Source organism: Vitis vinifera, chromosome 15 (assembly GCF_030704535.1).
Source record: "Vitis vinifera cultivar Pinot Noir 40024 chromosome 15, ASM3070453v1".
In the NCBI taxonomy this organism is placed as follows: Eukaryota; Viridiplantae; Streptophyta; class Magnoliopsida; order Vitales; family Vitaceae; genus Vitis; species Vitis vinifera.
Genome location: NC_081819.1, coordinates 5,876,275 through 5,948,363, shown reverse-complemented (window position 1 = coordinate 5,948,363; position 72,089 = coordinate 5,876,275).

Genomic DNA, 72,089 nt, shown 5'->3' with positions numbered 1-72,089 from the left:
CAGACATATTAAAGACAATATATATGAAGCAAAAGGAAAGGAAACTATTTTAGAATGGTGACTTTGAAAACAGTGCATCATAACGACATAGAATTTCATTCCTATGATATTGCGGGAACTTTAGATAACCCGTATGTGTTAGTTGGCTATCATAGTTTTGTAAAATCTGGACAACGTATAATTTTTTTTAACTCCACATTAGCCTACAACATTGCATACGACAACATCAACTTGTAATCGGACATAGACTTAAGCAAGAATTGATATGAATTCTACGGTATTTTTATAATAAATATTTTATTTACTTTTTAACGTTTTATTATGTTATATATTTTTATTCAGTTAATGTTTCCTATCCAGTAACATGTTTGAAGCTATTCAATACTTTATGTCATCAAAGAAACTGGAAGATGCATTTGGTATGGACAATGTAGAAGTGGTAAACGGTAGAGGGAAAATCACAAGATCATGTGATGACAATATGGGACTAGATCTTCAGTTTATCCATAATAATATTGCATATGTCTTGCACGACTTTTTGAACGATTGCTATAGGCTCGAAATGAATCAAACTAATGATTTTAGATTGCTTAAGAATGTTTTAATGGATCAAGGAGCATTTCTTAAGTAAGATTATTCATATATTTATTTTTATTTATTGTTTAATTTATATGAATTATTAATTGTTGGTTTTATTTGTTGTACAATGATGTTTTCACGACCATACATAAACATCCCTTATTTATGACCCATTCTTGTGGTACTACTTTTCTTTTGTTCACCCACGTATCTCTACTTCAATATAGTAGATCGTCAAACGTGTTAGCCATTAGGAGGACTTTGGCAAATATTTCTACAGGATATCCATGCATTAGTTTTTCATGGATCCAATGGGGTAAAAATAATAAATGACCATATTATAGCCAAGAATTGAAAAAGGTTTTGGCACGACCAAGTTCTCAATATTCAAATTACCCTTGGTCATTTTTTGTTTTCATGCGAAATCTTGTAGCCCTTGATGTCATGGCAAGTTTAATTTATTTCTGTTTTATTTATACATTTTTTTTATATAAATCTAATAGAATATATATGTTTATGTAATGTAGGGAAATGCTCAAGTTTTAGACGAAGAGATAAACCTTCGTTTGCTTAGTTTTTTTGGGATGGTATTCCATATTGTACAATCATTTCACATAAATTTGATTAATAGAAGTGTTGCATTCAACATACTTTGAAAATTGTATTCCAGGTTTAACATTCGTAGCACTATCGACTACTATAATGTCAAACATATTAAAGACAATATATATGAAGCAGAAGCAAATGGAAACTATTTTAGGTTGGTGACTTTGAAAAGGGTGCATCCAAATAATAGAGAATTTCGTCCCTATGATATTGCGGGAACTTTGGATAAGCAATATGTGTTAGCTGGCTATCATAGTTTTGTAAAATCTTAACAAAGTAAAATTGTTTTTTAACTCCACATCAGCCTACGACATTGGATAAGACAATACCAACTTGTAATCAGACATAGACTTAAGCAAGAATTAATGTCAATTCTATGGTATTTTTGTAATAAAAATTTTATTTACTTTTTAATGTTTTCATTTTATTTTATATATTTTTATTTAGTTAATATTTCCTACTCGGTGACATATTTGAAGTTATTTAATACTTTGTATCATCAAAGAAGCTGGAAGATGAATTTGGTATGGATAATGTAGCAGTGGTTAACGGTAGAGAGAAAATTACATGATTATGTGATGACAATATGGGACTAGATCTTCAGTTTATCCATAATAATATTGCACGTGTTACACAATATTTTGAACAACTGCTATGGGCTTGAAATAAACCAAACTAATGATTTCAGATTGCTTATTAAGGTTTTAAGGGATCCACGAGCATTTCATGAGTAAGATTATTCAAATATTAATTTTTATTTATTGTTTTAATTTATATTAATTATTAATTATTGGTTTTATTTATTGTACAGTGATGTTTTCACGACCATACATAAGCATTCCTTATTTATGATCCCTTCTTGTCGTACTACTTTTCGTTGGCTCTCCCATATATCTCTGCTTCGATATAGCATATCATCAAACGTGTTGGCCTTTAGGAGGACTTTGGCACATATTTGTACAGGATATCCATGTATTGGCTCTTCATGGACACAATGGGTGAAAAATAATAATAGACCAAATTATAGCCAAGAATTGAAAAGGGTTTCGGCATGGCCAAATTCTCATTATTCAAATTACTGTTGGTCATTTTTTTTCATCATAAGGAATCTTGTAGCACATGATGTTATGGCAATTTAAATTTATTTTTGATTTATTTCTACATTTTTTTTTATAAATCTAAAAGATGTATGTGTTAATGTAGTGTAGGAAAATGCTCAAGTTTTAGGCGAAGAGTTAAACCTTCTTTGGCTAGGTTTTCTTGGGATGGTATTTGAAATGCTACTAGCATTTCACATAAATTTGATTAAGAGTAAGTGTTATATATGACATACTTATGGCATTTTTTTTTATTAACTTTTCTAACACATTGAGAGTCTCAATGTGCAGTGGATAGATTGTGAAAAAAATTACTATATATTTTGTTTACGAATTATTGATATTAATGATAGGTTTAACGTTCATAACACCATCAGCTACTATAATGTCAAACATATTATAGACAATATATATGAAGCAGAAGCAAAAGGAAACTATTTTAGGTTGGTGGCTTTGGAAATGGTGCATATAAATAACAGAGAATTTTGTCCCTATGATATTGCGGGAACTTTGGATAAGCAGTATGTCTTAGTTGGCTATCATAGTTTTGTAAAATATGGACAATGTAAAATTGTTTTTCAACTCCACATCAGCCTACAACATTGGATACGACAACACCAACTTGTAATCGGACATAGAGTTAACCAAGAATTGATATCAATTATATGGTATTTTTGTAATAAATATTTTATTTACTTTTAAATTTTTTGTCTTTTATATATTTTTATTTAGTTAATGTTTCCTATCCAGTAACATATTTGAAGCTATTCAATACTTTGTTTCATCAAAGAAGCTAGAAGATGCATTTTGTATGGATAATGTAGCAATAGTGAACGGTAGAGGGAAAATTACAAGATTATGTGATGATAATATGGGACTAGATCTTCAGTTTATCCATAATAATAATGCACGTGTCTTGAACGACTTTTTGAACAACTGTTATGGGCTTGAAATGAATCAAACTAATGATTTCAGATTGCTTATTGATGTTTTAAGGGATCCACGAGCATTTCATGCGTAAGATTATTAATATATTAATTTTTATTTATTGTTTTAACTTATATTAATTATTAATTGATGGTTTTATTTGTTGTGCAATGATGTTTTCACGACCATACATAAGCATCTCTTATTTATGACCCCTTATTGTCATACTACTTGTCGTTTGCTCGCCCACATATCTCTACTTCAATATAGCAGATCATCAAACGTGTTGGCTTTTAGGACGACTTGGGCAAATATTTCTGTACGATATCCATGTATTAGTTTTTCATGGACGCAATGGGTCAAAAATAATAATATACCATATTATAGCCAAGAATTGAAAAGGGTTTTAGCATGGCCAAGTTCTGATTATTCAAATTACCCTTGGTCATTTTTTGTTTTCATGGGAAATCTTGTAGCTGATGATGTCGTGGCAAGTTTAAGTTATTTCTGTTTTATTAATACATTGTTATTATTTTTATAAATCTAAAAGATATATGTGTTTATGTAATGTAGAGAAATTCTCAAGTTTTAGATAAAGAGTTAAACCTTCTTTTGCTTGGTTTTTTTGGGATGGTATTCCATATGGTACTATCATTTCACATAAGTTTGATTAATAGAAAGTGTTGCATTCAACATACTTATGTCATTTTTTTATTAACTTTTCTTACAACTCGAGAGTCTCAATGTGCAGTGGATAGATTGTGAAAAAAATAGTATTTATTTTTTTACGAATGATTGATATTAATGACAAGTTTAACGTCTATAGCACTATCAGCTACTATAATGTCAGACATATTAAAGACAATATATATGAAGCAGAAGGAAAAGGAAACTATTTTAGAATGGTGACTTTGAAAACAGTGCATCATAACGACAGAAAATTTCGTTCCTATGATATTGCGGGAATTAAGCAGTATGTGTTAGCTGGCTATCATAGTTTAGTAAAATCTGGACAATGTATAATTGTTTTTTAACTCCATATCAACCTACAAGATTGGATACGACAACACAAACTTGTAATCGTACATAGACTTAACCTAGATTTGATATTATTTCTATGGTATTTTAGTAATAAATATTTTATTTACTTTTTAATTTTTTTATTTTATATATTTTATATATTTCCTATCCGTTGACATGTTTGAAGCTATTAAATACTTGCTATCATCAGAGAAGCTGGGAGATGGATTTGGTATGGATAATGTAGCACTGGTCAACGGTAGAGGGAAAATCCCAAGGGCATGTGATGACAATATGGGACTAGATCTTCATTTTATCCATAATAATATTGCAAGTGTCTTACACGACTTTTTGAATGACTGCTATGGGCTCGAAATGAATCAAACTAATGATTTCAGATTGCTTATTGATGTTTTAAGGGATCCACGAGCATTTCATGAGTAAGATTATTCATATATTAATTTTTATTTATTGTTTTAATTTATATTAATTATTAATTGTTTGTTGTACAATGATGTTTTTACGACCATACATAAGCATCCCTTATTTATGACCCCTTCTTGTCCTACTACTTTTCGTTTCCTTGCCCACGTATCTCTACTTCAATGTAGCATATCATCGAACGTGTTGGCTTTTAGGAGGACTTTGGAAAATATTTATGTAGGATATCCATGTATTAGTTTTTCATGGACACAATGGGTTAAAAATAATAATATACCATATTATAGCCAAGAATTGAAAAGGGTTTTAGCATAGCCATGTTCTCATTATTCAAATTACACATGGTCATTTTTTGTTTTGATGGGAAATCTTGTAGCTGATGATGCTGTGGCAAGTTTAATTTATTTATGTTTTATTAGTACATTATTATTTTTTTTATAAATCTAAAAGATATATTTGTTTATGTAATGTAGGGAAATGTTCAAATTTTAAATGAAGAGTTAAACCTTCTTTTGCTTGTTTTTTTGGGATGGTATTCCATATGGTACTATCATTTCACATAAGTTTGATTAATAGAAAGTGTTGCATTCACCATGCTTATGCCATTTTTTTTATTAACTTTTCTTACACCTTGAGAGTCTCAATGTGTAGTGGATAGATTGTGAAAAAAATTAGTATATATTTTTTAACGAATGATTGATATTAATGACAAGTTTAATGTTTATAGCACTATCAGCTACTATAATATCTGACATATTAAAGACAATATATATGAAGCAGAAGCAAAAGGAAACAATTTTAGGTTGGTGACTTTGAAAACAGTGCATCCAAACGACAGAGAATTTCGTTCCTATGATATTGCAGGAACTTTGGATAACCCGTATGTGTTAACTGGCATCAGCCTACAAGATTGGATACGACAACACAAACTTGTAATCGGACATAGGCTTAACCTAGGATTGATATCAATTCTACAGTATTTTTGCAATAAATATTTTATTTACTTTTTAATGTTTTTTTGTTTTATATATTTTTATTTAGTTAAGATTTCCTATCCGGTGAGATGTTTGAAACTATTCAATACTTGGTATCATTAGAGAAGCTAGAAGATGGATTAGCTATGGATAATATAGCAGTGGTAAACGACAGAGGGAAAATCACAAGGTCATGTGATGACAATATGGGACTAGATCTTCAGTTTATCCATAATAATATTGCATGTGTCTTGCACGACTTTTTGAACGAATGCTATGGGCTCGAAATGAATCAAACTAATGATTTCAGATTGCTTATTGATATTTTAAGGGATCCACGAGCATTTGATGAGTAAGATTAATCATACATTATTTTTTATTTATTGTTTTAATTTATATTAATTATTAATTGATGGTTTTATTTTTTGTACAATGATGTTTTCACGACCATACATAAGCATCCCTTATTTATGACCCCTTCTTGTCGTACTACTTTTCGTTTGCTCGCCCACGCATCTCTACTTCAATGTAGCAGATTATCAAGCATGTCAGCTTTTAGGAGGACTTTGGCAAATATTTCTATAGGATATCCATGTATTATATCCAAGAACTGAAAAGGGTTTTGGCATGGCCAAGTTCTCATTATTCAAATTACGGTTGGTCATTTTTTGTTTTCATGGGAAATCTTGTAGCTGATGATGTCGTAGCAAGTTTAATTTATTTATTTTTTATTTATACATTATTATTTTTTTTATAAATCTAAAAGATATATCTCTTTACGTAATGTTGGGAAATGCTCATGTTTTAGATGAAGAGTTAAACCTTCTTTTGCTTGGTTTTTTTGCGATGGTATTCCATATCGTATTATCATTTCACATAAATTTGATTAATAGAAAGTGTTGCATTCAGCATACTTATGCCATAATTTTAATTAACTTTTCTAACACCTTGAGAGTCAACGTGCAGTGGATAGATTGTGAAAAAAAATAATATTTATTTTTTTACGAATGATTGATATTAATGACAAGTTTAACGTCTGTAGCACTATCAACTACTATAATTTCAGAAGGAAAAGGAAACTATTATAGAATGGTGACTCTGAAAACAGTGCATCATAACGACAGAGAATTTCGTTCCTATGATATTGCGGGAACTTTGGATAAGCAGTATGTGTTAGCTGGCTATCATAGTTTAGTAAAATCTGGACAATGTATAATTGTTTTTTAACTCCATATCAGCCTACAAGATTGGATACGTCAACACAAACTTGTAATCGGACATAGACTTAAGCTAGATTTGAAATCATTTCTACGGTATTTTTGTAATAAATATTTTATTTACTTTTAAATGTTTTTTTATTTGATATATTTTAATTTAGTTAAAATTTCCTATCCATTGACATGTTTGAAGCTATTAAATACTTGCTATCATTAGAGAAGCTGGGAGATGGATTTGGTATGGATAATGTAGCACTGGTAAACGGTAGAGGGAAAATCCCAAGGTCATGTGATGACAATATGGAACTAGATCTTCATTTTATCAATAATAATATTGCAAGTGTCTTGCACGACTTTTTTAACAACTGTTGTGGGCTCGAAATGAATCAAACTAATGATTTCAGATTGCTCAAGTTTTAGACGAAGAGTTAAACCTTCTTTTGCTTGGTTTTTTTGGGATGGTATTCCATATGGTACTATCATTTTTATAAATTGGATTAATAGAAAGTGTTGTATTCAACATACTTATGCCATTTTTTTATTAACTTTTCTAACACCTTAAGTGTCTCAATGTGCAGTGGATAGATTGTGAAAAAAATTTGTATATATTTTTTTACGAATGATTGATATTAATAACAGGTTCAACGTCTGTAGCACTATTAGCTACTATAATGCCAGACATATTAAAGACAATATATATGAAGCATAAGCAAAAGGAAACTATTTTAGGTTGGTGACTTCAAAAACAATGCATATAAATAATAGAGAATTTCGTTCCTATGATATAGCATGAACTTTGGATAAGCAGTATGTGTTAGTTGGCTATCATAGTTTTGTAAAATTTAGACAACGTATAATTGTTTTTTAACTCCACATCAACCTACAAGATTGGATACCACAACACTAACTTGTCATCGGACGTAGACTTAAGCAAGAATTGATATCAATTCTACGGTACTTTTGTAATTAATATTTTATTTACTTTTTAAAGTTTTTTAATTTTATATATTTTTATTTAGTTAACATTTGCTACTCGGTGACATGTTTAAAGCCTTAGATATTTGATGTCTAAATCCCCAAACTCTCCTTGTAACCCACCTATCATAGGATTCCTTAGTCTTTAAGTAAGAACAAAGGGTGAATAACCCCTTATATATAGTTTTGTAATTTTCTTTACATAATGAATCGAATCTCTCGGGAGCTTGTTCTTAGAGACAACCTTTTGTAATAGTAAGAAATATATTTTACAGAGCACTTGCTCTGTTTTTGCTATATATTTTTGTTTTTATCATTAGTTTTCTTTCTAGCCAATCAAACTTTGAGGATTTTTCCTCAAAGGATGAGAGGCTAGGCTCTTCGTCTCTTGGAGTGAAGAAAGTCGGGTAAGTTCCCTCATGCATAAATTGGAAGTTTTGTTGTTTTAGTTTTTAATGAAGAGAAAGTGTGACCCATTAATGGTTTTTATCTTTTTAGTTAACTTAAAACGCCTTTAAATCACCTGGGCCAACACTTGGTAAGGCAAGTGATCTCCGTCCATTGAAATGCACTAGTTTATCTCTTGCGAGCCTTTGGGAGGTGGTTTGAAGGTAGGATTTTCTAGAATAGCCAACACTTGGTAAGCTTTTGGACTCTAAGGAGGCATCCATTAGTTATCTCTTGCGAGCTTTTGACGAGTAATCCAAGGTTAAGGATCATCTTGGATGGCAAATGCTAGGTGAGAGGCACAAGCCATTGCAAGATGCATCAGTGAGAGGGATTTAGTGTTTTAACCCATTAAAGGCAAGCATCTATACCACACCGGTTAGAGAATTAACTATATGTTAATTCTCTAATGCGAGGAAAAGAAACAAGTGACTGAAACTCCCTTTTTGTATAAGGAATTTGAGCCTTGTAATCTAAACTCCAAGAAACACTTTTCTTTGTAAGTAAAATCAGTTACAATTTTTAGTTAGTTTAAAACCAAACCTTTTTCACTCAAACATCTTTATATTTTCTTTTAAAGCTAACCTTGAAATGAAAAGGCACCAATTCATCTTTGAATTAATATCAATTGTGAAGTGAAAACTCATCCCAGTGAACGACCCTAGAGGCACTATGCTGTGCTAGCTAAGGCTATCCTAGTACATGGTGTAATAGGTTATAAATTTTGTTGATTACTACCTGAGGACCAAAATCAAGGGACACCAGCTGGACACGAATCAAATGGAACCATTGTCAGGGACCATTGAGAGGACATGAATCAACTGAGACACCAATTGGGAACGAATCAATGACACTATGGGACTAGATCTTCAGTTTATCCATAATAATATTGCATGTGTCTTGCACGACTTTTTGAACGACTGCTATGGGTTCGAAATGAAGCAAGCTAATGATTTCAGATTGCTTATTAATGTTTGAAGGGATCCACGAGCATTTCATGAGTAAGATTATTCATATATTAATTTTTATTTGTTGTTTTAATTTATATTAATTATTAATTGTTGGTTTTATTTGTTGTACAATGATGTTTTCATGACAATACATAAGCATCCCTTATTTATGAACCATTCTTATCATACTACTTTTCGTTTGCTCGCCCACGTATCTCTGCTTCAATATAGCATATCATCAAACGTGTCAGCGTTTAGGAGGACTTTGGCTCTAATTTCTGCAATATAACAATGTATTAGCTCTTCATGGACCCAATACATGAAAAATAGTAATTGACCAAATTAAAGCCAAGATTTGAAAAGGGTTTTGGCATGGCCAAGTTCTGATTATGCAAATTACCCTTGGTTATTTTTTTTCTTCATGGGGAATCTTGTAGCTCATGATGTCGTGGCAAGTTTAATTTATTTTTGTTCTATTTATACATATTTTTTTTTTATAAATCTAGAAGATATATGTGTTTATGTAATGGAAGGAAATACTCAAGTTTTAGACGAAGAGTTAAACCTTCTTTTGGTTGGTTTTTTTTGGGATGGTATTCCTTATGGTACTATTAGTTTTATAAATTGGATTAATAGAAAGTCTTGCACTCAACATACTTATACCATTTTTTTTATTAACTTTTGTAACACATTGAGAGTCTCAATGTGCAGTGGATAGATTGTGAAAAAAATTTGTATATATTTTTTTACGAATGATTGATATTAATAACAGGTTCAACGTCTGTAGCACTATCAGCTACTATAATGCCAGACATATTAAAGACAATATATATGAAGTAGAAGCAAAAGGAAACTATTTTCGGTTGGTGACTTGGAAAACAATGCATCTAAATGATAGAGAGTTTCGTTCCTATGATATTGCAAGAACTTTGGATAAGCAGTATGTGTTAGTTGGCTATCATTGTTTTGTAAAATTTGGACAACGTATAATTGTTTTTTAACTCCACACCCGCCTACAAGATTGGATACGACAACACAAACTTGTAATCGGACATAAACTTAAGCAATAATTGATATCAATTCTACGGAATTTTTGTAATTAATATTTTTTTACTTTTTGAAGTTTTTTTATTTTGTATATTTTTATTTAGTTAACATTTCCTACTTGGTGACATGTTTGAAGCTATTGAATACTTGGTATCATCAAAGAAGCTGGAAGATGGATTTGGTATGGATAATATAGCACTGGTGAACGGTAGAGGGAAAATGACAAGGTCATGTGATGACAATATGGGACTAGATCTTCAGTGTACCCATAATAATATTGCATGTGTCTTGCACGACTTTTTGAACGACTGCTATGGGTTCGAAATGAATCAAGCTAATGATTTTAGATTGCTTATTGATGTTTGAAGGGATCCACGAGCATTTCATGAGTAAGATTATTCATATATTAATTTTTGTTTATTGTGTTAATTTATATTTATTATTAATTGTTGGTTTCATTTTTTGTACAATAATGTTTTCATGGCCATACATAAGCATCCCTTATTTATGACCCCTTCTTATCGTACTACTTTTCATTTGCTTGCCCACGTATCTCTGCTTAAATATAGCATATCATCAAACGTGTCGGCATTTAGGAGGACTTTGGCCCAAATTTCTACAAGATATCAATGTATTAGCTCTTCATGGACCCAATAGATGAAAAATAATAATCGACCAAATTAAAGCCAAGATTTGAAAAGGGTTTTAGCATGGCCAAGTTCTCATTATTCAAATTACCCTTGGTCATTTTTTTCTTCTTGGGAAATCTTGTAGCTCATGATGTTGTGGCAAGTTTAATTTATTTTTGTTTTATTTATACATTCTTTTTTTTTACATAAATCTAAAAGATATATGTGTTTATGTAATGTAAGGAAGTGCTCAAGTTTTTGACGAAGAGTTAAACCTTATTTTGCTTGGTTTTTTTGGGATGGTATTCCATATGGTACTATCATTTTTATAAATTGGATTAATAGAAAGTGTTGTATTCAACATACCTATGCCATTTTTTTACTAACTTTTTTAACACCTTGAGAGTCTCAATGTGCAGTGGATAGATTGTGAAAAAAATTTGTATATATTTTTTTACCAATGATTGATATTAATAATAGGTTCAACGTATGTAGCACTATCAGCTACTATAATTCCAGACATATTAAAGACAATATATATGAAGCAGAAGCAAAAGGAAACTATTTTAGGTTGATGACTTTGAAAACAATGCATCTAAACGACAGAGAATTTCGTTCCTATGATATTGCAGGAACTTTGGATAAGCAGTATGTGTTAGTTGGCTATCATAGATTTGTAAAATTTGGACAACGTATAATTGTTTTTTAACTCCACATCAGCCTACAAGATTGGATACGACAACACAAACTTGTCATCGAACATAGATTTAAGCAAGAATTGATACAATTCTACGCAATTTTTGTAATTAATATTTTATTTACTTTTTAAAGTTTTTTTATTTTATATGTTTTTATTTAGTTAATATTTCCTAACCGGTGACATGTTTGAAGCTATTCAATTCTTGGTATCATCAAAGAAGCTGGAAGATGGATTTGGTATGGATAATGTAGTAGTAGTGAACGGTAAAGGGAAAATTACAAGATTATGTGATGACAATATTGGACTGGATCTTTAGTTTATCCATAATAATATTTCACGTGTGGTACACGACATTTTGAACAACTGCTATGGGCTCGAAATGAATCAAACTACTTATTTCAAATTGCTTATTGATGTTTTAAGGGACCCACCAGTATTTCATAAGTAAGATTATTCATATATTAATTTTTATTTATTGTTTTAATTTATATTAATTTTTAATTGATTATTTCATTTGTTGTATAGTTATATTTTCACGACCATACATAACTATCCCTTATTTACGACCCCTTCTGGTCGTACTGCTTTTTGTTTGTTCGCCCACGTATCTCTACTTCAATATAACATATCATCAAACGTGTTGACCTTTAGGAGGACTTTGGCACATATTTCTATAGGATATGCATGTATTAGCTCTTCATGGACCCAATGGGTTAATAATAATAATAGACCAAATAATAGCCAAGAATTGAATAGGTATTTGGCATGGCTAAGTTCTCATGATTAAAATTACCCTTGGTCTTTTTTTGTGGTCATGAGAAATCTTGTATCTAATGATTCCCATGGCAAGTTTAATTTATTTCTATTTTATTTATACACCGTTTTGTTTTATGTAATGTAGGGAAATGCTCAAGTATTAGACGAAAAGTTAAACCTTCTTTGGCCTGGTTTTCTTGGAATGGTATTCTATATCCTACTAGCATTTCACATAAATTTGATTAATAGTAAGTGTTGAACACAACATACTTATGCCAATTTGATTATTTCTTTATTAACTTTTCTTACACTTTGAGAGTCTCAATGGTTAGTGGATAGATTGTGAAAATAATTACTATATTTTTTCTACGAATGACTGATATTAATGAAAGGTTTAATGTTCGTAGCACTATCAAATATTATAATGTCATACATATTAAAGACAATATATATGAAGCCGAAGGAAAAGGAAACTACTTTAGGTTGGTGACTTTGAAAAGAATGCATCTAAATAACAGAGAATTTCATTCCTATGATATTGCGGGATCTTTGGATAAGCAGTATGTTTTGGATGGCTATCATAGTTACGTAGAATTTGGACAGCGTATAATTCTTTTTGAACACCACATCAGCCTACAAGATTGGATCCAACAACAACAACTTGTTATCGGACATAGACTTAACCAAGAATTGATATTAATTCTATGGTTTTTTTGTAATACATATTTTATTTACTTTTTAATGTTTTTTTATTTTATATATTTTTAGTTAGTTAATATTTACTATCCGGTGACATGTTTGAAGCTATTCAATACTTGGTATCATCAAAGAAACTAGAAGATGGATTTTGTATGGATAATGTAGAAGTGGTGAACAGTACAGGGAAAATCTCAAGATCATGTGATGATAATATGAGACTAGATCTTCAGTTTATCCAAAATAATATTGCTCCTATAGGCTTGAAATGAATCAAACTAATGATTTCAGATTGCTTATTGATGTTTTAAGGGATCCACGAGCATTTCATGAGTAAGATTATTCATATGTTAATTTTTATTTATTGCTTCAATTTATATTAATTATTAATTGTTGGTTTTTTTTGTTGTACACTGATGTTTTCACGACCATACATAAGCATCCCTTATTTATGACCCCTTCTTGTAGTAGTACTTTTTGTTTGCTAGCCCACGTATCTCTTCTTCAATATAGCATACCAAGAAACGTATTGGCCTTTAGGTGGACTTTGGCACATATTTCTGCAGGATATCCATGTATTAGTTTTTCATGGACCCAATGGGTGAAAAATAGTAATAGACCAAATTATAGCCAAGAATTGAAAAGGGTTTTGGCATGGCCAAGTTCTCATTATTCAAATTACCCATGGTCATTTTTTTTCTTCATGGGGAATTTGTAGCTCATGATGTCATGGCAATTTTACTTTATTTCTGATTTATTTATGCATTATTTTTTTTTTATAAATCTAAAAGATGTATGTGTTAATGTAGTGTAGGGAAATGCTCAAGTATTAGAAGAAGAGTTAAACCTTCTTTGGCTAGGTTTTCTTGGGATGGTATTCGATATGCTTATAGCATTTCACGTAAATTTGATTAAAAGTATGTGTTACATACAACATACTTATGCCATTTTTTTTTATTAACTTTTCCAACACATTGAGAGTCTCAATCTGCAGTAGATAGATTGGGAAAAAAATTACTATATATTTTTTTACGAATTATATATATTAATGACAAGTTTAACGTTCGTAGCACTATCAGCTGCTATAATGTCAAACATATTAAAGACAATATATATGAAGTAGAAGCAAAAGGAAACTATTTTAGGTTGGTGACTTTGAAAACGATGTATCCAAATAACTGGGAATTTCATTCCTATGATATTGCTGGAACTTTAGATAAGCAGTATGTGTTAGCTGGCAATCATAGTTTTGTAAAATCTGGACAGGATAACACCAACTTGTAATTTGACATAGATTTAACCAAGAATTGATATCAATTCTACGGTATTTTTCAAATACATATTTTATTTACTTTTTAATTTTTTTTTATTTTATATATTTTTATTTAGTTAGTATTAACTATTCGGTGACATGTTTGAAGCTATTCAATAGTTGGTTTCATCAAAGAAGCTGGAAGATGGATTTGGTATGGATAATCTAGCTGAGGTGAACGGTAGAGGGAAAATTACATGATTATGTGATGACAATAAGGGACTAGATCTTTGGTTTATCCAAAATAATATTGCACGTGTGTTACATGACATTTTGAACAATTGCTATTGGCTCGAAATAAATCAAACTAATAATTTCATATTGCATATTGATGTTTTAAGGGATCCACAAGCATTTCATGAGTAAGATTATTCATATATTAATTTTTATTTATTATTTTTATTTATATTGATTATTACTTATTGGTTTTATTTGTTGTACAATGATGTTTTCACGACCATACATAAGCATCCCTTATTTATGACCCCTTCTTGTCGTACTACTTTTCGTTTGCTCGCCCACGTATCTCTACTTCAATATAGCAGATCATCACACATGTTAGCCTTTAGGAGGACTTTAACAAATATTTATGTAGGATATCCATGTATTTTCTCTTCATAGACCCAATGGGTGAAAAATAATAATAGGCCAGATTATAGCCAAGAATGAAAAAGGGTTTTGAAATGGCCAAGTTCTCATTATTCAAATTACCCTTGGTCATTTTTTTTCTTCATGTGGAATCTTGTAGCTCATGATGTCGTGGCAAGTTTAATTTATTTCTGTTTTATTTATACATTATGTTTTTTTTTTAGAAATCTAAAAGATGTATGCGTTAATGTAATGTAGGGAAATGCTCAAGTTTTAGAAATCTAAAAGATGTATGCGTTAATGTAATGTAATGTAACCTTCTTTGGCCTGGCTTTCTTTGGATGGTATTATATAAGTTATTAGCATTTCACATAAATTTTATTAACATTAAGTGTTACATACAACATACTTATGCCATTTTTTATTTATTTTTATTAACTTTTCTAACACATTGAGAGTCTCAATGTGGAGTGGATAGATTCTGAAAAAAATTACAACATATTTTTTCACGAATTATTGATATTAATGACAAGTTTAATGTTTGTAGCACTATCAACTACTATAATGTCAAACATATTAAAGCTACTATAATGACCCCTTCTTATCGTACTACTTTTCGTTTGCTCGCCCACGTATCTTTGCTTCAATATTGCAGATCATCAAACGTGTTGATTTAGGAGGACTTTGGCACATATTTCTACTGGATATCCATGTATTTTCTCTTCATAGACCCAATGGGTGAAAAATAATAATAGGCCAAATTATAGCCAAGAATGGAAAAGGGTTTTGGAATGGCCAAGTTCTCATTATTCAAATTACCCTTGGTCATTTTTTTTTCATGTGGAATCTTGTAGCTCATGATGTCGTGGCAAGTTTAATTTATTTCTGTTTTATTTAAACATTATGTTTTAGAAATCTAAAAGATGTATGCGTTAATGTAATGTAGGGAAATGCTCAAGTTTTAGATGAAGAGTTTAACCTTCTTTGGCCTGGTTTTCTTTGGATGGTATTATATAAGTTATTAGCATTTCACATAAATTTTATTAACATTAAGTATTACATACAACATACTTATGCCATTTTTTAATTTTTTTTTATTAGCTTTTCTAACACATTGATGTTTTAAGGGATCCACAAGCATTTCATGAGTAAGATTATTCATATATTAATTTTTATTTAATTTTTTAATTTATATTAATCATTAATTGTTGGTTTCATTTGTTGTATAGTGATGTTTTCATGACCATACATAAGCATCCCTTATTTATGACCCCTTTGGCCTTGTTTTCTTGGGATGATATTCCATATGCTACTAGCATTTCACATAAATTTGATTAATAGTAAGTGTTGCATACATCATCCTTATGCCAATTTTTTTTATTAACTTTTCTAACACTTTCAGAGTCTCAATGTGTTGTGGATATATTGTGAAAAAAATACTATATTTTTTTTTACGAATGATTGGTAGTAATGACAGGTTTAATGTCTATAGCACTACCAAATAGTATAATGTCGTAAATATTAAAGACAATATATATGAAGTAGATGGAAAAGGAAACTACTTTAGATTGGTGTCTTTGAAAACAGTGCATCCAAATGATATAGAATTTTGTTCCTATGATATTGTAGAAACTTTGGATAACCAGTACGTTTTCGTTGGCTATCATAGTTATGTAGAATTTCGACATCATATAATTGTTTTTGAGCACCACATTAGCCTACATGATTGGATCCAACAACACCAACTTGTAATCGAACATAAACTTAATCAAGAATTGATATCAATTCTACAGTATTTTTGTAATAAACATTTTATTTACTTTTAATGTTTTTTTATTTTATAGATTTGTATTAAGCTAATATTTCTTATCGGGTGACATGTTTGAAACTATTCAATACTTGGTATGATGAAAGAAGTTAGAAGATGGATTTTGTATGGATAATGTAGCAGTGGTGAACGGTAGAGGGAAAATCAAAGGATTATGTGATGACAATATGGGACTCGATCTTCAGTTTATCCATAATAATATTGCACGTATCTTGCACGACTATTTGAACAACTACTATGGGCTCGAAATGAATCAAACTAATGATTTCAGATTGCTTAGTGATGTTTTAAGGGATCCATGAGCATTTCATGAGTAAGATTATTCATATACTAATCTTTATTTATTGTTTTAATTTATATTAATTATTAATTGTTGGTTTCATTTGTTGTATAGTGATGTTTTCATGACCATACATAAGCATCCCTTATTTATGACCCCTTTGGCCTGGTTTTCTTGGGATGATATTCCATATGCTATTAGCATTTCACATAAATTTGATTAATAGTAAGTGTTGCATACATCATACTTATGCCAATTTTTTTTATTAACTTTTCTAACACTTTGAGAGTCTCAATGTGTTGTGGATATATTGTGAAAAAAATACTATATATTTTTTTTACGAATGATTGGTAGTAATGACAGGTTAAACGTCTGTAGTGCTACCAAATACTATAATGTCATACATATTAAAGACAATATATATGAAGTAGATGGAAAAGGAAACTACTTTAGGTTGGTGTCTTCGAAAACAGTGCATCCAAATGATATAGAATTTTCTTCCTATGATATTGCAGAAACTTTGGATAAGCAGTACGTTTTCGTTGGCTATCATAGATATGTAGAATTTGGACAACATATAATTGTTTTTTTGAGCACCACATTAACCTACATGATTGGATCCAACAACACCAACTTGTAATCGAACATAAACTTAATCAAGAATTGATATCAATTCTACAACATTTTTCTAATTAACATTTTATTTACTTTTAATGTTTTTTTATTTTATGGATTTGTATTTCGTTAATATTTCTTATCGGGTGACATGTTTGAAACTATTCAATACATGGTACGAGCAAAGAAGTTAGAAGATCGATTTTGTATGGATAATGTAGTAGTGGTGAACGGTAGAGGGAAAATCACAAGATTATGTGATGACAATATGAGACTCGATCTTCAGTTTATCCATAATAATATTGCACGTATTTTGCACGACTATTTGAACAACTACTATGAGCTCGAAATGAATCAAACTAATGATTTCAGATTGCTTGATGATTTTTTAAGGGATCCATGAACATTTCATGAGTAATATTATTCATATATTAATTTTTATTTATTGTTTTAATTTATATTAATTATTAATTGTTGGTTTCATTTGTTGTATAGTGATGTTTTCATGACCATACATAAATATCCCTTATTTATGACCCCTTTGGCCTAGTTTTGTTGGGATGATATTCCATATGCTACTAGCATTTCACATAAATTTGATTAATAGTAAGTGTTGCATACATCATCCTTATGCCATTTTTTTTTATTAACTCTTCTAACACTTTGAGAGTCTCAATGTGTTGTGGATAGATTGTGAAAAAAATACTATATTTTTTTTACGAATGATTGGTAGTAATGACAGGTTTAACATCTGTAGTGCTACCAAATACTATAATGTCGTACATATTAAAGACAATATATATGAAGTAGATGGAAAAGGAAACTACTTTAGGTTGGTGAGTTTGAAAACAGTGCATCCAAATGATATAGAATTTTATTCCTATGATATTGTAGAAACTTTGGATAAGCAGTACGTTTTCGGTGGCTATCATAGTTATGTAGAATCTGGACATCTTATAATTGTTTTTGAGCACCACATTAGCCTACATGATTGGATCCAACAACACCAACTTGTAATCGAACATAAACCTTAATCAAGAATTGATATCAATTTTACGGTATTTTGGTAATAAACATTTTACTTACTTTTAATGTTTTTTATTTTATTTTATATATTTTTATTTAGTCAATATTTTCTATTGGGTGACATGTTTGAAACTATTCAATACTTGGTATGATCAAAGAAGTTAGAAGATCGATTTTGTATGGATAATGTAGTAGTGGTGAACAGTAGAGGGAAAATCACAAGATTATGTGATTACAATATGGGACTCGATCTTCAGTTTTTCCATAATAATATTGCACGTATTTTGCACGGCTATTTGAACAACTACTTTGAGCTCAAAATGAATGAAACTTGCTTAATGATTTTTTTAAGGGATCCATGAGCATTTCATGAGTAAGATTTTTCATATATTAATTTTTATTTATTGTTTTAATTTATATTAATTATTAATTGTTGGTTTCATTTGTTGTACAGTGATGTTTTCATGACCATACATAAGCATCTGTAGACCCCCATGTGGGGCTTGTTTTGCTGCAGCATTGTTTGGCCAAGTGTCGCGCTCCTAAGCATCCACGTGTCAATCCCTAATTGGCCATCATGGAATCAGAGTAGTGCTTTTGAAGGCCAATCTGGGGTCGACAAGTGTCAAGGGGAATCAGAAAACAATCATTTTGGCTGTTATTTGAGGGGAAAGAAAAAAGACAGCTGAGGAGTGAGGAGAGGGGGTCTGGCTGTTGGAGGATACCTTTTTTTCTGCCAGTTGCAAGGTGGTGGAGGCTGGCAGCTGTAGGGTAGTGGAGGTGAGGCTGGTCTGGGAGTAGGCAGTTAGGGATTTTCTCAAGCATTGCTGGAGGAGATATGTCTTAGAGGGAGCTTGGGCAGGAAGTTTCCAGAGAGAGGGGGTTTTCCATATTTCTGAGAGTGAGTTTTTCACGACCTGGGGGATGTTTGGGATCAGGGAAGGAAGTTTGAATTAGCAAGGGAGGAGGAGTTTTGTGAGGCTGCCATTGGAGAGTTGTTTTTCATCAGAAGGAGGGGAGGAAGATATTTTCTAGAAAGTAAAAAATAGAGGAGGTTCATCTTCTTGAGGGTATTTTTCATGACTGCAAGAGAAGGAGTTGGACTGTTTTTCACTTAAGGAGTTCAGGTATGAACCCTTTTCATACTCTTCTCCATTTTGTTTCTGGATTATTGTTTGTCTTGGGTATGAGCATCAGATTGAATGTTTAGTTTTCACTAATCTCTGGTATGATTGTGGGTTTGTTGTCACTGTTTTATCTTTCTCTTCTTTTTAGCTTTGCTGAAGAGTAACTTGAATTTGTTTTTAACTTCATTGTGAGATATTTCATAATTTAATCCCCCTGTTTTTATATGAACCCGTAGTCTCTCAACAATCAACCCTCTTGCAAGCCCATGGATAGAAAAATGAAATAGGGCTTCACTCATTGATTTTCTATCTTTATACTCTGTTTTTGTAAATGATCATTTCACGTTTTCCTCTATTCTTAATTGAATGGGTCATGAGAGCGGATCCAAACCTAGCTGTGAAGTCCTACAAAGATGCGCGCTCTCAAAGTTAATATGATACTGAATAAAAGAATGGGTCAGAGTTCAAGTAATTCAACAACTTTAGCCTTGTCAATGACACCTCGAAATCATCCGTGGATGCTTCATCCTTGTTCTGTGGTTCTTGTTGCGATGTGTGCTGAGGATAACTACTTCCCTAGGCTGTATGGTTCAAGATTTTCATGGAATGTTCTTATATTGGATGGGGATAATATTGTTGCAGTATGTAGCAGTCCAATAGACATTCCTGAAATGAAGTATGGTTGGTTTTCTGAGAAGATAACCGTGAGTGATTCATGGAGTTGGCTAGATGTTTCAAGTCTCATACTCAGATGCTCTGAGAAGATTAGATCCCTGCTCTCATCTCCTCAATTCAGAATAATGAAGATTCCGGTCAAGGATGTTTCTGATTGCCTCACAAAAGCTTCTCGCATACCTTTTTTTGAAGCTATATTTGTATCTTCCAACCCTAGAAGATGATGAGGATACTGGAGCATCATGTGATCCCGACATCTTATCACATAATTCTTTCATGCCCATCATCAACGAATCACCCTCACTTCTAACCCTTTTCAGAATATATAAATCTGTCACCATACCATTAAATCCATTTCCACCTCTATACCCTTTTTCATGCCCGCTCTCTCTTTCTACAATGTAACCTGTGTCCATTAAGCCTCTTTCCTGCACTAGGGGCAAGCCACAGCCTCCTGTTGATTCAGACAAAGCCTGCTCATCCAGCATTTGAACTGCTCATTCACTCGAATGATGAAGAGGTATTAACTGGCTGTCATTGAAGCGAGGTTGGAAACATTGCCAAGTCACAATCAGCACATATAAGCAGCATTCGGCAACAATTACTGAACTGCAACAGAGGGCATATGACAGCAGAGCAGACGGATGTTAATGCTCATGCTGAGGCACCTTCCACTTTCACTCCAGAAACTCCAGCCACTGGTCGAGACAAGGAACAATTAGTTCTGGTAATATACATAAGGGAGGAATCTTTCACTGGTAAATCTTCTTCCTGCTTTGAAGAAGATCCACGGAAATCTGCAGCTGCTGCTATGGCAGCAAAGCTTGCAGCTTCAACCTCCTCGGCATAAATGCTATCCTATGTGCATGCAGCTCTGGCCACTCACAGTCGCGTATTCCTTCTATATCGAACACACTGTTCTCTTCACATAACGTTCATCTTCTTGCTAGTGCAAGCATTGATGGACGTGTTTATATACGGAGTATTTATGAAGGTCCACCCTTGCACTAATTAAATGAAACGTGACCCGCGATGACGCTTCAAACGCTAGAACGAAATGCCAAAGGGTGACGACTCGGAATCAACGTCTTCAAGTCCATCTTCTAGTGAAGTTGCAGGGTCTCCAAACCAAAGTCAAAGACATGAAAATGAATGTCCCTGATGAAGTGACAGAAGATGGTAGTCCTGTGAAGTATTTGAGAGGACTGTGAATTCAATGGTAATTTCACATCAGATGAGAGAGTTTGCTAAGTCGAGAAAGAGGAGCAACTCCAAGCTTCCACATGTTGGCCATGTTACTTCTGTCATACTTCCGACTACAAGTAAAGATGCTCCTTCCAGCCTGAGTAGGAGATTGGCACCACAGAAAAGTTGTACTTGATAGCCGAGCCCTTCATGGCAGTTGTAGTTATCCATATTACCATGCAATCATCCATGTCGTAATGTAATCATCCTGATTTTTCCACCCTGAGTCCCACGCGCTGTGATTCTCCGTGCACGGTTGCCCCACAGTACCGAGAACTCGATATCTCATCATAAACTTTCCATGGCCTACTCATTCCACCCTGGGACCCACTCTTGCATGGCATGCATGGTCACCTTTGGGCCACATGCCACTAACCGTTTCATCACCTTTGATTTTGAAAATGATTTCTCAAATCCCATTTTTTGTAAATATCTTCTTAAATTTGATTTTCTAACAATCCCAATTTTCCCATCTTTCATCCTTAAAATTTTTAGGATCACCCAAGAGTCTCATTTTCAATAAAATTTGGCAGCCATTTTCTTTTCGACGAACCACTTTCAAATTTTTCATGACTTTAAAATGTTTTAAAATAAACATGAATTTAAATTCAGTAATTCCAAGTGATGGAATTTACGGGATTGATTCATGCAAAAATAAACGGGCTTTGGTGGGGGCCCCACATATCTGATTGATCGATTGATTGATTTAATTGCCATGAATGATGGATTTTATTATGCTCTGTGACATATCTCGTGATTGTTATTATGCACTAACCTCCTCTCTTGATAGCGCATGGTGGCTCGTTGGTCAGGTACGCACCCATTCTCACTCTGGTCACTCTATATACATGTATTGATTCCCATATGTGCATGATCAATTCGGGTATTCATTGATTTCTTTATTAGATGCCACGTTTGCTTCATTTTATTACTAGAGACCTGTCTCTAGGGACTTAGAAGGGTGCTACGGTCTTTACTGTACCTTCCCGATAAGTAACCTGACCCCCGAATCCGATCCGATTTTTCACAGACCACCTTTTCCAAAACAAGGAGTCACACTTAGGGTTTTTCTTTCTTATTTTGTTTACCCTTTAAGAATAAAACAAAAATAAGTGGCGACTCTAAGTCATTTTTCAAATAATAAATAAAATCAATTTGTTTCAAATAAAAATCGAGCTCGCCATCGAGTGGGAAACGCATTGAGCCGAAATGCGGGGTCCACAACATCCCTTATTTATGACCCCTTTAGCCTGGTTTTCTTGGGATGATATTCCATATGCTACTAGCATTTCACATAAATTTGATTAATAGTAAGTGTTGCATACATCATCCTTATGCCAATTTTTTTTTATTAACTTTTCTAACACTTTGAGAGTCTCAATGTGTTGTGGATAGATTGTGAAAAAAATACTATATTTTTTTTACGAATGATTGGTAGTAATGACAGGTTTAACGTCTGTAGCGCTACCAAATACTATAATTTCATACATATTTAAGACAATATATTTGAAGTAGATGGAAAAGGAAACTACTTTAGGTTGGTGAGTTTGAAAACAGTGCATCCAAATGATATAGAATTTTGTTCCTATGATAATGCAGAAACTTTGGATAAGCAGTACATTTTCGATGGCTATCATAGTTATGTAGAATCTGGACATCTTATAATTGTTTTTGAGCACCACATTAGCCTACATGGTTGGATCCAACAACACCAACTTGTAATCGAACATAAACCTTAATCAAGAATTGATATCAATTTTACGGTATTTTGGTAATAAACATTTTACTTACTTTTAATGTTTTTTTTTAATTTTATATATTTTTATTTAGTTAATATTTCCTATCGGGTGACATGTTTGAAACTATTCAATACTTGGTATGATCAAAGAAGTTAGAAGATCGATTTTGTATGGATAATGTAGTAGTGGTGAACGGTAGAGGGAAAATCACAAGATTATGTGATGACAATATGGGACTAGATCTTCAGTTTATCCATAATAATATTGCACCTATCTTGCACGACTATTTGAACAACTACTATGGGCTCGAAATGAATCAAACTAATGATTTCAGATTGCTTAATGATGTTTTAAAGGATCCATGAGCATTTCATGAGTAAGATTATTCATATATTAATTTTTATTTATTGTTTTAATTTATATAAATTATTAATTGTTGGTTTCATTTGTTGTACAGTGATGTTTTCATGACCATACACAAGCATCCCTTATTTATGACCCCTTTGGCCTGGTTTTCTTGGGATGGTATTCCATATGCTACTTGCATTTCACATAAATTTGATTAATAGAAAGTGTTGCATACATCATACTTATGCCAATTTTTTTTATTAACTTTTCTAACACTTTGAGAGTCTCAATGTGTTGTGGATAGATTGTGAAAAAAATACTATATTTTTTTTTTATGAATGATTGGTAGTAATGACAGGTTTAACGTGTGTAGCACTACAAAATACTATAATGTCGTACATATTAAAGACAATGAATATGAAGTAGATGGAAAAGGAAACTACTTTAGGTTGGTGACTTTGAAAATAGTGCATCCAAATAATAGAGAATTTTGTTCCTATGATATTGCAGAAACTTTGGATAAGCAGTACGTTTTAGATGGCTATCATAGTTATGTAGAATCTGGACATCTTATAATTGTTTTTGAGCACCACATTAGCCTACATGATTGGATCCAACAACACCAACTTGTAATCGAACATAAACCTTAATCAAGAATTGATATCAATTCTACGGTATTTTGGTAATAAACATTTTATTTACTTTTAATGTTTTTTTATTTTATATATTTTTATTTAGTTAATATTTCCTATCGGGTGACATGTTTGAAACTATTCAATGCTTGGTATGATCAAAGAAGCTAGAAGATGGATTTTGTATGGATAATGTAGCAGTGGTGAATGGTAGAGGGAAAATAATAAGGTCAAGTGATGACAATATGAGACTAGATCTTATGTTTATCCATAATAATATTGCACGTGTCTTGCACGACTTTTTGAATGACTGCTATGGGCTCGAAATGAATCAAACTAATGATTTCAGATTGCTTATTGATGTTTTAAGGGATCCACGAGCATTTCGTGAGTAAGATTATTCATATATAAATTTTTATTTGTTATTTTTATTTATATTGATTATTACTTATTGGTTTTATTTGTTGTACAATGATGTTTTCACGACCATACATAAGCATCCCTTATTTATGACCCCTTCTTGTCGTACTACTTTTCGTTTGCTCGCTCATGTATCTTTACTTCAATATAGCAGATCATCAAACATGTTAGCCTTTAGGAGGACTTTAACAAATATTTATGTAGGATATCCATGTATTAGTTTTTCATTGACCCAATAGGTTAAAAATAACAATAGACCATATTATAGCCAAGAATTTGAAAAGGTTTTGGCATGGCCAAGTTCTCATTATTCAAATTACCCTTGGTCATTTTTTGTTTTCATAGGAAATCTTGTAGCTGATGATGTCGTGGCAAGTTTAATTTATTTTTATTTTATTTATACATTTTTTTATTTATAAATCTAAAAGATATATGTCTTTATTTAATGTAGGGAAATGGTCAAGTTTTAGACGAAGAGTTAAACCTTCTTTTGCTTGTTTTTTTTGGGATGGTATTCCATATGGTACTATCATTTCACATAAATTTGATCAATAGAAAGTGTCGCATTCAATATACTTATGCCATTTTTTTATTAACTTTTCTAACACCTTGAGAGTCTCAATGTGCAATGGATAGATTGTGACAAAAATTAGTATATATTTTTTTACGAATGATTGATATTAATGATAGGTTTAGCGTTTGTAGCACTATCAGCTACTATAATGTCAAACTTATTAAAGACAATATATATGAAGCAGAAGCAAAAGGAAACTATTTTGGGTTGGTGACTTTGAAAATAGTGCATCTAAACGACAGAGAGTTTCATTCTTATGATATTGTGGGAACTTTGGATAAGCAGTATGTGGTGGTTTGCTATCATAGTTTATAAAATTTGGACAACCTATAATTGTTTTTTAACTCCACATCAATCTATAAGATTGGATACGACAACACAAACTTTTAATCAGACATAGACTTAAGAAAGAATTTATATCAATTCTACAGTATTTTTGTAATTAATATTTTATTTAATTTTTAATGTTTTTTTATTTTATATATTTTTATTTAGTTAATATTTCCTAACCGGTGACATGTTTGAAGCTATTCAATACTTGGTATCATCAAAGAAGCTGGAAGATGGATTTGGTATGGGTAATGTAGCAATGGTGAACGGTAGAGAGAAAATCACAAGGTCATGTGATGAGAATATGGGACTAGATCTTCAGTTTATCCATAATAATATTGCACGAGTCTTGCACGACTTTTTGAATCAAACTAAAGATTTCAGATTGCTTATTGATGTTTTAAGGGATCGATCAGAATTTCATGAGTAAGATTATTCATATATTAATTTTTATTTATTGTTTTAATTTATATTAATTATAGTTATGCTTTCACAACTATACATAAGTATCCCTTATTTATGACCCCTTCTTATCGTACTGCTTTTCGTTTACTCGCCCACGTATCTCTGCTTCAATATAGCATATCATCAAACATGTTGACCTTTAGGAGGACTTTGGCACATATTTCTGCAATATATCCATGTATTAGCTCTTCATGGACCCAATGGGTTAAAAATAATAATAAACCAAATTATAGCCGATAATTGAATAGGGTTTTAGTATGGCTAAGTTCTCATTATTCAAATTACCCTTGGTAATTTTTTGTCATCATGAGAAATCTTGTATCTCATGATGTCGTGGCAAGTTTAATTTATTTCTATTTTATATATAAACAATTTTATTTTATAAATCTAAAAGATATATGTGTTTTTGTAATGTAGGGAAATGGTCAAGTGTTAGACGAAGAGTTAAACCTTCTCTGGCCAGGTTTTCTTGGAATGGTATTCTATATCCTACTAGCATTTCACATAAATTTGACTAATAGTAAGTGTTGCACACAACATACTTATGCCAATTTTTTTATTTCTTTATTAACTTTTCTAACACTTTGAGAGTCTCAGTGGTCAGTGGATAAATTGTGAAAAAATTACTATATTTTTTTACGATTGATTGATATTAATGACAGGTTTAACGTTCGTAGCACTATCAAATACTATAATGTCATACATAGTAAAGACAATATATATGAAGTAGAAGGAAAAGGAAACTACTTTAGGTTGGCGACTTTGAAAACAGTGCATCCAAATGATAGAGAATTTTGTTCCTATGATATTGCACAAACTTTGGATAAATAGTGTGTTTTGGATGGCTATCATAGTTATGTAGAATCTGGACAACGTATAATTGATTTTCAACACCACATTAGCCTACAAGATTGGATCCAACAACATCAAATTGTAATCGAACATGGACTTAAACAGGAATTGATATCGATTCTACGGTATTTTTATAATAAATATTTTATTTACTTTTTAATGTTTTTTTATTTTATATATTTTTATTTAGTTAATATTTCCTATCTGGTGACATGTTTGAAGCTATTCAATACTTGGTACCATAAAAGAAGCTGGAAGATGGATTTAGTATGCATAATGTAGCAGTGGTGAACGGTGAAGGGAAAATCACAAGGTCATGTGATGACAATATGGGACTAGATCTTCAGTTTATCCATAATAATATTGCACGTGTCTTGCACAACTTTTTCAACGACCGCTATGGGCTCAACATGAATGAAACTAATGATTTCATATTGCTTATTGATGTTTTAAGGGATCCACCAGCATTTCATGAGTAAGATTCTTCATATATTAAATTTTATTTATTGTTTTAATTTATATTAATAATTAATTGTTGGTTTTATTTGTTGTACAGTGATGTTTTCACCACCATACATAAGCATTCCTTATTTATGACCCCTTTTTGTTGTACTACTTTTCGTTTGCTTGCCCACCTTTCTCTGCTTCGATATAGAATATCATCAAACGTGTTGGCCTTTATGAGGACTTTGGCACATATTTCTGGAGGATATCCATGTATTAGCTATTCGTGGACTGATTCGTGCCCAATTGGTGTCTCAGCTGATTCGTGTCCAACTAGTGCTCCTTGATTGAGGGAGTAATCAACAAAATTTATAACCTATTACACCATATACTAGGGTAGCAAAGAAAAAGTTACTATAGCATAGTCAATTCTCTAACCGGTGTTGTACAGATGCATCCCTTAATTGGATTTCAGCTCTAATTCCCTCTCACTGATGCAACTTGCAATGGTTCGTGCCTCTCACTTAGCATTTACCATTCAAGGTGATCTTTAACCTTGGACTTCCCTTCTCAAGCTCGTAAGAGATAACTAATGGATGTCTCCTTGGAGTCCAAAAGCTTACCAAGTGTTGGCAATTCTAGAAAATCCTACCTTCAAGTCACCTCCCAGAGGCTCGCAAGGGGTAAACTAGTGCATCTCCATGGACAGAGATCACTTGCCTTACCAAGTGTTGGCCTAGGTGACTCCAAGGCGTTTTAAGTTAACTAAAAATATAGAAAACACTAAAGGATCACACTTTCTCTTAATTCATGGCTGAAACCACAAAGCTACTAATTCTTGCACTTGGAACCTTTCCCGGCAACCTTAGCTCCAAGGAACTAAAGGTTTAGTTACTCATTCTCTGGGGAAACTTCCTCAGAGAGTGCATAACTAGTAAATGAAAAATACAATCAAATTGAGAAGGTAAGGCAGAGCAAAGCTCTGTATTTTACTTTCTTTCAAACTTTTACAAAAGGTCCGTCGTCCTCCTCTTGAGAACAGGCTCCCAAGAGCTATTTATATGAAAATTACAATAATAATTATTACATGGATATTTACCCTTTTTCCTAACTTAATAGTTAAGGAATCCTATAATTGGTGGCTTACAAGGAGAGTTTGGGGATTTAGACAACAAAAATCTGAAGAAAAATATCTCAAAGTGTTGGTCACAAATATCGGGAAGCACTAACGACCATTTCACAGGTGAAAACGAGGTCTACGAGATTTCGCAGACACACAAAAAGGGCTGCGAAATCACTTCGCAGCGTTGCGAAGTTGGCTTTCAGCTTGCGGTGTTTGGCTTCCAATGGCTGTAACTCCTTCATTTCAGCTTCAAATTGCACACCGTTTGAAGCATTGGATTGCTGACTTCCTAAGATTTGAAACGACATATAGCATGCATAAATTGGACTTCAGGAAGTGCTCCAAAAGTGGCTGACATGACTGTCATAAAAAATGCTTCATGGCAGATTTCTCTTTACTTCCCCTCATTGCATTCCGGATTTGCTTATGACAAAGGACTTCAAAGCTTTGGTTCTTCATGTTTCTGAGCTTTCCATTGCTTTGCCATGGATTCCAAATAACTCTCCTCAATCTCATATTGCTTTGGTGATCAAAAAGCTATCAAAACACCAAAACTTAACACAAATTGCTTAGAAGTGCTTGCAAAGGTCCTTAATATGTTAATTGGGTTAAAAGGCAATAACTACTACTCAAAAGTGTTTAAAAGAGTTAATTACAAGCTATGAAATAACACTTTTTGAGTAGTAATCATGGACCCAATGGGTGAAAAATAATAATAGACCAAATTATAGCCAAGAATTGGAAAGGGTTTTGGCATGGCCAAGTTCTCATTATTCAAATTACCCTTGGTCATTTTTTTTCTTCATGGGGAATCTTGTAGCTCATGATGTCGTGGCAACTTTAATTTATTTTTGTTTTATTTATACATTATTTTTTTTTATAATTCTAAAAGACGTATGTGTTAATGTAATGTAGGGAAATACCGAAGTTTTAGACAAAGAGTTAAACCTTCTTTGGCTTTGTTTTCTTGGGATGGTATTCTATATGCTACTAGCATTTCACATAAATTTGATTTAGAGTAAGTGTTACATAACACATACTTATGCCATTTTTTTTATTAACTTTTCGAACACATGGAGACTCTCGATGTGCAGTGGATAGATTGTGAAAAAAATTACTACATATTTTTTTACGAATTATTGATATTAATGAAAGGTTTAACGTCCGTAGCACTATCGGCTACTATAATGTCAAACGTATTAAAGGCAATATATATGAGGCAAAAGAAAAAGGAAACTATTTTAGGTTGGTGACTTTGAAAACGGTGCATCCAAATAACAGAGAATTTCGTCCCTATGATATTGCGGGAACTTTGGATAAGCAGTATGTGTTAGTTGGCTGTCATAGTTTTGTAAAATCTAGACAACGTATAATATTTTTTTAACTCCACATCAGCCAACAAGATTGGATAGGATAACACCAACTTGTAATTAGACACAGACTTAACCAAGAATTGATATTGATTCTATGGTATTTTTATAATACATATTTTTTTACTTTTTAATTTTTTTTATTTTATCTATTTTTATTTTTTTAATATTTCCTATCTAGTGACATGTTTGAAGCTATTCAATACTTGGTATCATTAAAGAAGCAGGAAGATGGATTTGGTATGGATAATGTAGCAGTGGTGAATGGTAGAAGGAAAATCACAAAGTCATGTCATGACAATATGGGACTAGATCTTCAGTTTATCCATAATAATATTACACGTGTCATGCACGACTTTTTGAGCAACTGTTATGGGCTAGAAATGAATCAAACTAATGATTTCAAATTGCTTATTGATGTTTTAACCGATACACTAGCATTTCATGAGTAAGATTATTCAAATATTAATTTTTATTTATTGTTTTAATTTATGTTAATGATTAATTATTGGTTTTATTTATTGTACAGTGATGTTTTCACAACCATACATAAGCATTCCTTGTTTCTGACCCCTTCTTGTCGTACTACTTTTCGTTTGCATGCCCACGTATCTCTGCTTCGATATAGAATATCATCAAACGTGTTGGCCTTTAAGAGGACTTTAGCACATTTCTACAGGATATCCATGTATTAGCTCTTCGTGGACCCAATGGGTGAAAAATAAAAATAGACCAAATTATAGCCAAGAATTGGAAAGGGTTTTGGCATGCCTAAGTTCTCATTATTCAAATTACCCTTGGTCATTTTTTTTCTTCATGCGGAATCTTGTAGCTCATGATGTCGTGGCAACTTTAATTTATTTTTGTTTTATTTATACATTATTTTTTTTATAAATCTAAAAGACGTATGTGTTAATGTAATGTAGGGAAATGCTGAAGTTTTAGATGAAGAGTTAAACCTTCTTTGGCTTTGTTTTATTGGGATGGTATTCTATATGCTACTAGCATTTCACATAAATTTGATTTAGAGTAAGAGTTACATACAACATACATATGCCATTTTCCTATTTTTTTATTAACTTTTCTAACACATTGAGAGCCTCTCAATGTGCAATGGATAGATTGTGAAAAAAATTACTATACATTTTTTTTTTTACGAATTATTGATATTAATGAAAGGTTTAACGTTCATACCACTATCGGCTACTATAATGTCAAACTTATTAAACATAATATATATGAAGCAGAAGCAAAAGCAAACTATTTTAGGTTGGTGACTTTGAAAATGGTGCATCCAAATAACAGAGAATTTCGTTCCCATGGTATTGTAGGAACTTTGGATAAGCAGTATGTGTTAGCTGACAATCATAGTTTTGTGAAATTTGGACAACGTATAATATTTTTTTAACACCACATCAGCCTACAAGATTGGATACGACAACACCAACTTGTAATCGGACATAGACTTAAACAAGAATTTATATCAATTCTTCGGTATTTTTGTAATACATATTTTCTTTACTTTTTAATTTTTTTTATTTTCTATATTTTTATTTGGTTATTATTTCCTAATCGGTAACATGCTTGAAGAAATTCAATACTTGATATCATCAAAGAAGCTGGAAGATGGATTTGGTATGAATAATGTAGCAGTGGTTAACGGTAAAAGGAAATTACAAGATTATGTGATGACAATATGGGACTTGACCTTAAGTTTATCTATAATAATATTGCACGTGTGTTGCACGACACTTTGAAGGACTGCTATGGGCTCGAAATAAATGAAACTAATGATTCAGATTGCTTATTGATGTTTTAAGGGATCCACGAGCATTTCATGAGTAAGATTATTCATATATTAATTTTTATTTATTGTTTTAATTTATATTAATTATTAATTGTTGGTTTTATTTGTTGTAGAGTGATGTTTTCACGACCATACATAAGCATTCCTCATTTATGACCCCTTCTTGCCGTACCACTTTTTGTTGGCTCGCCCACGTATCTTTGCTTCGATATAGCATATCATCAAACGTGTTGCCCTTTAAAAGGACTTCGGCACATATTTTTACAGGATATCCATGTATTAGCTCTTCTTGGACCCAATGTGTGAAAAATAATAATAGACCAAGTTATAGCCAAGAATTGAAAAGGGTTTTGGCATGGCCAAGTTCTCATTATTGAAATTACCCTTAGTCATTTTTTTTCTTCATGGGGAATCTTGTAACTCATGATGTTGTGGCAACTTGAATTTATTTTTGTTTTATTTATACAAGATTTATTTTTTATAAATCTAAAAGATGTATATGTTAATGTAGTGTAGGGAAATGCTCAGGTTTTAGACAAAGAGTTCAGCCTTCTTTGGCTAGGTTTTCATGGGATGCTATTCGATATGCTACTAGCATTTCACATAAATTTGATTAAGAGTAAGTGTTAGATACAATATACTTATGCCATTTATTTTATTAACTTTTCTAACACATTGAGAGTCTCAATGTGCAATGGATAGATTGTGAAAAAATTAGTATACATTTTTTAACGAATTATTGATATTAATAAAAGGTTTAACGTTTGTAGCACAATCGGCTACTATAATGTCAAACATATTAAAGACAATATATATGATGCAGAAGCAAAAGGAAACTATTTTAGGTTGGTGACTTTGAAAACGGTGCATCCAAATAAGAGAGAATTTCGTTCCTATGATATTGCAGGAACTTTGGATAAGCAGTATGTGTTAGCTAGCAATCATAATTTTTTAAAATTTGGACATCGTATAATATTTTTTTAACTCCACATCAGCCTACAAGATTGGATACGACAACACCAACTAGTAATCGGACGTAGACTTAACCAAGAATTGATATCAATTCTTCGATATTTTAGTAATACATATTTATTTAATTTTTACTTTTTTAAATTTTCTATATTTTTATTTGGTTAATATTTCTTATTTGGTGACATGTTTAAAGCAATTCAATACTTGGTATCATCAAAGAAGCTGGAAGATGGATTTGGTATGGATAATGTAGAAATGGTGAACGGTAGAGGGAAATTACAAGATTATGTGATGAAAATATGGGACTTGATCTTAAGTTTATCCATAATAATATTGCATGTGTGTTACACGACACTTTGAACAACTCCTATGGGCTCAAAATAAATCAAACTAATGATTTTAGATTGCTTATTGATGTTTTAAGGGATCCACGAGCATTTCATGAGTAAGATTATTCAAATATTAATTTTTATTTATTGTTTTAATTTATATTAATTATTAATTATTGGTTTTATTTATTGTACAGTGATGTTTTCACGACCATACATAAGCATTCCTTATTTATGATCCCTTCTTGTCGTACTACTTTTCGTTGGCTCTCCCATATATCTCTGCTTCGATAGAGCATATCATCAAACGTGTTGGCCTTTAGGAGGACTTTGGCACATATTTGTACAGGATATCCATGTATTAGCTCTTCATGGACCCAATGGATGGAAAATAATAATAGACCAAATTATAGCCAAGAATGGAAAAGGGTTTTGGCATGGCCAAGTTCACATTATTCAAATTACCCTTGGTCATTTTTTTTCTTCATGGGGAATCTTGTAGCTCATGATGTCATGGCAAATTTAATTTATTTCTTTGTTATTTATACATTTTTTTTTCTAAATCTAAAAGATATATGTGTTAATGTATTGTAAGAAAATGTTGAAGTATTAGACGAAGTGTTAAACCTTCTTTGGCCAGGTTTTCTTGTAATGGTATTCTATATGCTATTAGCATTTCACATAAATTTGATTAATAGTAAGTATTACATACAACATACTTATGCCATTTTTTTTATTAACTTTTCTAACACATTGAGAGTCTCAATGTGCAGTGGATAGATTGTGAAAAAAATTACTATATATTTTTTTACGAATTATTGACATTAATGACAGGTTTAACGTCTGTAGCACTATCAGCTACTATAATGTCAAACATATTAAAGACAATATATATGAAGCAGAAACAAAAGGAAACTATTTTAGGTTGGCGACTTTGAAAATGGTGTATCCAAATAACAAAGAATTTTGTTCCTATGATATTCTGGGAACTTTGGATAAGCAATATGTGTTAGCTGGCAATCATAGTTTTGTAAAATCTAGACAATGTATAATATTTTTTCGTTCCTATGATATTGCGGGAACTTTTGATAAGCAGTATGTGTTAGTTGGCAATCATAGTTTTGTAAAATCTAGACAACGTATAATATTTTTTTAACTCCACATATGCGTACAAGATTGGATACGACAGCACCGACTTGTAATCGGACATAGACTTAACTAAGAATTGATATCGATCTATGGTATTTTTCTAATACATATTTTATTTACTTTTTTTTGTTTTTTTCTTTTATAAATTTTTATTTAGTTAATATTTCCTATCCGGTGACATGTTTGAAGCTATTCAATACTTGGTATCATCAAAGAACCTGGAAGATGGATTTGGTATGGATAATGTAGCAGTGGTGAATGGTAGAGGGAAATTACAATATTATGTGATGACAATATGGAACTAGATCTTAAGTTTATCCCTAATAATATTGTACATGTGTTACATGACATTTTGAACAACTCCTATGGGCTCGAAATAAATCAAACTAATGATTTTAGATTGCTTATTGATGTTTTAAGGGATCCATAAGCATTTCATGAGTAAGATTATTCATATACTAATTTATAATAAGTATTAATTATTGATTTTATTTGTTGTATAGTGATGTTTTCACAACCATATATAAGCATCCCTTATTTATCACCCCTTCTTACTGTACTACTTTTCGTTTACTCGCCCACGTATCTCTACTTCAATATAGGAGGTTATCAAACGTGTGGGCCTTTAAGAGGACTTTGGCACATATTTTTGCAGGATATCCATGTATTAGCTCTTCATGGACCTAGTGGATGAAAAATAGTAATAAACCAAATTAAAGCCAAGAATTTAAAAGGGTTTTGTCATGGCCAAGTTCTCATTATTCAAATTACCCTTGGTCATTTTTTTTCTTCATGGGGAATCTTGTAGCTCATGATATCATGGCAAGTTTAATTTATTTCTGTTTTATTTATGCATTATTTTTTTTATAAATCTAATAGATGTATGTGTTAATGTAATGTAGTGAAATGCCGAAGTTTTAGACGAAGAGTTAAACCGTCTTTGGCTAGGTTTTCTTGAGATGGTATTCAATATGCTACTAGTATTTCACATAAATTTGATTAAGATTAAGTGTTACATACAACATACTTATGCCATATTTTAATTTTTTTAATTAACTTTTCTAACACATTGAGAGTCTCAATGTGCAATGAATAGATTGTGAAAAAAATTACTATATATTCTATTACGAATTATTGATATGAATGGCAGGTTTAACATCCGTCACACTATCAGCTACTATAATATCAAACATATTAAAGACAATATATATGAAGCAGAACCAAAAGGAAACTATATTAGGTTGATGACTTTGAAAACGGTGCATCCAAATAAAAGAGAATTTTGTTCCTATGATATTGCAGGAACTTTGGATAAGCAGTATGTGTTAGTTGGTAATCATAGTTTTGTAAAATCCGGACAACGTATAATATTTTTTTTAACTCCACATCAACCTACAAGATAGGACACGACAACGCCAACTTGTAATCAGACATCGACTTAACCAAGAATTGATATCAATTCTACGGTATTTTTCTAATACATATTTTATTTACTTTTTAATTTTTTTAATTTTATGTATTTTTATATAGTTAATATTTCCTATCCGATGACATGTTTAAAGCTATTCAATACATGGTATCATCAAAGAACCTGGAAGATGGATTTGGTATGGATAATGTAGCAGTGGCAAACGGTAAAGGGAAATTACCAAATTATGTGATGACAATATGGGATTAAATCTTAAGTTTATCCATAATAATATTGAACATGTGTTACACGACATTTTGAACAACTGCTATGGGCTCGAAATAAATCAAACTAATGATTTTAGATTACTTATTGATGTTTTAAGGGATCCACGAGTGTTTCATAAGTAAGATTATTCATATATTAATTTTTATTTATTGTTTTAATGTATATTAATTATTAATTGTTGGTTTTATTTGTTGTACAATGATGTTTTCACGGCCATACATAAGCATCCCTTATTTATCACCCCTTCTTGTTGTACTACTTTTCGTTTCATCGCCCTAGTATCTTTGCTGCAATATAGGAGATCATTAAACGTCTGGGCCTTTAAAAGGACTTTGGCACATATTTCTGTAGAATATCCATGTATTAGCTCTTCATGGACCCAATGAATGAAAAAGAATAATAGACCAAATTATAGCCAAGAATTGAAAAGGGTTTTGGCATGACCAAGTTCTCATTATTCAAATTACCCTTGGTCTTTTTTTTTCTTCATGGGGAATCTTGTAGCTCATGAGGTCGTGACAAGTTTAATTTATTTATGTTTTATTTATGCATTATTATTATTTTTTTTTTTCATAAATCTAAAAGATGTATGTGTTAATGTAGTATAGGGAAATGCTCAAGTTTTAGACGAAGAGTTAAACCTTCTTTGGCTTGGTGTTCTTGGGATGGTATTCGATTCATATCAATTCTACGGTATTTTTGTAATAAATATTTTATTTACTTTTTAACATTTTTTTATTATATATATTTTCATTTAGTTAATATTTCCTATTCGGTAACATGTTTGAAGCTATTCAATACTTTGTGTCATAAAAAAAGCAGGAAAATGGATTTGGTATGGATAATGTAGCAGTGGTGAACGGTAGAAGGAAATTACAAGATTATGTGATGACAATATGGGACTAGATCTTAAGTTTATCCATAATAATATTGCACGTGTGTTACACGACATTTTGAACAACTGCTATGGCCTCGAAATAAATCAAACTAATGATTTCAGATTGCTTATTTATGTTTTAAGGGATCCACGAGCATTTCATGAGTAAGATTGTTCATATATTCATTTTTATTTCTTGTTTTAATTTATATTAATTATTAATTGTGGGTTTTATTTGTTGTACACTGATGTTTTCACGACCATACATAAGCATCCCTTATTTATCACCCCTTCTTACCGTACTACTTTTCGTTTGCTTGCCCACATATCTCTACTTCCATATAGCATATCATCAAACGTGTTGGCCTTTAGGAGGACTCTGGCACATATTTCTATAGGATGTCCATGTATTAGCTCGTCATGGACCCAATGGGTAAAAAATAATAATAGACTAAATTATAGCCAAGAATTGAAAAGGGTTTTGGCATGGACAAGTTCTCATTATTCGAATTACCGTTGGTCATTTTTTTTCTTCATGGGGAATCTTATAGCTCATGATGTCGTGGCAATTTTACTTTCTTTTTAATTTATTTATTCATTTTTTTAATAAATCTATAAGATGTATGTGTTAATGTAGTATATGGAAATGCTTAAGTTTAAGACGTAGAGTTAAACCTTCTTTGGCTTGGTTTTCTTAGGATGGTATTTGATATGCTACTAGCATTTCACATAAATTTGATTAAGAGTAAGTGTTTTATTCAACATACTTATGCCATTTTTTTACTTTTTTTATTAACTTTTCTAACACATTGAGAGTCTCGATGTGCAGTTGATAGATTGTGAAAAAAATTACTATATATTTGGTTTACGAATTATTGATATTAATGACAGGTTTAACGTCCGTAGCACTATATGATACTATAATTTCAAACATAATAAAGACAATATATATGAGGCAAAAGCAAAAGGAAACTATTTTAGGTTGGTGACTTTGAAAACGGTGCATCCAAATAGGAGAGAATTTTGTCCCTATGATATTGTGGGAACTTTGGATAAGCAGTATGTGTTAGCTGGCTATCATAGTTTTGCAAAATTTGGACAACGTATAACTTTGTTTTAACTCCACATCAGCCTACAAGTTTGGATACAACAACACTTACTTGTAATTGTACATAGAATTAACCAAGAATTGATATCAATTCTTCAGTATTTTTATAATACATATTTTATTTACTTTTGAATTTTTTTATTTTATATATTTTTATTTGGTTAATACTTCCTATTCGGTGACATGTTTGAAGCAATTCAATACTTGGTATCATCAAAGAAGCTGGAAGATGGATTTGGTATGGATATTGTACCAGTGGTGAATGATAGAGGGAAATTACAAGATTATGTGATGACAATATGGGACTAGATCTTAAGGTTATCCATAATAATATTGCAGTTGTGTTGCACGACATTTTGAACAACTGCTATGGGCACGAAATAAATCAAACTAATGATTTCAGATTGCTTATTGATGTTTTAAGGAATCCACAAGCATTTCATGAGTAAGATTATTCATATATTAATTTTTATTTATTGTTTTAATTTATATTAATTATTAATTATTAGGTTTATTTGTTGTACACAGATGTTTTCACGACCATACATAAGCATCCCTTATTTATGACCCCTTATTGCCGTACTACTTTTCGTTTGCTCGCCCACGTATCTCTGCTTTAATATAGCATATCATCAAACGTGTTGGCCTTTAGGAGGACTTTAGCACATATTTCTGCAGGATATCCTTGTATTATCTCTTCTTGGACACAATGGGTGAAAAAATTATAATATACCAAATTATATCCAAGAATTGAAAAGGGTTTTGGCATGGCCAAGTTCTCATTATTCAAATTATTGTTGGTCATTTTTTTTCTTCATGGCGAATCTTGAAGCTCATGATGTATTGGCAATTTTAATTTATTTCTGATTTATTTATACTTTATTATTATTTTTATATAAATCTAAAAGATGTATGTGTTAATGTAGTATAGGGAAATGCTCAAGTTTTAGACGAAGAGTTAAACCTTCTTTGGCTTGGTTTTCTTGGGATGGTATTCGATATGGTACTAGCATTTCACATAAATTTGATTAAAAGTAAGTGTTACATACAACATACTTATGCCATTTTTTTTATTAACTTTTCTAACACATTGAGAGTCTCAATGTGCAGTGGATAGATTGTGAAAAAAATTACTATATATTTTGTTTACAAATTATTGATATTAATGACAGGTTTAACGTCCGTAGCACTATCAACTACTATAATGTCAAACATATTAAAGACAATATATATGAAGCAGATGCAAAATGAAACTAATCTAGGTGGGTGACTTTGAAAATGGTGCATCCAAATAATAGAGAATTTCGTCGCTATGATATTGCGGGAACTTTGGATAAGTAGTATATGTTAGCTGGCAATCTTAGTTTTGTAAAATTTGGACAACGTATAATATTTTTTTAACTCAACATCAGCCTACAAGATTGGATACGACAACATCGACTTGTAATCGGACATAGACTTAACCAAGAATTGATATCGATTCTACGGTATTTTTGTAATACATATTTTACTTACTTTTTAATGTTTTTTTATTTTTCATATTTTTATTTAGTTAATATTTTTTATCTGGTGACATGTTTGAAGTTATTCAATACTTGGTATCAACAAAGAAGCTAGAAGATGGATTTGGTATGGATAATGTACCAATGGTGAACGGTAGAGGGAAAATTACATGATTATGTGATGACAACATGGGATTAGATCTTAAGTTTATCCATAATAATATTGCACGTGTATTACACGACATTTTTTATTGATGTTTTAAGGGATCCACGAGCATTTCATGAGTAAGATTATTCATATATTAATTTTTATTTATAGTTTTCATTCATATTAATTATTGGGTTTATTTGTTCTACGCTGATGTTTTCTCGACCATACATAAACATCCCTTATTTATGACCCCTTGTTGCCGTACTACTTTTTGTTTGCTCGCCCACATATCTCCGCTTCAATATAGCATATCATCCAAGGTGCTAGCCTTTAGGAGGACTTTGGCACATATTTCTGTAGGATATCCATGTATTAGCTCTTCATGGACCCAATGGGTGAAAAATAATAATTGACCAAATTATAGCCAAGAATTGAAAAGGGTTTTGGCATGGCCAAGTTCTCATTATTCAAATTACCGTTGGTCATTTTTTTTCTCAATGGGGAATCTTGTAGCTCATGATGTTGTGGCAATTTTAATTTATTTTTGATTTATTTATACTTTTTTTTTATAAATCTAAATGATATGTGTGTCAATGTAGTATAGGGAAATGCTCAAGTTGTAGACGAAGAGTTAAACCTTATTTGGCTTGGCTTTCTTAGGATGGTATTCGATATGCTACTAGCATTTCACATAAATTTGATTAAGACTAAGTGTTACATACAACATACTTATGCAACTTTTTTATTTTTTTATTAACTTTTCTAACACATTGAGAATCTCAATGTGTAGTGGATAGATTGTGAAAAAAAATAGTATATATTTTGTTTACGAATGATTGATACTAATGACAAGTTTAATGTCTATAGCACTATCAGCTACTATAATGTCAGACATATTAAAGACAATATATATGAAGCAAAAGGAAAGGAAACTATTTTAGAACGGTGACTTTGAAAACAGTGCCTCATAACGACATAGAATTTCATTCCTATGATATTGCGGGAACTTTAGATAACCCGTATGTGTTAGCTGGCTATCATAGTTTTGTAAAATTTGGACAACGTATAATTTTTTTTTAACTCCACATTAGCCTACAACATTGGATACGACAACACCAACTTGTAATCGGACATAGACTTAAGCAAGAACTGATATCAATTCTACGGTATTTTTATAATAAATATTTTATTTACTTTTTAACGTTTTATTATGTTATATATTTTTATTCAGTTAATGTTTCCTATCCAGTAACATGTTTGAAGCTAATCAATACTTTATGTCATCAAAGAAGCTGGAAGATGCATTTGGTATGGACAATGTAGAAGTGGAAAACGGTAGAGGGAAAATCAGAAGGTCATGTGATGACAATATGGGACTAGATCTTTAGTTTATCCATAATAATATTGCATATGTCTTGCACGACTTTTTGAACGATTGCTATAGGCTCGAAATGAATCAAACTAATGATTTTAGATTGCTTAAGAATGTTTTAATGGATCAAGGAGCATTTCTTAAGTAAGATTATTCATATATTTATTTTTATTTATTGTTTTAATTTATATGAATTATTAAATGTTGGTTTTATTTGTTGTACAATGATGTTTTCACGACCATACATAAACATCCCTTATTTATGACCCCTTCTTGTGGTACTACTTTTCTTTTGTTCACCCACGTATCTCTACTTCAATATAGTAGATCGTCAAACGTGTTAGCCATTAGCAGGACTTTGGCAAATATTTCTACAGGATATCCATGCATTAGTTTTTCATGGATCCAATGGGGTAAAAAAAATAAATGACCATATTATAGCCAAGAATTGAAAAAGGTTTTGGCACGACCAAGTTCTCAATATTCAAATTACCCTTGGTCATTTTTTGTTTTCATGCGAAATCTTGTAGCCCTTGATATCGTGGCAAGTTTAATTTATTTCTGTTTTATTTATACATTTTTTTATATAAATCTAATAGAATATATATGTTTATGTAATGTAAGGAAATGCTCAAGTTTTAGACGAAGAGATAAACCTTCGTTTGCTTGATTTTTTTGGGATGGTATTCCATATTGTACAATCATTTCACATAAATTTGATTAATAGAAGTGTTGCATTTAACATACTTTGAAAAATGTATTCCAGGTTTAACGTTCGTAGCACTATCGACTACTATAATGTCAAACATATTAAAGACAATATATATGAAGCAGAAGCAAAAGGAAACTATTTTAGGTTGGTGACTTTGAAAACGGTGCATCCAAATAATAGAGAATTTCGTCCCTCTGATATTGCGGGAACTTTGGATAAGCAATATGTATTAGCTGGCTATCATAGTTTTGTAAAATCTTGACAAAGTAAAATTGTTTTTTAACTCCACATCAGCCTACAACATTGGATACGACAACACCAACTTGTAATCAGACATAGACTTAAGCAAGAATTGATGTCAATTCTACGGTATTTTTGTAATAAAAATTTTATTTACTTTTTAATGTTTTCATTTTATTTTATATATTTTTATTTAGTTAATATTTCCTACTCGGTGACATATTTGAAGCTATTCAATACTTTGTATCATCAAAGAAGCTGGAAGATGAATTTGGTATGGATAATGTAGGAGTGGTTAACGGTAGAGAGAAAATTACATGATTATGTGATGACAATATGGGACTAGATCTTCAGTTTATCCATGATAATATTGCACGTGTTACACAATATTTTGAACAACTGCTATGGGCTCGAAATAAACCAAACTAATGATTTCAGATTGCTTATTAAAGTTTTAAGGGATCCATGAGCATTTCATGAGTAAGATTATTCATGTATTAATTTTTATTTATTGTTTTAATTTATATTAGTTATTAATTATTAGGTTTATTTGTTGTACACAGATGTTTTCATGACCATACACAAGCATCCCTTATTTATGACCCCTTATTGTCATACTGCTTGTCGTTTGCTTGCCCACATATTTCTACTTCAATATAGCATATCATCAAACGTGTTGGCCTTTAGGAGGACTTTGGCACATATTTCTGCAAGATATCCATGTATTGGCTCTTCATGGACACAATGGGTGAAAAATAATAATAAACCAAATTATAGCCAAGAATTGAAAAGGGTTTCGGCATGGCCAAGTTCTCATTATTCAAATTACTGTTGGTCAGTTTTTTTCATCATAAGGAATCTTGTAGCACATGATGTTGTGGCAATTTAAATTTATTTATGATTTATTTCTACATTTTTTTTTATAAATCTAAAAGATGTATGTGTTAATGTAGTGTAGGAAAATGCTCAAGTTTTAGGCGAAGAGTTAAACCTTCTTTGGCTTGGTTTTCTTGGGATGGCATTTGATATGTTACTAGCATTTCACATAAATTTGATTAAGAGTAAGTGTTATATATGACATACTTATGCTATTTTTTATTTTTTTTTTATTAACTTTTCTAACACATTGAGAATCTCAATGTGCAGTGGATAGATTGTGAAAAAAATTACTATATATTTTGTTTACGAATTATTGATATTAATGATAGGTTTAACGTTCGTAGCACTATCAGCTACTATAATGTCAAACATATTATAGACAACATATATGAAGCAGTAGCAAAAGGAAACTATTTTAGGTTGGTGGCTTTGGAAATGGTGCATATAAATAACAGAGAATTTTGTCCCTATGATATTGCGGGAACTTTGGATAAGCAGTATGTGTTAGTTGGCTATCATAGTTTTGTAAAATATGGACAATGCAAAATTGTTTTTCAACTCCACATCAGCCTACAACATTGGATACGACAACACCAACTTGTAATCGGACATAGACTTAACCAAAAATTGATATAAATTATATGGTATTTTTGTAATAAATATTTTATTTACTTTTAAATTTTTTGTCTTTTATATATTTTTATTTAGTTAATGTTTCCTATCCAGTAACATGTTTGAAGCTATTCAATACTTTGTTTCATCAAAGAAGCTAGAAGATGCATTTTGTATGGATAATGTAGCAGTAGTGAACGGTAGAGGGAAAATTACAAGATTATGTGATGATAATATGTGACTAGATCTTCAGTTTATCCATAATAATAATGCACGTGTCTTGAACGACTTTTTGAACAACTGTTATGGGCTTGAAATGAATCAAACTAATGATTTCAGATTGCTTATTGATGTTTTAAGGGATCCACGAGCATTTCATGCGTAAGATTATTAATATATTAATTTTTATTTATTGTTTTAACTTATATTAATTATTAATTGATGGTTTTATTTGTTGTGCAATGATGTTTTCACGACCATACATAAGCATCTCTTATTTATGACCCCTTCTTGTCATACTACTTGTCGTTTGCTCGCCCACATATCTCTACTTCAATACAGCAGATCATCAAACATGTTGGCTTTTAGGAGGACTTTGGCAAATATTTCTGCACGATATCCATGTATTAGTTTTTCATGGACACAATGGGTCAAAAATAATAATATACCATATTATAGCCAAGAATTGAAAAGGGTTTTAGCATGGCCAAGTTCTGATTATTCAAATTACCCTTGGTCATTTTTTGTTTTCATGGGAAATCTTGTAGCTGATGATGTCGTGGCAAGTTTAATTTATTTATGTTTTATTACTACATTGTTATTATTTTTATAAATCTAAAAGATATATGTGTTTATGTAATGTAGAGAAATTCTCAAGTTTTAGATGAAGAGTTAAACCTTCTTTTGCTTGGTTTTTTTGGGATGGTATTCCATATGGTACTATCATTTCACATAAGTTTGATTAATAGAAAGTGTTGCATTCAACATACTTATGCCATTTTTTTTATTAAATTTTCTTACAACTTGAGAGTCTCAATGTGCAGTGGATAGATTGTGAAAAAAAATAGTATTTATTTTTTTACGAATGATTGATATTAATGACAAGTTTAAAGTCTATAGTACTATCAGCTACTATAATGTCAGACATATTAAAGACAATATATATGAAGCAAAAGGAAAAGGAAACTATTTTAGAATGGTGACTTTGAAAACAGTGCATCATAACGACAGAAAATTTCGTTCCTATGATATTGCGGGAATTAAGCAGTATGTGTTAGCTGGCTATCATAGTTTAGTAAAATCTGGACAATGTATAATTGTTTTTTAACTCCATATCAACCTACAAGATTGGATACGACAACACAAACTTGTAATCGTACATAGACTTAACCTAGATTTGATATCATTTCTATGGTATTTTAGTAATAAATATTTTATTTACTTTTTAATTTATTTTATTTTATATATTTTAATTTAGTTAAAATTTCCTATCCGTTGACATGTTTGAAGCTATTAAATACTTGCTATCATTAGAGAAGCTGGGAGATGGATTTGGTATGGATAATGTAGCACTGGTCAATGGTAGAGGGAAAATCCCAAGGTCATGTGATGACAATATGGGACTAGATCTTCATTTTATCCATAATAATATTGCAAGTGTCTTGCACGACTTTTTGAATGACTGCTATGGGCTCAAAATGAATCAAACTAATGATTTCAGGTTGCTTATTGATGTTTTAAGGGATCCACGAGCATTTCATGAGTAAGATTATTCATATATTAATTTTTATTTATTGTTTTAATTTATATTAATTATTAATTGTTTGTTTTATTTGTTGTACAATGATGTTTTTACGACCATACATAAGCATCCCTTATTTATGACCCCTTCTTGTCCTACTACTTTTCGTTTCCTCGCCCACGTATCTCTACTTCAATGTAGCATATCATCGAACGTGTTGGGTTTTAGGAGGACTTTCGAAAATATTTCTGTAGGATATCCATGTATAAGTTTTTGATGGACACAATGGGTTAAAAATAATAATATACCATATTATAGCCAAGAATTGAAAAGGGTTTTAGCATGGCCATGTTCTCATTATTCAAATTACACATGGTCATTTTTTGTTTTCATGGGAAATCTTGTAGCTGATGATGCTGTGGCAAGTTTAATTTATTTATGTTTTATTAATACATTATTATTTTTTTTATAAATCTAAAAGATATATTTGTTTATGTAATATAGGGAAATGCTCAAATTTTAAATGAAGAGTTAAACCTTCTTTTGCTTGTTTTTTTTGGGATGGTATTCCATATGGTACTATCATTTCACATAAGTTTGATTAATAGAAAGTGTTGCATTCACCATGTTTATGCCATTTTTTTATTAACTTTTCTTACACCTTGAGAGTCTCAATGTGTAGTGGATAGATTGTGAAAAAAATTAGTTTATATTTTTTAACGAATGATTGATATTAATGATAAGTTTAATGTTTGTAGCACTATCAGCTACTATAATATCTGACATATTAAAGACAATATATATGAAGCAGAAGCAAAAGGAAACTATTTTAGGTTGGTGACTTTGAAAACAGTGCATCCAAACGACAGAGAATTTCGTTCCTATGATATTGCAGGAACTTTGGATAAGCAGTATGTGTTAGCTGGCATCAGCCTACAAGATTGGATACGACAACACAAACTTGTAATCGGACATAGGCTTAACCTAGGATTGATATCAATTCTACGGTATTTTTGCAATAAATATTTTATTTACTTTTTAATGTTTTTTTGTTTTATATATTTTTATTTAGTTAAGATTTCCTATCCGATGAGATGTTTGAAACTATTCAATACTTGGTATCATTAGAGAAGCTAGAAGATGGATTAGCTATGGATAATATAGTAGTGGTAAACGACAGAGGGAAAATCACAAGGTCATGTGATGACAATATGGGACTAGATCTTCAGTTTATCCATAATAATATTGCATGTGTCTTGCACGACTTTTTGAACGAATGCTATGGGCTCGAAATGAATCAAACTAATGATTTCAGGTTGCTTATTGATATTTTAAGGGATCCACGAGCATTTGATGAGTAAGATTAATCATATATTATTTTTTATTTATTGTTTTAATTTATATTAATTATTAATTGATGGTTTTATTTTTTGTACAATGATGTTTTCACGACCATACATAAGCATCCCTTATTTATGACCCCTTCTTGTCGTACTACTTTTCGTTTGCTCGCCCACGCATCTCTACTTCAATGTAGCAGATTATCAAGCATGTCAGCTTTTAGGAGGACTTTGGAAAATATTTCTATAGGATATCCATGTATTATAGCCAAGAACTGAAAAGGGTTTTGGCATGGCCAAGTTCTCATTATTCAAATTACGGTTGGTCATTTTTTGTTTTCATGGGAAATCTTGTAGCTGATGATGTCGTAGCAAGTTTAATTTATTTCTTTTTTATTTATACATTATTATTATTTTTTTTATAAATCTAAAAGATATATCTGTTTATGTAATGTAGGGAAATGCTCATGTTTTAGATGAAGAGTTAAACCTTCTTTTGCTTGGTTTTTTTGCGATGGTATTCCCTATCGTACTATCATTTCACATAAATTTGATTAATAGAAAGTGTTGCATTCAGCATGCTTATGCCATAATTTTAATTAACTTTTCTAACACCTTGAGAGTCAATGTGCAGTGGATAGATTGTGAAACAAAATAGTATTTATTTTTTTACGAATGATTGATATTAATGACAAGTTTAACATCTGTAGCACTATCAGCTACTATAATTTCAGACATATTAAAGACAATATATATGAAGCAGAAGGAAAAGGAAACTATTATAGAATGGTGACTTTGAAAATAGTGCATCATAACAACAGAGAATTTCGTTCCTATGATATTGCGGGAACTTTGGATAAGCAGTATGTGTTAGCTGGCTATCATAGTTTAGTAAAATCTGGACAATGTATAATTGTTTTTTAACTCCATATCAGCCTACAAGATTGGATACGTCAACACAGACTTGTAATCGGATATAGACTTAAGCTAGATTTGAAATCATTTCTACGGTATTTTTGTAATAAATATTTTATTTACTTTTAAATGTTTTTTTTTATATATTTTAATTTAGTTAAAATTTCCTATCCATTGACATGTTTGAAGCTATTAAATACTTGCTATCATTAGAGAAGCCGGGAGATGGATTTGGTATGGATAATGTAGCACTGGTCAACAGTAGAGGGAAAATCCCAAGGTCATGTGATGACAATATGGAACTAGATCTTCATTTTATCAATAATAATATTGCAAGTGTCTTGCACGACTTTTTGAACGACTGTTGTGGGATCGAAATGAATCAAACTAATGATTTCAGATTGCTCAAGTTTTAGACGAAGAGTTAAACCTTCATTTGCTTGGTTTTTTTGGGATGGTATTCCATATGGTACTATCATTTTTATAAATTGGATTAATAGAAAGTGTTGTATTCAACATACTTATGCCATTTTTTTATTAACTTTTCTAACACCTTAAGAGTCTCAATGTGCAGTGGATAGATTGTGAAAAAAATTTGTATATATTTTTTTACGAATGATTGATATTAATAACAGGTTCAACGTCTGTAGCACTATTAGCTACTATAATGCCAAACATATTAAAGACAATATATATGAAGCATAAGAAAAAGGAAACTATTTTAGGTTGGTGACTTCGAAAACAATGCATCTAAATGATAGAGAATTTCGTTCCTATGATATAGCATGAACTTTGGATAAGCAGTATGTGTTAGTTGGCTATCATAGTTTTGTAAAATTTGGACAACATATAATTGTTTTTTAACTCCACATCAACCTACAAGATTGGATGCCACAACACTAACTTGTCATCGGACATAGACTTAAGCAAGAATTGATATCAATTCTACGGTACTTTTGTAATTAATATTTTATTTACTTTTTAAAGTTTTTTTATTTTATATATTTTTATTTAGTTAACATTTGCTACTCGGTGACATGTTTGAAGCTATTGAATACTTGGTATCATCAAAGAAGCTGGAAGATGGATTTGGTATGGATAACGTAGCAGTGGTGAACGGTAGAGGGAAAATGACAAGGTCATGTGATGACTGATTACTACTCAAAAAGTACTATTTCATAGCTTGTAATTAACTCTTTTAAACACTTTTGAGTAGTAGTTATTACCTTTTAACTCAATTGGCATGTTAAGGACCCTTGCAATCAATTCTAATCAAATTGTGTTAAGTTTTGGTGTTTTGATAGCTTTTTGATCACCAAAGCAATCCAAGATTAAGGAGAGTTCTTTGGAATCCATGGCAAAGCAATGGAAGGCTCAGAAACATGAATAACTGAAGCTTTGAAGTCCTTTGCCATAAGCAAATCCGGAATGCAAGGAGGGGAAGCAAAGAGAAATCTGCCAAGAAGCATTCTTGATGACAGTCATGTAAGCAACTTTTGGAGCACTTTCTAGAGTCCAATTTATGCATTCTATATGGCGTTTTGAAGCTCAAGAAGTCAACAATCCAATGCTTCAAACGGTGTGCGATTCAGAGTTGAAATTAAGGAGTTACAGCCATTGCAAGCAGATCACTCCAAGTTGAAGGAAATTTTTGCACGGCTGCGAAATCAGCCTTGAGCTGCAAAAATGTTGTCCTTTTGCTACGAAAATTTCGCAGCCATTTTGAATAGTTGCACGCACGGCTGTGGAATTTCTCTTCAAGCTTCGCAATATTTGCGACCGACATTTTGAGATTTTTTGCTTTAGATATTTGATGTCTAAATCCCCAAACTCTCCTTGTAACCCACCTATCATAGGATTCCTTAGTCTTTTAAGTAAGAACAAAGGGTGAATAACCCCTTATATATAGTTTTGTAATTTTCTTTACATAATGAATCGAATCTCTCGGGAGCTTGTTCTCAGAGACAACCTTTTGTAATAGTAAGAAATATATTTTATAGAGCACTTGCTCTGTTTTTCCTATATATTTTTGTTTCTCATTAGTTTTCTTTCTAGCCAATCAAACTTTGAGGATTTTTCCTCAGAGGATGAGAGGCTAGGCTCTTCGTCTCTTGGAGTGAAGAAAGCCGGGTAAGTTCCCTCATGCATAAATTGGAAGTTTTGTTGTTTTAGTTTTTAATGAAGAGAAAGTGTGACCCGTTAATGGTTTTTATCTTTTTAGTTAACTTAAAATGCCTTTAAAGCACCTGGGCCAACACTTGGTAAGGCAAGTGATCTCCGTCCATTGAAATGCACTAGTTTATCTCTTGCGGGCCTTTGGGAGGTGGTTTGAAGGTACGATTTTCTAGAATAGCCAACACTTGGTAAGCTTTTGGACTCTAAGGAGACATCCATTAGTTATCTCTTGCGAGCTTTTGACGGGTAATCCAAGGTTAAAGATCATCTTGAATGGCAAATGCTAGGTGAGAGGCACAAGCCATTGCAAGATGCATCAGTGAGAGGGATTTAGTGTTTTAACCCATTAAAGGCAAGCATCTATACCACACCGGTTAGAGAATTAACTATATGTTAATTCTCTAATGCGAGGAAAAGAAACAAGTGACTGAAACTCCCTTTTTGTACAAGGAATCTGAGCCTAGTAATCTGAACTCCAATAAACACTTTTCTTTGTAAGTAAAATCAGTTACTATTTTTAGTTAGTTTAAAACCAAACCTTTTTCACTCAAACATCTTTATATTTTCTTTTAAAGCTAACCTTGAAATGAAAAGACACCAATTCATCTTTGAATTAATATCAATTGTGAAGTGAAAACTCATCCCAGTGAACGACCCTAGAGCCACTATGCTGTGCTAGCTAAGGCTATCCTAGTACATGGTGTAATAGGTTATAAATTTTGTTGATTACTCCCTGAGGACCAAAATCAAGGGACACCAGCTGGACACGAATCAAATGGCACCATTGTCAGGGACCATTGAGAGGACATGAATCAGCTGAGACACCAATTGGGAACGAATCAATGACACTATGGGACTAGATCTTCAGTTTATCCATAATAATATTGCATGTGTCTTGCACGACTTTTTGAACGACTGTTATGGGTTCGAAATGAATCAAGCTAATGATTTCAGATTGCTTATTAATGTTTGAAGGAATCCACGAGCATTTCATGAGTAAGATTATTCATATATTAATTTTTATTTGTTGTTTTAATTTATATTAATTATTAATTGTTGGTTTTATTTGTTGTACAATGATGTTTTCATGACAATACATAAGCATCCCTTATTTATGAACCATTCTTATCATACTACTTTTCGTTTGCTCGCCCACGTATCTCTGCTTCAATATAGCATATCATCAAACGTGTCGGCGTTTAGGAGGACTTTGGCTCTAATTTTTGCAATATAACAATGTATTAGCTCTTCATGGACCCAATACATGAAAAATAGTAATTGACCAAATTAAAGCCAAGATTTGAAAAGGGTTTTGGCATGGCCAAGTTCTGATTATTCAAATTACCCTTGGTTATTTTTTTTCTTCATGGGGAATCTTGTAGCTCATGATGTCGTGGCAAGTTTAATTTATTTTTGTTCTATTTATACATATTTTTTTTTATAAATCTATAAGATATATGTGTTTATGTAATGGAAGGAAATGCTCAAGTTTTAGACAAAGAGTTAAACCTTCTTTTGGTTGGTTTTTTTGGGATGGTATTCCTTACGGTACTATTAGTTTTATAAATTGGATTAATAGAAAGTCTTGCACTCAACATACTTATACCATTTTTTTTATTAACTTTTGTAACACATTGAGAGTCTCAATGTGTAGTGGATAGATTGTGAAAAAAATTTGTATATATTTTTTTACGAATGATTGATATTAATAACAGGTTCAACGTCTATAGCACTATCAGCTACTATAATGCCAGACATATTAAAGACAATATATATGAAGCAGAAGCAAAAGGAAACTATTTTCGGTTGGTGACTTGGAAAACAATGCATCTAAATGATAGAGAGTTTCGTTCCTATGATATTGCAGGAACTTTGGATAAGCAGTATGTGTTAGTTGACTATCATTGTTTTGTAAAATTTGGACAACGTATAATTGTTTTTTAACTCCACACCCGCCTACAAGATTGGATACGACAACACAAACTTGTAATCGGACATAAACTTAAGCAAGAATTGATATCAATTCTACGGAATTTTTGTAATTAATATTTTTTTACTTTTTGAAGTTTTTTTATTTTGTATATTTTTATTTAGTTAACATTTCCTACTCGATGACATGTTTGAAGCTATTGAATACTTGGTATCATCAAAGAAGCTGGAAGATGGATTTGGTATGGATAATATAGCAGTGGTGAACGGTAGAGGGAAAATGACAAGGTCATGTGATGACAATATGGGACTAGATCTTCAGTGTACCCATAATAATATTGCATGTGTCTTGCACGACTTTTTGAACGACTGCTATGGGTTCGAAATGAATCAAGCTAATGATTTCAGATTGCTTATTGATGTTTGAAGGGATCCACAAGCATTTCATGAGTAAGATTATTCATATATTAATTTTTGTTTATTGTGTTAATTTATATTTATTATTAATTGTTGGTTTCATTTTTTGTACAATAATGTTTTCATGGCCATACATAAGCATCCCTTATTTATGACCCCTTCTTATCGTACTACTTTTCATTTGCTTGCCCACGTATCTCTGCTTAAATATAGCAGATCATCAAACGTGTCGGCATTTAGGAGGACTTTGGCCCAAATTTCTACAAGATATCAATGTATTAGCTCTTCATGGACCCAATAGATGAAAAATAATAATCGACCAAATTAAAGCCAAGATTTGAAAAGGGTTTTGGCATGGCCAAGTTCTCATGATGTCGTGGCAAGTTTAATTTATTTCTGTTTTATTTATACATTATGTTTTAGAAATCTAAAAGATGTATGCGTTAATGTAATGTAGGGAAATGCTCAAGTTTTAGATGAAGAGTTTAACCTTCTTTGGCCTGGTTTTCTTTGGATGGTATTATATAAGTTATTAGCATTTCACATAAATTTTATTAACATTAAGTGTTACATACAACATACTTATGCCATTTTTTAATTTTTTTTATTAACTTTTCTAACACATTGATGTTTTAAGGGATCCACAAGCATTTCATGAGTAAGATTATTCATATATTAATTTTTATTTAATATTTTAATTTATATTAATCATTAATTGTTGGTTTCATTTGTTGTATAGTGATGTTTTCATGACCATACATAAGCATCCCTTATTTATGACCCCTTTGGCCTTGTTTTCTTGGGATGATATTCCATATGCTACTAGCATTTCACATAAATTTGATTAATAGTAAGTGTTGCATACATCATCCTTATGCCAATTTTTTTATTAACTTTTCTAACACTTTGAGAGTCTCAATCTGTTGTGGATATATTGTGAAAAAAATACTATATTTTTTTTTACGAATGATTGGTAGTAATGACAGGTTTAATGTCTATAGCACTACCAAATAGTATAATGTCGTAAATATTAAAGACAATATATATGAAGTAGATGGAAAAGGAAACTACTTTAGGTTGGTGTCTTTGAAAACAGTGCATCCAAATGATATAGAATTTTGTTCCTATGATATTGTAGAAACATTGGATAAGCAGTACATTTTCGTTGGCTATCATAAATATGTAGAATTTCGACACCGTATAATTGTTTTTGAGCACCACATTAGCCTACATGATTGGATACAACAACACCAACTTGTAATCAAACATAAACTTAATCAAGAATTGATATCAATTCTACAGTATTTTTGTAATAAACATTTTATTTACTTTTAATGTTTTTTTTATTTTATAGATTTGTATTTAGCTAATATTTCTTATCGGGTGACATGTTTGAAACTATTAAATACTTGGTATGATGAAAGAAGTTAGAAAATGGATTTTGTATGGATAATGTAGCAGTGGTGAACAGTAGAGGGAAAATCAAAGGATTATGTGATGACAATATGGGACTCGATCTTCAATTTATCCATAATAATATTGCACGTATCTTGCACGACTATTTGAACAACTACTATGGGCTCGAAATGAATCAAACTAATGATTTCAGATTGCTTAGTGATGTTTTAAGGGATCCATGAGCATTTCATGAGTAAGATTATTCATATATTAATTTTTATTTATTGTTTTAATTTATATTAATTATTAATTGTTGGTTTCATTTGTTGTACAGTGATGTTTTCATGACCATACATAAGCATCCCTTATTTATGACCCCTTTGGTCTGGTTTTCTTGGGATGATATTCCATATTCTATTAGCATTTCACATAAATTTGATTAATAGTAAGTGTTGCATACATCATCCTTATGCCAATTTTTTTTTATTAAGTTCTCTAACACTTTGAGAGTCTCAATGTGTTGTGGATAGATTGTGAAAAAAATACTATATTTTTTTTACGAATGATTGGTAGTAATGACAGGTTTAACGTCTGTAGTGCAACCAACTACTATAATGCCGTACATATTAAAGACAATATATTTGAAGTAGATGGAAAAGGAAACTACTTTAGGTTGGTGAGTTTGAAAACAGTGCATCCAAATGATATAGAATTTTGTTCCTATGATATTGCAGAAACTTTGGATAAGCAGTATCTGTTGGCTAGCTATCATAGTTATGTAGAATTTGGACAGCGTATAATTGTTTTGGAGCACAACATTAGCCTACATGATTGGATCAAACAACACCAACTTGTAATCGAACAAAAACTTAATCAAGTATTGATATCAATTCTACAGTATTTTAGTAAGAAACATATTATTTACTTTTAATGTTTTTTTATTTTATAGATTTGTATTTAGCTAATATTTCTTATCGGGTGACATGTTTGAAAGTATTCAATACTTTGTATGATCAAAGAAGTTAGAAGATTGGATTTTGTATGGATAATGTAGCAGTGGTTAACGGTAGAGGGAAAATCATAGGATTATGTGATGACAATATGGGACTCGATCTTCAGTTTATCCATAATAATATTGCACATATCTTGCACGACTATTTGAACAACTACTATGGGCTCGAAATGAATCAAACTAATGATTTCAGATTGCTTAGTGATGTTTTAAGGGATCCATGAGCATTTCATGAGTAAGATTATTCATATATTAATTTTTATTTATTGTTTTAATTTATATTAATTATTAATTGTTGGTTTCATTTGTTGTACAGTGATGTTTTCATGACCATACATAAGCATCCCTTATTTATGACCCCTTTGTCCTGGTTTTCTTGGGATGATATTCCATATGCTATTAGCATTTCACATAAATTTGATTAATAGTAAGTGTTGCATACATCATACTTATGCCAATTTTTTTATTAACTTTTCTAACACTTTGAGAGTCTCAATGTGTTATGGATAGATTGTGAAAAAAATACTATATTTTTTTTACGAATGATTGGTAGTAAGGACAGGTTTAACGTCTGTAGTGCTACCAAATACTATAATGTCGTACATATTAAAGACAATATATATGAAGTAGATGGAAAAGGAAACTACTTTAGGATGGTGTCTTTGAAAATAGTGCATCCAAATGATATAGAATTTTGCTCCTATGATATTGCAAAAACTTTGGATAAGCAGTACGTTTTCGTTGGCTATCATAGATATGTAGAATTTGGACAACGTATAATTGTTTTTTTGAGCACCATATTAGCCTCCATGATTGGATCCAACATCACCAACTTGTAATCTAACATAAACTTAATCAAGAATTGATATCAATTCTACAGTATTTTTGTAATAAACATTTTATTTACTTTTAATGTCTTTTTATTTTATAGATTTGTATTTAGTTAATATTTCTTATCGGGTGACATGTTTGAAAGTATTCAATACTTTGTATGATCAAAGAAGTTAGAAGATTGGATTTTGTATGGATAAAGTAGCAGTGGTTAACGGTAGAGGGAAAATCACAGGATTATGTGATGACAATATGGGACTCGATCTTCAGTTAATCCATAATAATATTGCACGTATCTTGCACGACTATTTGAACAACTACTATGAGCTCGAAATGAAACAAACTAATGATTTCAGATTGCTTAATGATTTTTTAAGGGATCCATGAGCATTTCATGAGTAAGATTATTCATATATTAGTTTTATTTATTTTTTTAATTTATATCAATTATTAATTGGTTGGTTTCATTTGTTGTACAGTGATGTTTTCATGACCATACATAAGCATCCCTTATTTATGACCCCTTTGGCCTGGTTTTCTTGGGATGATATTCCATATTCTATTAGCATTTCACATAAATTTGATTAATAGTAAGTGTTGCATACATCATCCTTATGCCAATTTTTTTTTTTATTAAGTTCTCTAACACTTTGAGAGTCTCAATGTGTTGTGGATAGATTGTGAAAAAAATACTATATTTTTTTTACGAATGATTGGTAGTAATGACAGGTTTAACGTCTGTAGTGCAACCAACTACTATAATGTCGTACATATTAAAGACAATATATTTGAAGTAGATGGAAAAGGAAACTACTTTAGGTTGGTGAGTTTGAAAACAGTGCATCCAAATGATATAGAATTTTGTTCCTATGATATTGCAGAAACTTTGGATAAGCAGTATCTGTTGGCTAGCTATCATAGTTATGTAGAATTTGGACAGCGTATAATTGTTTTTTTGAGCACCACATTAGCCTACATGATTGGATCCAACAACACCAACTTGTAATTGAACAAAAACTTAATCAAGTATTGATATCAATTCTACAGTATTTTAGTAATAAACATATTATTTACTTTTAATGTTTTTTTATTTTATAGATTTGTATTTAGCTAATATTTCTTATCGGGTGACATGTTTGAAACTATTCAATACTTGGTATGATGAAAGAAGTTAGAAGATGGATTTTGTATGGATAATGTAGCAGTGGTTAACGGTAGAGGGAAAATCACAGGATTATGTGATGACAATATGGGACTCGATCTTCAGTTTATCCATAATAATATTGCACATATCTTGCACGACTATTTGAACAACTACTATGGGGTCGAAATGAATCAAACTAATGATTTCAGATTGCTTAGTGATGTTTTAAGGGATCCATGAGCATTTCATGAGTAAGATTATTCATATATTAATTTTTATTTATTGTTTTAATTTATATCAATTATTAATTGGTTGGTTTCATTTGTTGTACAGTGATGTTTTCATGACCATACATAAGCATCCCTTATTTATGACCCATTTGGCCTGGTTTTCTTGGGATGATATTCCATATTCTATTAGCATTTCACATAAATTTGATTAATAGTAAGTGTTGCATACATCATCCTTATGCCAATTTTTTTTTTATTAAGTTCTCTAACACTTTGAGAGTCTCAATGTGTTGTGGATAGATTGTGAAGAAAATACTATATTTTTTTTATGAATGATTGGTAGTAATGACAGGTTTAACGTCTGTAGTGCAACCAACTACTATAATGTCGTACATATTAAAGACAATATATTTGAAGTAGATGGAAAAGGAAACTACTTTAGGTTGGTGAGTTTGAAAACAATGCATCCAAATGATATAGAATTTTGTTCCTATGATTTTGCAGAAACTTTGGATAAGCAGTATCTATTGGCTAGCTATCATAGTTATGTAGAATTTGGATAGCGTATAATTGTTTTGGAGCACAACATTAGCCTACATGATTGGATCCAACAACACCAACTTGTAATTGAACAAAAACTTAATCAAGTATTGATATCAATTCTACAGTATTTTTGTAATAAACATATTATTTACTTTTAATGTTTTTTTATTTTATAGATTTGTATTTAGCTAATATTTCTTATCGGGTGACATGTTTGAAAGTATTCAATACTTGGTATGATCAAAGAAGTTAGAAGATGGATTTTGTATGGATAATATTGTTTTAATTTATATTAATTATTAATTGTTGGTTTCATTTGTTGTACAGTGATGTTTTCATGACCATGCATAAGTATCCCTTATTTATGACCCCTTTGGCCTTGTTTTCTTGGGATGATATTCCACATGCTACTAGCATTTCACATAAATTTGATTAATAGTAACTGTTGCATACGTCGTCCTTATTCCAATTTTTTTTATTAACTCTTCTAACAATTTGAGAGTCTCAATGTGTTGTGGATAGATTGTGAAAAAAATACTATATTTTTTTTACGAATGATTGGTAGTAATGACAGGTTTAACGTCTGTAGCACTACCAAATAGTATAATGTCATACATATAAAAGACAATATATATGAAGTAGATGGAAAAGGAAACTACTTTAGGTTTATGTCTTTGAAAACAGTGCATCCAAATGATATAGAATTTTGTTCCTATGATATTGCAGAACCTTTGGATAAGCAGTACGTTTTCGATGACTATCGTAGTAATGTTGAATTTGGACATCTTATAATTGGGTTTGAGCACGACATTAGCCTACATGATTGGATCCAACAACACCAACTTGTAATCGAACATAAACTTAATCAAGAATTGATATCAATTCTACAACATTTTTGTAATAAACATTTTATTTACTTTTAATGTTTTTTTATTTTATAGATTTGTATTTATTTAATATTTCTTATTGGGTGACATGTTTGAAAATATTCAATACTTGGTATGATCAAAGAAGTTAGAAGATGGATTTTGTATGGAGAATGTAGCAGTGGTGAACGGTAGAGGGAAAATCACAGGATTATGTGTTGACAATATGGGACTCGATCTTTAGTTTATCCATAATAATATTGCACGTATCTTGCACGACTATTTGAACAACTACTATGAGCTCGAAATGAATCAAACTAATGATTTCAGATTGCTTAATGATTTTTTAAGGGATCCATGAGCAGTTCATGAGTAAGATTATTCATATATTAATTTTTATTTATTGTTTTAATTTATATTAATTATTATTTGTTGGTTTCATTTGTTGTACAGTGATGTTTTCATGACCATACATAAGCATCCCTTATTTATGACCCCTTTGGCTTGGTTTTCTTGGGATGATATTCCATATTCTATTAGCATTTCACATAAATTTGATTAATAGTAAGTGTTGCATACATCATCCTTATGCCAATTTTTTTTTATTAACTTTTCTAACACTTTGAGAGTCTCAATGTGTTGTGGATAGATTGTGAAAAAAATACTATATTTTTTTTACGAATGATTGGTAGTAATGACAGGTTTAACGTCTGTAGTGCTACCAAATACTATAATGTCGTACATATTAAAGACAATATATATGAAGTAGATGGAAAAGGAAACTACTTTAGGTTGGTGAGTTTGAAAACAGTGCATCCAAATGATATAGAATTTTTTTCCTATGATATTGCAGAAACTTTGGATAAGCAATACGTTTTCGATGGTTATCATACTTATGTAGAATCTAGACATCTTATAATAGTTTTTAAGCACCACATTAGCCTACATGATTGGATCCAAGAAGACCAACTTGTAATAGAACATAAACCTTAATCAAGAATTGATATCAATTTTACGGTATTTTGGTAATAAACATTTTACTTACTTTTAATGTTTTTTATTTTATTTTATATATTTTTATTTAGTTAATATTTCCTATCGGGTGACATGTTTGAAACTATTCAATACTTGGTATGATCAAAGATGTTAGAAGATCGATTTTGTATGGATAATGTAGTAGTGGTGAAGGGTAGAGGGAAAATCACAAGATTATGTGATGACAATATGGGACTCGATCTTCAGTTTATCCAAAATAATATTGTACGTATTTTGCACGACTATTTGAACAACTACTATGAGCTCGAAATGAATCAAACTAATGATTTCAGATTGCTTAATGATTTTTTAAGGGATCCATGAGCATTTCATGAGTAAGATTATTCATATATTAGTTTTTATTTATTTTTTTAATTTATATCAATTTTTAATTGGTTGGTTTCATTTGTTGTACAGTGATGTTTTCATGACCATACATAAGCATCCCTTATTTATGACCCCTTTGGCCTGGTTTTCTTGGGATGATATTCCATATTCTATTAGCATTTCACATAAATTTGATTAATAGTAAGTGTTGCATACATCATCCTTATGCCAATTTTTTTTTTATTAAGTTCTCTAACACTTTGAGAGTCTCAATGTGTTGTGGATAGATTGTGAAAAAAATACTATATTTTTTTTACGAATGATTGGTAGTAATGACAGGTTTAACGTCTGTAGTGCAACCAACTACTATAATGTCGTACATATTAAAGACAATATATTTGAAGTAGATGGAAAAGGAAACTACTTTAGGTTGGTGAGTTTGAAAACAATGCATCCAAATGATATAGAATTTTGTTCCTATGATTTTGCAGAAACTTTGGATAAGCAGTATCTATTGGCTAGCTATCATAGTTATGTAGAATTTGGATAGCGTATAATTGTTTTGGAGCACAACATTAGCCTACATGATTGGATCCAACAACACCAACTTGTAATTGAACAAAAACTTAATCAAGTATTGATATCAATTCTACAGTATTTTTGTAATAAACATATTATTTACTTTTAATGTTTTTTTATTTTATAGATTTGTATTTAGCTAATATTTCTTATCGGGTGACATGTTTGAAAGAATTCAATACTTGGTATGATCAAAGAAGTTAGAAGATGGATTTTGTATGGATAATGTAGCAGTGGTTAACGGTAGAGGGAAAATCACAAGATTATGTGATGACAATCTGGGACTCGATCTTCAGTTTATCCATAATAATATTGCACATATCTTGCACGACTATTTGAACAACTACTATGGGGTCGAAATGAATCAAACTAATGATTTCAGATTGCTTAGTGATGTTTTAAGGGATCCATGAGCATTTCATGAGTAAGATTATTCATATATTAATTTTTATTTATTTTTTTAATTTATATCAATTATTAATTGGTTGTTTCATTTGTTGTACAGTGATGTTTTCATGACCATACATAAGCATCCCTTATTTATGACCCCTTTGTCCTGGTTTTCTTGGGATGATATTCCATATGCTATTAGCATTTCACATAAATTTGAGTAATAGTAAGTGTTGCATACATCATACTTATGCCAATTTTTTTTATTAACTTTTCTAACACTTTGAGAGTCTCAATGTGTTATGGATAGATTGTGAAAAAAATACTATATTTTTTTTTACGAATGATTGGTAGTAATAACAGGTTTCACGTCTGTAGTGCTACCAAATAGTATAATGTCGTACATATTAAAGACAATATATATGAAGTAGATGGAAAAGGAAACTACTTTAGGTTGATGTCTTTGAAAATAGTGCATCCAAATGATATAGAATTTTGTTCCTATGATATTGCAGAAACTTTGGAGAAGCAGTACGTTTTCGTTGGCTATCATAGTTATGTAGAATTTCGACACCGTATAATTGTTTTTGAGCACCACATTAGCCTACATGATTGGATCCAACATCACCAACTTGTAATCTAACATAAACTTAATCAAGAATTGATATCAATTCTACAGTATTTTTGTAATAAACATTTTATTTACTTTTAATGTCTTTTTATTTTATAGATTTGTATTTAGTTAATATTTCTTATCGGGTGACATGTTTGAAACTATTCAATACTTGGTACGAGGAAAGAAGTTAGAAGATCGATTTTGTATGGATAATGTAGTAGTGGTGAACGGTAGAGGGAAAATCACAAGATTATGTGATGACAATATGGGACTCGATCTTCAGTTTATCCATAATAATATTGTACGTATTTTGCACGACTATTTGAACAACTACTATGAGCTCGAAATGAATCAAACTAACGATTTCAGATTGCTTGATGATTTTTTAAGGGATCCATGAGAATTTAATGAGTAAGATTATTAATATATTAATTTTATTTATTGTTTTAATTTATATTAATTATTAATTGTTGGTTTCATTTGTTGTACAGTGATGTTTTCATGACCATGCATAAGTATCCCTTATTTATGACCCCTTTGGCCTTGTTTTCTTGGGATGATATTCCACATGCTACTAGCATTTCACATAAATTTGATTAATAGTAACTGTTGCATACGTCGTCCTTATTCCAATTTTTTTTATTAACTCTTCTAACAATTTGAGAGTCTCAATGTGTTGTGGATAGATTTTGAAAAAAATACTATATTTTTTTTTACGAATGATTGGTAGTAATGACAGGTTTAACGTCTGTAGCACTACCAAATAGTATAATGTCATACATATAAAAGACAATATATATGAAGTAGATGGAAAAGGAAACTACTTTAGGTTTATGTCTTTGAAAACAGTGCATCCAAATGATATAGAATTTTATTCCTATGATATTGCAGAACCTTTGGATAAGCAGTACGTTTTCGATGACTATCGTAGTAATGTAGAATTTGGACATCTTATAATTGGGTTTGAGCACGACATTAGCCTACATGATTGGATCCAACAACACCAACTTGTAATCGAACATAAACTTAATCAAGAATTGATATCAATTCTACAACATTTTTGTAATAAACATTTTATTTACTTTTAATGTTTTTTTATTTTATAGATTTGTATTTATTTAATATTTCTTATTGGGTGACATGTTTGAAAATATTCAATACTTGGTATGATCAAAGAAGTTAGAAGATGGATTTTGTATGGAGAATGTAGCAGTGGTGAACGGTAGAGGGAAAATCACAGGATTATGTGTTGACAATATGGGACTCGATCTTTAGTTTATCCATAATAATATTGCACGTATCTTGCACGACTATTTGAACAACTACTATGAGCTCGAAATGAATCAAACTAATGATTTCAGATTGCTTAATGATTTTTTAAGGGATCCATGAGCAGTTCATGAGTAAGATTATTCATATATTAATTTTTATTTATTGTTTTAATTTATATTAATTATTATTTGTTGGTTTCATTTGTTGTACAGTGATGTTTTCATGACCATACATAAGCATCCCTTATTTATGACCCCTTTGGCTTGGTTTTCTTGGGATGATATTCCATATTCTATTAGCATTTCACATAAATTTGATTAATAGTAAGTGTTGCATACATCATCCTTATGCCAATTTTTTTTTATTAACTTTTCTAACACTTTGAGAGTCTCAATGTGTTGTGGATAGATTGTGAAAAAAATACTATATTTTTTTTACGAATGATTGGTAGTAATGACAGGTTTAACGTCTGTAGTGCTACCAAATACTATAATGTCGTACATATTAAAGACAATATATATGAAGTAGATGGAAAAGGAAACTACTTTAGGTTGGTGAGTTTGAAAACAGTGCATCCAAATGATATAGAATTTTTTTCCTATGATATTGCAGAAACTTTGGATAAGCAATACGTTTTCGATGGTTATCATACTTATGTAGAATCTAGACATCTTATAATTGTTTTTAAGCACCACATTAGCCTACATGATTGGATCCAAGAAGACCAACTTGTAATAGAACATAAACCTTAATCAAGAATTGATATCAATTTTACGGTATTTTGGTAATAAACATTTTACTTACTTTTAATGTTTTTTATTTTATTTTATATATTTTTATTTAGTTAATATTTCCTATCGGGTGACATGTTTGAAACTATTCAATACTTGGTATGATCAAAGAAGTTAGAAGATCGATTTTGTATGGATAATGTAGTAGTGGTGAAGGGTAGAGGGAAAATCACAAGATTATGTGATGACAATATGGGACTCGATCTTCAGTTTTTCCATAATAATATTGCACGTATTTTGCACGGCTATTTGAACAACTACTATGAGCTCGAAATGAATTAAACTAATGATTTCAGATTGCTTAATGATTTTTTTAAGGGATCCATGAGCATTTCATGAGTAAGATTATTCATATATTAATTTTTATTTATTGTTTTAATTTATATTAATTATTAATTGTTGGTTTCATTTGTTGTACAGTGATGTTTTCATGACCATACATAAGCATCTGTAGACCCCCATGTGGGGCTTGTTTTGCTGCAGCATTGTTTGGCCAAGTGTCGCGCTCCTAAGCATCCATGTGTCAATCCCTGATTGGCCGTCATGGAATCAGAGTAGTGCTTTTGAAGGCTAATATGGGGTCGACATGTGTCAAGGGGAATCAAAAAACAATCATTTTGGCTGTTATTTGAGGGGAAAGAAAAAAGGCAGCTGAGGAATGAGGAGAGGGGGTTTGGCTGTTGGAGAATACCTTTTTTTCTGCCAGCTGCAGGGTGGTGGAGGCTGGCAGCTGCAGGGTAGTGGAGGTGAGGCTGGTCTGGGAGTAGGCGGTTAGGGATTTTTTGTCAAGGATTGCTGGAGGAGATATGTCTTAGAGGGAGCTTGGGCAGGAAGTTTCCAGAGGGAGGGGGTTTTCCATATTTCTGAGAGTGAGTTTTTCACGACCTGGGGGATGTTTGAGATCGGGGAAGGAAGTTTGAATTAGCAAGGGAGGAGGAGTTTTGTGAGGCTGCCATTGGAGAGTTGTTTTCATCAGAAGGAGGGGAGGAAGATATTTTCTAGAAAGTAAAAAATAGAGGAGGTTCATCTTCTTGAGGGTATTTTTCATGACTGCAAGAGAAGGAGTTGGACCGTTTTTCACTTAAGGAGTTCAGGTATGAACCCTTTTCATACTCTTCTCCATTTTGTTTCTGGATTATTGTTTGTCTTGGGTATGAGCATCAGATTGAATGTTTAGTTTTCACTAATCTCTGGTATGATTGTGGGTTTGTTGTCATTGTTTTATCTTTCTCTTCTTTTTAGCTTTGCTGAAGAGTAACTTGAATTTGTTTTTAACTTCATTGTGAGATATTTCAGAATTTAATCCCCTTGTTTTTATATGAACCCGTAGTCTCTCAACAGTCAACCCTCTTGCAAGCCCATGGATAGAAAAATGAAATAGGGCTTCACTCATTGATTTTCTATCTTTATACTCTGTTTTTGTAAATGATCATTTCACGTTTTCCTCTGTTCTTAATTGAATGGGTCATGAGAGTGGATCCAAACCCAGCTGTGAAGTCCTACAAAGATGCGCGCTCTCAAAGTTAAGATGATACTGAATAAAAGAATGGGTCAGAGTTCAAGTAATTCAGCAACTTCAGCCTTGTCAATGACACCTCGAAATCATCCGTGGATGCTTCATCCTTGTTCTGTGGTTCTTGTTGCGATGTGTGCTGAGGGTAACTACTTCCCTGGGTTGTATGGTTCAAGATTTTCATGGAATGTTCTTATATTGGATGGGGATAATATTGTTGCAGTATGTAGCAGTCCAATAGACATTCCTGAAATGAAGTATGGTTGGTTTGCTGAGAAGATAACCGTGAGTGATTCATGGAGTTGGCTAGATGTTTCAAGTCTCATACTCAGATGCTCTGAGAAGATTAGATCCCTGCTCTCATCTCCTTAATTCAGAACAATGAAGATTTCGGTCAAGGATGTTTTTGATTGCCTCACAAAAGCTTCTCGCATACCTTTTTTTGAAGCTATATTTGTATCTTCCAACCCTAGAAGATGATGAGGATACTGGAGCATCATGTGATCCCGACATCTTATCACATAATTCTTTCATGCCCATCATCAACGAATCACCCTCACTTCTAACCCTTTTCAGAATATATAAATCTGTCACCATACCATTAAATCCATTTCCACCTCTATACCTTTCTTCATGCCCGCTCTCTCTTTCTACAATGTCACCTGTGTCCATTAAACCTCTTTCCTGCACTAGGGGCAAGCCACAGCCTCCTGTTGATTCAGACAAAGCCTGCTCATCCAGCATTTGAACTGCTCATTCACTCGAATGATGAAGAGGTATTAACTGGCTGTCATTGAAGCGGGGTTGGAAACATTGCCAAGTCACAATCAGCACATATAAGCAGCATTCGGCAACAATTGCTGAACTGCAACAGAGGGCATATGACAGCAGAGCAGACGGATGTTAATGCTCATGCTGAGGCACCTTCCACTTTCACTCCAGCCACTAGTCGAGACAAGGAACAATTAGTTCTGGTAATGTACATAAGGGAGGAATCTTTCACTGGTAAGTCTTCTTCCTGCTTTGAAGAAGATCCACGAAAATCTGCAGCTGCTGCTATGGCAGCAAAGCTTGCAGCTTCAACCTCCTCGGCACAAATGTTATCCTATGTGCATGCAGCTCTGGCCACTCATAGCCGCGTATTCCTTCTATATCGAACACACTGTTCTCTTCACAGGACGTTCATCTTCTTGCTAGTGCAAGCATTGACGGACGTGTTTATATAAGGAGCATTTCTGAAGGTCCACCCTTGCACTAATTGAATGAAACGTCACCCGCGATGACGCTTCAAACGCTAGAACAAAATGCCAAAGGGTGACGACTCGGAATCAGCGTCTTCAAGTCCATCTTTTAGTGAAGTTACAGGGTCTCCAAACCAAAGTCAAAGACATGAAAATGAATGTCCCTAATGAAGTGACAGAAGATGGTAGTCCTGTGAAGTATTTGAGAGGACTGTGAATTCAATGGTAATTTCACATCAAATGAGAGAGTTTGCTAAGTCGAGAAAAAGGAGCAACTCCAAGCTTCCACATGTTGGCCATGTTACTTCTGTCATACTTCCGACTACAAGTAAAGATGCTCCTTCCAGCGTGAGTAGGAGATTGGCACCACAGAAAAGTTGTACTTGATAGCTGAGCCCTTCATGGCAGCTGCAGTTATCCATATTACCATGCAATCATCCATGTCGTAATGTAATCATCCTGATTTTTCCACCCTGAGTCCCACGCGCTGTGATTCTCCGTGCACGGTTGCCCCACAGTACCCAGAACCCGATATCTCATCATAAACTTTCCATGGCCTACTCATTCCACCCTGGGACCCACTCTTGCATGGCATGCATGGTCACCTTTGGGCCACATGCCACTAACCGTTTCATCATCTTTGATTTTGAAAATGATTTCTCAAATCCCATTTTTTGTAAATATCTTCTCAAATTTGATTTTCTAACAATCCCAATTTTCTCATCTTTCATCCTTAGAATTTTTAGGATCACCCAAGAGTCTCATTTTCAATAAAATTTGGCAGCCATTTTATTTTCAGCAAACCACTTTCGAATTTTTCATGATTTTAAAATGTTTTAAAATAAATATGAATTTAAATTCTGTAATTCCAAGTGATGGAATTTACGGGATTGATTCATGCAAAAATAAACGGGCTTTGGTGGGGGCCCCACATATGTGATTGATCGATTGATTGATTTAATTGCCATGAATGATGGATTTTATTATGCTCTGTGACATATCTCGTGATTGTTATTATGCACTAACCTCCTCTCTTGATAGCGCATGGTGGCTCGTTGGTCAGGTACGCACCCATTCTCACTCCGGTCACTCTATATACATATATTGATTCCCATATATGCATGATCAATTCGGGTATTCATTGATTTCTTTATTAGATGCCACGATTGCTTCATTTTATTAGTAGAGACCCATCTCTAGGGACTTAGAGGGGTGCTACGGTCTTTACTGTACCTTCCTGATAAGTAACCTGACCCTCGAACCCGATCCGGTTTTTCACAGACCACCTTTTCCAAAACAAGGAGTCACACTTAGGGTTTTTCTTTCTTATTTTGTTTACCCTTTAAGAATAAAACAAAAATAAGTGGTTACTCCAAGTCATTTTTCAAATAATAAATAAAATCAATTTTTTTCAAATAAAAATGGAGCTCGCCATCGAGTGGGAAACGCAGTAAGCCGAAATGCGGGGTCCACAACATCCCTTATTTATGACCCCTTTGGCCTGGTTTTCTTGGGATGATATTCCTTATGCTACTTGCATTTAACATAAATTTGATTAATAGTAAGTGTTGCATACATCATACTTATGCCAATTTTTTTTATTAACTTTTCTAACACTTTGAGAGTCTCAATGTGTTGTGGATAGATTGTGAAAAAAATACTATATTTTTTTTATGAATGATTGGTAGTAATGACAGGTTTAACGTGTGTAGCACTACAAAATACTATAATGTCGTACATATTAAAGACAATAAATATGAAGTAGATGGAAAAGGAAACTACTTTAGGTTGGTGACTTTGAAAATAGTGCATCCAAATGATAGAGAATTTTGTTCCTATGATATTGCAGAAACTTTGGATAAGCAGTACGTTTTCGATGGCTATCATAGTTATGTAGAATCTGGACATCTTATAATTGTTTTTGAGCACCACATTAGCCTACATGATTGGATCCAACAACACCAACTTGTAATCGAGCATAAACCTTAATCAAGAATTGATATCAATTCTACGATATTTTGGTAATAAACATTTTATTTACTTTTAATGTTTTTTATTTTATATATTTTTATTTATTTAATATTTCCTATCGGATGACATGTTTGAAACTATTCAATACTTGGTATGATCAAAGAAGCTAGAAAAATGATTTTGTATGGATAATGTAGTAGTGGTGAATGGTAGAGGGAAAATAATAAGGTCAAGTGATGACAATATGAGACTAGATCTTATGTTTATCCATAATAATTTTGCACGTGCCTTGCACGACTTTTTGAACGATTGCTATGGGCTCGAAATGAATCAAACTAATGATTTCAGATTGCTTATTGATGTTTTAAGGGATCCACGAGCATTTCGTGAGTAAGATTATTCATATATAAATTTTTATTTATTATTTTTATTTATATTGATTATTACTTATTGGTTTTATTTGTTGAACAATGATGTTTTCATGACCATACATAAGCATTCCTTATTTATGACCCCTTCTTGTCGTACTACTTTTTGTTTGCTCGCCTAGGTATCTCTACTTCAATATAGCAGATCATCAAACATGTTAGCCTTTAGGAGGACTTTAACAAATATTTATGTAGGATATCCATGTATTAGTTTTTCATTGACCCAATAGGTTAAAAATAACAATAGACCATATTATAGCCAAGAATTTGAAAAGGTTTTGGCATGGCCAAGTTCTCATTATTCAAATTACCCTTGGTCATTTTTTGTTTTCATAGGAAATCTTGTAGCTGATGATGTCGTGGCAAGTTTAATTTATTTTTGTTTTATTTATACATTTTTTTATTTATAAATCTAAAAGATATATGTCTTTATGTAATGTAGGGAAATGGTCAAGTTTTAGACGAAGAGTTAAACCTTCTTTTGCTTGTTTTTTTTGGGATGGTATTCCATATGGTACTATCATTTCACATAAATTTGATCAATAGAAAGTGTCGCATTCAGCATACTTATGCCATTTTTTTATTAACTTTTCTAACACCTTGAGAGTCTCAATGTGCAATGGATAGATTGTGACAAAAATTAGTATATATTTTTTTACGAATGATTGATATTAATGATAGGTTTAGCGTTTGTAGCACTATCAGCTACTATAATGTCAAACTTATTAAAGACAATATATATGAAGCAGAAGCAAAAGGAAACTATTTCGAGTTGGTGACTTTGAAAATAGTGCATCTAAACGACAGAGAGTTTCGTTCTTATGATATTGTGGGAACTTTGGATAAGCAGTATGTATTGGCTTGCTATCATAGTTTATAAAATTTGGACAACCTATAATTGTTTTTTAACTCCACATCAATCTATAAGATTGGATACGACAACACAAACTTTTAATGAGACATAGACTTAAGAAAGAATTTATATCAATTCTACAGTATTTTTGTAATTAATATTTTATTTAATTTTAAATTTTTTTTTTATTTTATATATTTTTATTTAGTTAATATTTCCTAACCGGTGACATGTTTGAAGCTATTCAATACTTGGTATCATCAAAGAAGCTGGAAGATGGATTTGGTATGGGTAATGTAGCAATGGTGAACGGTAGAGAGAAAATCACAAGGTCATGTGATGAGAATATGGGACTAGATCTTCAGTTTATCCATAATAATATTGCACGAGTCTTCCATGACTTTTTGAATCAAACTAAAGATTTCAGATTGCTTATTGATGTTTTAAGGGATCGATCAAAATTTCATGAGTAAGATTATTCATATATTAATTTTTATTTATTGTTTTAATTTATATTAATTATAGTTATGCTTTCACAGCTATACATAAGTATCCCTTATTTATGACCCCTTCTTATCGTACTGCTTTTCGTTTACTCGCCCACGTATCTCCGCTTCAATATAGCATATCAGCAAACATGTTGACCTTTAGGAGGACTTTGGCACATATTTATGCAATATATCCATGTATTAGCTCTTCATGGACCCAATGGGTTAAAAATAATAATAAACCAAATTATAGCCGAGAATTGAATAGGGTTTATCATGGCTAAGTTCTCATTATTCAAATTACCCCTGGTAATTTTTTGTCATCATGAGAAATCTTGTATCTCATGATGTCGTGGCAAGTTTAATTTATTTCTATTTTATATATAAACAATTTTATTTTATAAATCTAAAAGATATATGTGTTTTTGTAATGTAGGGAAATGGTCAAGTGTTAGACGAAGAGTTAATTTGGCCAGGTTTTCTTGGAATGGTATTCTATATCCTACTAGCATTTCACATAAATTTGACTAATAGTAAGTGTTGCACACAACATACTTATGCCAATTTTTTTATTTCTTTATTAACTTTTCTAACACTTTGAGAGTCTCAGTGGTCAGTGGATAAATTGTGAAAAAATTACTATATTTTTTTACGATTGATTGATATTAATGACAGGTTTAACGTTCGTAGCACTATCAAATACTATAATGTCATACATAATAAAGGCAATATATATGAAGTAGAAGGAAAAGGAAACTACTTTTGGTTGGCGACTTTGAAAACAGTGCATCCAAATGATAAAGAATTTTGTTCCTATGATATTGCACAAACTTTGGATAAACAGTGTGTTTTGGATGGCTATCATAGTTATGTAGAATCTGGACAGCATATAATTGATTTTCAACACCACATTAGCCTACAAGATTGGATCCAACAACATCAACTTGTGATCGAACATGGACTTAAACAGGAATTGATATCGATTCTACGGTATTTTTATAATAAATATTTTTTTTACTTTTTAATGTTTTTTATTTTATATATTTTTATTTAGTTAATATTTCCTATCTGGTGACATGTTTGAAGCTATTCAAAACTTGGTACCATCAAAGAAGCTGGAAGATGGATTTGGTATGCATAATGTAGCAGTGGTGAACAGTGAAGGGAAAATCACAAGGTCATGTGATGACGATATGAGACTAGATCTTCAGTTTATCCATAATAATATTGCACGTGTTTTGCACAACTTTTTCAACGACCGCTATGGGCTCGACATGAATCAAACTAATGATTTCATATTGCTAATTGATGTTTTAAGGGATCCACCAGCATTTCATGAGTAAGATTCTTCATATATTAATTTTTATTTATTGTTTTAATTTATATTAATAATTAATTGTTTGTTTTATTTGTTGTACAATGATGTTTTCACCATCATACATAAGCACTCCTTATTTATGACCCCTTTTTGTTGTACTACTTTTCGTTTGCTCGCCCACCTTTCTCTGCTTCGATATAGAATATCATCAAACGTGTTGGCCTTTAGGAGGACTTTGGCACATATTTTTGGAAGATATCCATGTATTAGCTATTCGTGGACTGATTCGTGCTCAATTGGTGTCTCAGCTGATTCGTGTCCAGCTGGTGCTCCTTGATTGAGGGAGTAATCAACAAAATTTATAACCTATTACACCATATACTAGGGTAGCAAAGAAAAAGTTACTATAGCATAGTGGCTCTAGGATCGTTCACTGGGAAGGGTTTTCAAATTACAAATGATACCAATTCAAAATGAATTGGTGTTGTTTCATTTCAAGGTTAGCTTAAGAAATAAAACACAAACTTGGGTTGAAAAAGTTTTAGATTTAAACTAACGGCACAGCAAGTAATGGAAATTACTTATGAAGAAAAACATTCCTTGGAGATTTAGGTTCACAGGGGAAGTTCCTCATGCAAAAACATAGCTCCGGTCAGTTGGTTCATTTCCTCGCATTAGAGAATTAATATATAGTCAATTCTCTAACCGGTGTTGTACAGATGCATCCCTTAATTGGATTTCAGCTCTAATTCCCTCTCACTGATGCAACTTGCAATGGTTCGTGCCTCTCACTTAGCATTTACCATTCAAGGTGATCTTTAACCTTGGACTTCCCTTCTCAAGCTCGTAAGAGATAACTAATGGATGTCTCCTTAGAGTCCAAAAGCTTACCAAGTGTTGGCAATTCTAGAAAATCCTACCTTCAAGTCACCTCCCAGAGGCTCGCAAGGGGTAAACTAGTGCATCTCCATGGACAGAGATCACTTGCCTTACCAAGTGTTGGCCTAGGTGACTCCAAGGCGTTTTAAGTTAACTAAAAATATAGAAAACACTAAAGGATCACACTTTCTCTTCATTCATGGCTGAAACCACAAAGCTACTAATTCTTGCACTTGGAACCTTTCCCGGCAACCTTAGCTCCAAGGAACTAAAGGTTTAGTTACTCATTCTCTGGGGAAACTTCCTCAGAGAGTGCATAACTAGTAAATGAAAAATACAATCAAATTGAGAAGGTAAGGCAGAGCAAAGCTCTGTATTTTACTTTCT